Source organism: Triticum aestivum, chromosome 4A, assembly GCF_018294505.1.
Source record: "Triticum aestivum cultivar Chinese Spring chromosome 4A, IWGSC CS RefSeq v2.1, whole genome shotgun sequence".
NCBI lineage: Eukaryota > Viridiplantae > Streptophyta > Magnoliopsida > Poales > Poaceae > Triticum > Triticum aestivum.
In genome coordinates, this window is record NC_057803.1 from 609,019,025 (window position 1) to 609,091,113 (window position 72,089).

A 72,089-nucleotide genomic window follows, 5' to 3' on the forward strand; every position below is an offset into this window, starting at 1 on the left:
TTATTATAGTAAGAATATTATAATGTCTTTACAAGTATCCAATAAAAGGAAAATTGCAAGGAAATAAAAGAAAATCCTAAAACTAATCTTCTAGTAATCTTTTCTTCTTTTTCTTCACTTTATCCCTGCCAAATGAAACAGAAATACAAACAAACTATTTATAACATGTCAATACTGTCATTTTTTATGCAGAACTAGATATGAGCATATATTTCCAGAATTACATGGTGTGAATATTGTATGAGTAAGATTATAATGGAAATGAATTGCAGAGGACATATGAGGTTCAACACTAATCATCGACAACAAAATCGTGCAAGAAATGATTGATCAGTAAATGGACAACCTTCTTAGAGATTGTCATGCGATGTCCAATGAATCAACAGAAAATAAGTAACATGCCTTCCAAGACATAATTCACTATTACACATAAATGTGTATCCCAAACTGAAGAACGCGCTAATATGTAATCATCATTTAGAGATACCAAACTGGAAGACCATTCATTTGGTCGCAAAATGACCTACTTAACTAGTCCTTGACCATCCATCATGCACAAGAGCAAAGACAAAGATGGGCCTTGCAGCAGCGCCCAGCCCTTGGAACAGTCCATTGCATTACGTGGAACATGCTCAAATTAAGCACTATATCATCACAACTTAACAAAAGTAAATCCGAGACCCATCAAAACTAAAGATTCATCCTACTTGAGGATCGTCACTAATCATGGACACCAAAATCTTCCATTTGCAAGAAATGCTTCATGAGTAAATGCATAACCTTTTGGCATATAAAGCTTACACATTTTTCTGCATCCAGTAGCAATTAGGTAACGAAAACAGTGAACGGCTTAGATGGGGTACAAATTGAAATAACACTGTCCAGTAGCAAAAGAACCATAGCTAGTAAGTGACCAACACTGTCCACACACGCATCATAAAAGACCAAGACCTCATCAGGCCACACCCTAGCGTATGAATAGACCAACACTGTCCACACACGCATCATACAAGACCAAGGCCTCATCGCCGATGTCGTCCATGGATGACTCCTACTCCATCCAAATCAAACAAACAAATGAGATGGGGCTGAGATACAGAGCTAGCAACCAATTTTTACAGAGAAGTTCTAAAATTTTCTGGGTTCATATATTCAGCATGTTGACAAACAGAGGAAGTGTAGCGCACTAGGCTAGAGCTTAGAGCTATGCATGTACATTGATTGTTATAGCAATGCAGCGACAACTACTTGTTTAGATGCATATAAATCATCTCCTTGCTTGAAGTAGAAAGAAAGCAGAGTAAAGGGCCCTGAAGATGTTGAATGCTCACTTAATTAGAAGGTAGTGAGAGAATCCCTTGCCCAGTTGGGACGAGTTTCAGACCAGCGGTGGAACTTTTTCTTGCCTGTTGAGGATCCGCAATGGACAAGAGAATGAAGGCATCATCAGCTGACACACAAAAAAGGGCTCTCTAAAAGCTAAAACAACCATGGGGGTGCTGCTGGTTACCCGAGCTAGGAGCCATCTTGTCGGAGGGGAGTTTGCCCTCGTACACGGCATGGTCGTTGGCCCAGCTCGGCTGCACCACACTGGAGCAAGTGACCGAGGCACTGGTCTTGCGTCGAGTTGCGTTGACAACGGAATAAAGTCCGGTCTTACACACAAGTAAAGACTGAATGTTCAGTGGCATGTACGTACATTATAATGGCAGTCCATACAGAATAAAAATGACGCCACTTGTGGCATCAGATAAATTGAATCAAGCGGACCAATGGATCAATTTGACGGACAAATTAACCCAAAAGCATGGCATGTACGACATCCATCCATCCAACCAGCAAGCATCAATTAAAGAGCTCATTCATTCATTCATTTATTCATTCAGGAGACATGATGAGATGGATAAAGTGAGCAATCTAACCTAACAATCCGTCCATAAACAGCAGGCAATGGAATTAATTAAGCCTGAATCTGGGCATGGAGATGCCAAAGCACAAGAGAGGAGGAAGAGACCGAGAGGGGCATTTAGATTGAAACTGAACTGAACTGCACAATGGCAATCAACACCACCAGAAAGAAGAATTGCAATCAATCAAATTGGCAAGCTAGATAAGATGTGCTCACCATGTCCACCTGCAGTAGGCAGAGGAGGAGGGAGCAGCCATGCGTCGTGCACCTGCAGCAGTAGCAGCAGCACGTCCAGAGCAGCCTGCCCTGCACATAAAACGAACCAATGAGGGGAGGGGTGGGGAGATGAAGAAGATGGCCTGCAGCCGCATGCACCATGGTCGGGGTCGAAGATTCGTCGCCGGAGATGGCCTGCAGCCGTCGTCCGTCGCCGGAGGTTAAGGCGTCGTACCTCCGTGGCTAGGCTAGGCTAGGGTTTCTGGCATCTCTGTCCTGGCTTCTGCCGGCCCTGCATGGATGGTCGCGGCTCAGGTCGACGACGGGACGATGCGCCGTGGATCTGGATCTGGGCCCTCCTCACCTACCTGGAAGCTCGCCGGAGAAGGCCTTCCCTTCCCTCCCCTCCTCTCCTCTACTGGGAGAGAAGAGGAGAGAAGAGAAGAGAAGGTGAGGTGCGGCGGCACTGCAGGGAGAGGAGGCCGCCATGACCGGGCTCCTCCTGCTGCCATGGTCGCCATGGCATCGGGCTAGGTTCTCGGCCCGACCGGGCGGACAGAGGAGAGGATAGGGAGGTCGCCGGCGCGGCATGCATGGGGAGAGGAGGCCGCCGGAGAGGTGATGCGGAAGAGGAGATCGGCGGCGGCATTGGGTGAGAGCCGGAGGAGAGGCGGGTGGCTGTGTCAGGAGGAAGGGGAGGGGAGAGAACGTGACTAGAAGGAGGGGATAAGGGGTGATAGCAATGGAGCACTGGTAGGGGGTGTGCCATACGTATAGATAGCAATGGCGCATCTCTTACTGGTGCGCCATTACTAGTTAAAACTAGTAATGGCGCACTTTCCCCTGGTGCGCCACTACTAAGTCTAGGGAGGGGTGTGGGGCCAGGACAAAACTAGTAATGGCGCACCACACACCAGTGCGCCATTAGTAATATGGCCATTAATGGCGCACCCATATCTGGTGCGCCATTGCTATATAGCAGTGGCGCACCACATACATGGTGCGCCATTAATGTCCATATTAGCTATAGCTTTTTTTGTAGTAGTACAAGCACACACGAGAATATTAACCACACGCTTTAACTCCCCGGCAACGGCACCAGAAAAATGTCTTGACAACCCACAAGTATAGGGGGTCAATTGTAGCCTCTTTCGATAAGTAAGAGTGTCAAACCCAACGAGGAGCTAAAGTTAGAACAAATATTCCCTCAATTTCTATCGATCACCGATACAACTCTACGCACGCTTAAAGTTTGCTTTACCTAGAACAAGTATGAAACTAGAAGTACTTTGTAGGTGTAACGGGATAGGTTTACAAGAATATAAAGAGCACGTAAATAAAAACTAGGGGATGTTTTAGGTAAAGAAGCAATAAAGTTAGTATAGAGAGTGTGGAAAAGTGGTGGTAGGAGTTGCGAAATTGTCCCTAAGCAATTGACTACTTTACTAGACCGATAGCAAGTTTTATGTGGGAGAGGCCACTGCTAGCATGTCATCCCTGACTTGGAATTCTATGCACTTATGATTGGAACTATTAGCAAGCATCCGCAACTACTAACGTTCATTAAGATAAAACCCAACCATGGCATTAAGATATATTGGTCCTCCTTCAATCCCGTATGCATCAATTTCTATGCTAGGTTGAAGTTTCTATCACTCTTGCCTCCAATACATAGTCCTATCAACATACAACTAACCCTATGGTGTGATCCATGCGCGTGCTCATATGATGGGCACCAAAGGACAGCAACATAACCACAAGCAAATTAAACCAATCATAGAAATTCACCAATTATCGATAGGACAACAAAAATCTACTCAGACGTCATAGGATGGCAACACATCATTGGATAATAATATGAAGCATAAAGCACCATGTTCAAGTAGAGGGTACAGCGGGTTGCGGGAGAGTGCACCGCTGTAGATAGATGGGGGAAGGTGATGAAGATGTCGGTGAAGATGACGGAGGTGTTGGTGTAGATTGCGGTGGCGATGATGGCCCCGGCGGCGTTTCGGTGCCACCGGAAGAGAGGGGGAGAGGGACCCCCTTATTCTTCTTATTCCTTGACCTTCTCCCTGGATGGGAGAAGGGTTTTCCCTCTGGTCCTTGGCTTCCATGGCATGGGAGAGACGAGAGCCTCTCCGAGATTGGATCTGTCTTTCTATCTCTCTCTGTTTCTGCGTTTCAGATTCTGGCCTTTCACCATTTCTTATATTCCCGGAGATTCATAACTCCGATTGGGCTGAAATTTTAACATGATTTCTATCCGGATATTGGCTTTCTTGCGGCATAAGAAGGGAACCAACCGCCTTACGGGGTGGCCACGAGGGCCTAGGGAACACCTGACCCCGTGGGGCACGCCCCCTGCCTTGGGGCCCCCTCGAACATCGTCTCGCGTTGATTCTTCTTCCCAAAAATCACATATATTCCAAAAAAATCTCTGTCAGTTTTTATCCCGTTTGGACTCCGTTTGATATGGATTTTCTACGAAACAAAAAACATGCAACAAACAGGAACTGGCACTGGGCACTAGATCAATATGTTAGTCCCAAAATAGTATAAAAAGTTGCCAAAAGTATATGAAAGTTGTAGAATATTGGCATGGAACAATAAAAATTATAGATAAGATGGAGACGTATCATCTCATCACTGGCACGTGATTGTGACACAATTACTTTCGTTTGCATTGAGGGGGCTTCTATCGAAAAATGTTCGATTAGCCATTGTGAAGCTATGTGCATTCCTCAATGCAATTTCTCATAAGGTAATCAATCCAGAAATCCTACCAATGTTACAGAATGATTTGGTTCAATGTCTTGTCAGTTTTGAGTTGGTGTACCCACCATACTTCTTCAATATAATGATGCACGTCCTAGTTCACCTAGTCGAAAAGATTACCATTCCGGTCATGTTCTATACAATATGTTCCCCTTTGAGAGGTTCATGAGAGTCTTAAATAAATATGTTCATAATCGTGCTAGGACAGAAGGAGTCATTTCCAAGGGCATGAAGCAGAAGAGGTTATTGAGTTTTGTGTTGACTTTATTCCTAACCTTAAGTCGTTTGGTGTTCCTGAATCACGGCATGAGGGGAGACTGAGTGGAAAAGGCATGCTAGGAAAGGTTTCAGCAATATGTATGGATGGACATTCTTTCACTCAAGCACACTACATAGTTATAAAATATTCCACCTTGATGGCTCAGTATACCGAGTAACACATGGATATTGTACGCTCCAAGAACCCGGAGCAGTTTGACGCCTAGATTAAACGTTCACACATGGAGACTTTCGGTGGTTGGTTGCAAACACATCTCGTGAATGACAACACTATTGGAGATGAGTTATACTTGTTTGCCGAGTCACCATCTTCGACTATATTAACTTTCAAAGGGTACGAAATGAGAATACATTTTACACGATTGCCCAAGATAAAAAGAGACCAACCAAAACAGTGGTGTCCTCTTTGATGCAACAAATAACAATAGGAAAAATGACACATATTATGGTTACATGGAGAATATATGTGAACTTGACTATGGACCTTCTTTTAAGGTCCCTTTGTTTCGGTGCAAATGGGTCAATCTGACAGGAGGCGGGGTAAAGGTAGACCTGCTTTATGGAATGACAACAGTGGATCTCAACAATCTTGGGTACACAAATGGACCATTCGTCCTAGCCAATGATGTGACGCAGGTTTTCTATGTGAAGGACATGTCTAGCAAACCGAGAAAAAGAAAAGATAAGGAAGCGAATGCATCATACGATGAGTCAAAGCGTCACATAGTTCTTTCAGGAAAAAGAAACATCATGGGAGTGGAGGACAAGACGGACATGTCAGAAGATTATGAAAAGTTCGATGAAATTCCTTCGTTCACAGTGAAGACTGACCCAAGCATCATGTTAAATGATAAAGATTCTCCATGGTTATGGCGCAAAGGGACATACGCAAAGAAAGAAATTATAACCTAAGATCCCACTCTGGGATGTGACCGGCTTCACCGTCATCACTTTCTTCTCTATTGAGTTTCCGAACTTATAGCTGGAAAGTCCCACTGCGGACAAACCGGAGGGAATCTTTGTAAGAGTTAGGGTATATATGTGTTTTGGCATTTTGGCATTTGAAATATGATTTTAGAATAATTATTTATTAAGTTATGAATTTTCAATTATTCTTGTCCTTTTAGTATTTTAATTATACAAAGGAGTTAATCAATGCAATTATGTCCAAATAAAATATTTCACTACGTATTTTGCAAGGTTGATCATACGCGGTTAGTCCCAGTTGGTGGGGCTCTATATAAAATAACAAGGTTAATATAGACATGGCTTAAACCGTCATAATGTGTTTTTATATATGTTTATGTCTTTTTAATAATGTAATATATGGATATAATGAATATACTCATAAATATTTAAATAACACAAATGTATACCTTGGTAATAACTAATAGAAAACTCTAGAGCGTGAGAGAAGAAAAGCGGCAAGCCGCCTACGAATATATTTCTCTCACTAGTTGATATTCATTATTTTTCGTTCTTTTTTTGTCAAATCTTCAATTTATGTCCTTCACATTTTATTATTGGTTAGCGAGAATGCATGGTCCACCCATTTTATATCAACGTTCGGGCGTTTTACTTGTTTATAATAAGGATGCGACATTTTAGCATTGCATGGGGTCGAAAATGGTTATTGCAAGCCAAGCCGATGGCTAGCTTTGGCCCCTTTGCCCGGGTTTTCGTGGTCAACGCTTCGGCACGTTGATTACATGCACCCATCAAATGGGCCGGCCGTAAGAAGTTGATGAGAGTGAGGCCGTGTGTTAAATGATTCTAGGCAAGTCCTGAGTTGAATAAAAAAAGAAGAGCCCTGAAAATCCTCAATCCCCAGCCGTCCTCTAATGGGAAGATCTCCTTCTTTCTTTTCTTGCAAAGAAAGGAAGTAGTAATATAATATGAAAACCCCTTCCCTCTTATATATACTGTATATATTAAAATAAACGACTGTGCTAAAAATCAATCGACTGATTTTTTTACAAAGTCTCAGTCGCCCCCTCCCCTATTGTTAGATCACCAGGTGCTTCAAGACGTTGTATGATGTTTGTTTCTTGTCAAATAGGCCCTGTAGGGATACAGCCGGCCTGTTTAGTGTTTCTTCTTTCTTTTCTTCTTGTAGAGGGTGCAGGTATGCGTGGTGGGTTTGGCATCTGGCCACATCCCCAATCCAGTGTGTCTCCTTCACATGGCTACATCTCCATATGTTTCGAAACCAAGCAATCCAATTTATTTATTTTATTATTTGTACTTCTCTCCATTTTTTGGCCTAGTTATTTGGCATTTTTGTGTTGCATTTTCTCCAATTCATATGTTTGTCCCTTTTTCAATTATTTTTTCTTCATCTTTTCTCGTAATATTTTTCCTTGTTTATTTCTTTTATTTTTTACCTTTTCTGTTGCATACTATTCTAGTTTTTCTGAAAATAATTATGTCCCATTCATATCCTTCATCATCTGACAAAAACACGATGTGATTCATGGATTTGTTCACGTGACACTTAGTTGCATCACGCGAGCGGTGAACATCACAAGTTGTCTTCTCTTCTTTTTAACACGGGTGGGATAGGGTTGTAGGCTTCTTTTGTTGCATCCCGGTTATTTTTGCAGTGCAATCTTTTTGTCCCCTCTATCCTGTTTTTTATGGGGGAATTCGAGTCATCAAGTGTTTGTTTTCCCTTATTTTTACTCCATTTTCTTTCTTTATTATTTTCATTTTGTTTATTGTTTTTCTTTTTTATTTTATTCAAATTTCATTTTTGTTTTCTTCTTTCCTATAGTTTTTTTTCCTTGGGCTATTTTTTTGTTTGTCATTTTCTCGATCAGTAGAGAATTAGTTAGATCTCATTCATTTTGATAGCTATGGATTTTGGACATCAAGTTTTGTGTGTGGTTCACATATGTGTTCTGTTGATGGCCTAGTACGTTGTTGCCTTTTTTTTCAACTGGATGGTCCCTAATGCGATTGCAACCGGGCTTCTGGGGGGTTGTCGGCGAGTTTGATGTCCACCACTAGACATGTAACTGCAAGTGTTACAACCCGACTGCAGCTGCATGGCCCCCAACGCAAATGCAACTGGGCTTGTAGGGGGTTGTCGGCTAGTTCGATGTCTACCACTAGATATACAACTACAAGTGGTACAACCCAGCTGCAACTGCATGGCCCCCAATGCAGCCGTAATTTGGCTTGTAGGGGGTTGTCGGCTAGTTGCATGTCCACTAGTAGACATGAAACTGCAAGTGTTGCAACCCGGCTGCAACTGCACGGCCCCCAACGCGGATGCAACCGTGCTTTTATGGGGTTGTCGGCTAGTTGCATTTCCTTCGCTAAGCACGCACTGCAAGTGTTGCAACCTAACTGTAATTGCATAGCCCCAACGTGGCTGCAACGGTGCTGGTATGGGGCTTCGTCAGTTAGTTGCACGTCTACTAGTTGCATGCAAGTGATGCAACGCGACTTCAAGTGGGTTGATAGGGGTTGTCGGTCAGTTGCATGTCCATCAATAAAGTTGCAATTGCAAGTGTTGAAAGTCAACTGCAACTACATTATATGCGGTTAATTATGGTGCAAATGGATATCAATATTATTTTGGAAGGGAAAAGATAAGTTGCCCACTTGTTGTTGCATTAGGAGTCATGCAGTCAGATTGCAACAGTTGTAGTTGCATGTCTACTGGTGGGCATGCAACTGGCTGACAACCCCCCTACCAACCCAGTTGCAGTCGCGTTGTACATCGTTGTATATCCTTTGGTTGCACCCAACTAAATTAATTGTTCTCTTCTTTATTTCTTTGTTACATTAAAAAAATCTTTCCTTTTCTAAATATAAAATGATTTTTTAAATAATAAAAGAAAAAGTGTAGCAAGATGACACAAAGGCAAGGAACGGAACATGAGCGAAAAGCTAGCCACAAAATCGGAGCTCCGTTAGACTTTGTAGCAATGCATGTATTAGGTGGCTAAATAAAAAAGAAAAGAAAAACAACAACACAACGATGGACGAGGACAACACAACCGAATTAAAGCCTATGTGGTCTCCATCAAAACAAAAGCCCATGTCGTGCATAACGAACAACGAACAACGGAGTCAGATTTTTATACGATGACGACGTGCGACTTAAGACAGACCCTAGATAGTGTTTCAAAGTCCTCAAACTACTAATACTTTCATTGCCAGGTTCATTCTTGAGCTTCAGATGGTACAGGAGGGTGAACCAAACCAAGCCAGGGGCGCATCTCTTGCTGCTCCTGCCCGACGACCCAAAGCGCCACCACCTGGACATGCAAAGATACACGTCGATGCGGGCATCAGAACAGGGTGCGGAGGAGCTGCAGCAGCAGTATGCAAAGACACTGATGACACTTGCTTGGGTAGTTCTGCCCTTGTTATCGGCGGGGTAGATGATCCAGCCACAATGGAGGCAATTGCGTGTCGGGAGGCGCTGGCACTAGCGGAGGACTTGCATATACAGTACTTCGTCGTCTCATCGGACTCAAGACAAGTTGTTGCTGATATCCAAAACAAAACTAGAGGGAACTACGGAGCTATTATTAGTGAAGTCAACACTAGAGCTAGCTTTTTTCATTGTAATTTCCAGTTTGAAGGTCGTGCTTCCAATCTTGAAGCACATAGGTTAGCCAAGTTCGCACTTTCATTGGGTTCGGGACGCCATGTCTGGTTTGGCCGATCCCACAATCTGAACTGTATCCCACACCATGTGGCTTTTGTGGAATAAAACTTGGTTTTACCCCTCAAAAAAAAGATAAAAGTCCTAGCCGTTGTCCGTCTAATCCAATCAATCGAACAAGAAATCTTCTTCGCCGGAGAGAAACAAAGAAAAAAATTCATGGCAATGTCGACGGCGACCCGGATGCTGGCGCGTTGCGCCGCCCCCGGCCTCCTACGCTATGCCGCCGCCGCTGCCACAGGCCCCAGCCCCGCTCTCGCGCTGCCGCCGCTGCTGCAGGCACAAGGAAGAGGACGTATGTTGGAGACGTATCAGCAACGCACGTACATTCTACTAGTTTATAATAAGGATGCAGACGTTTTAGCGTTGCATGGGTCAAAAACAGTTCTTGCACCCCAAGCCGATGGCTAGGTCCGGCCCGTGTGCCCGGGTTTTGTGGATAATGGTTTGACATGTTGATTACATGCACGCGTCTAATGGGTCGGCCGTAAGACGTTAATGGGAGTGAGGTCGTGTGTCAAATAATTTGTTAGTTAAAAAAAAGGAAGTGAAAATCCTCAATCCTAGCCGTCATCTAATAGAAAGATTTTTTTTCTTTATTTTCTTTAAAGGAAGTAGTAATATAATAGGAAAATCCATTCCCTTATATATATAATGTATAATAAGATAAAAGCCAAGGCCCAGTTGTGGTCCCTCTAATCCAATCGATCGAAAAAGAATTATTCTTCTCGAGAGATAAAAAGAAAAAAAAAGTGATAACGATGTTGACAGTGAACCGGATGCTGGTGCGCCACGACGTACCCGGCCTTCTCCGCCCCCGACACAGGCCCCAGCCCCACCCTCGCGCCGCCGGCATTGCTGCAGGTACAAGGAGGACGCTGCTGGTACGCTTTTGTTACATGCTTCGAGATATAAAATTTATACTAAACATTTTTAGTTATTCATAACTCTAAAGAAAAACCATGAAATTGTTTCATTTATACAACTTATATCAAATAGGTTTATATCTTATTTGTTATTTTATTCAATAACACAAACTATATATTAGTGCTAAAGTATTTTTTTTAATTTCACAATGACTAAATCTTGTACTAAAATAGTTTACTAAACTAAAAATCTTATAAACATAGGCAGGCATCAAGATATTAATTTCACATTCATTTAGGGATATTTTGTACCAGTTAAGTGTTTCATAAATGTGTTTTTATATATGTTATTTATGTCTTTTTAATAAATATGTATAATAATATGGTTCTATATATTTAAATAATAAATGTAACTAATAGGAAACTCTAGAGCGTGAGAGAAGAAAAGCGGATTGTTTATTTTTCTTTTCTTGGAAGGAAAGAAATTAGTCCGTCAATCTTCTTTCTCATAAATCCCACAATCCAATCGAATAATAGTCTCCGCCCGTCTTCTCGAGACCCAGCGATGGCAACGGCGACCCGGATGCTGGCTCGCCGCGCCGCCCCCGGCCTCCTCCGCTCCGCCACCACCCCCGGCCTCCTACGCTCCGCCGCCGCCGCCACAGGCCCCAACCCCGCCCTCGCGCTGCCGGCGCTGCTGCAGACGCAAGGAGGAGGACGGCGCTGGTACCGCGCAGCAAGAGGGGACCCGTCGCCCTCGTTCTACGAGCCGCCGCCGACCCCGGCCAACCTCGGCCTCAGCATCGTCCCGGAGAAGAAGGCGTTTGTGGTGGAGCGCTTCGGCAAGTACCTCAAGACCCTGTCGTCGGGGATCCACCTCCTCATGCCGGGCGTCGACCAAATCGCCTACGTCCACTCGCTCAAGGAGGAGGCCATCCCCATCCCGGACAACTCGGCAATCACCAAGGACAACGTCTCGATACAGATCGGAGGAGTGCTATACGTCAAGGTTCTTCTCTTTTCGATTCTTCTCTTCTCTAATTCGAATTTAGCTTACAATCTAGTAGTATCTGTTTCTCGAATTGAACTGAATCTCTAATCCATCTATGATGCAGATTGTCGACCCCTACATGGCCTCGTACGGCGTGGAGAACCCCATCTATGCTGTCATCCAACTTGCGCAGACGACCATGAGGAGTGAACTTGGCAAGATTACCCTCGACAAGACCTTCGAGGAGAGGGACACGCTCAACACCAACATTGTGGTATGTACTAGTATAACTTCATCTTCATCTTCCATCTATCTTATCAAAGAATCTTGGGTCAGTTAGTGCATACTCTTGGGATGATGGCAATATTATTCTCTTCACACTTATATCTTACATGCTTCACGTTTTCTTTTGTTTCCCCAACTACAGAAGTCAATCAATGAGGCAGCCGAAACTTGGGGTTTGAAGTGTCTTCGTTACGAAATCAGTATGTTTCTTTCATTCTTTCTTCAACTGGCTGGCTGACTAGCTGAGTGTTCATGGAGAGAATCATATCACTAATAATGTTCACTTTCACAATCTGTGTATCTATCTAGGGGACATCACTCCTCCAGATGGAGTCAAGAAGGCCATGGAGATGCAGGCCGCAGCAGAGCGCAAGAAACGTGCTCAGATCCTCGAGTCTGAAGGTAGCTTTTACTATGCTCTTCTTTAGTTTAACAACCTTCAGTTTTTATACGATGATAAAGTTGCACAATGAATCCTGCTTGCTACCTAACTAATGTTAGATCAGCAGCCCATATACTAGTGCTAGATGCAAGTTGCAAATTAAATCCTGCTTCCTGACTGATGCTGCCAACTATATAGTTTTAGATTTCATCGTATGGCAAACTGCTCTTCAGTTTAACAACATAGTGTGAGATAAGTTGCACACTGAATCCTGCTTGCTACCATACTGATGTTGCCAAGTAGACAGTGTTCGATTTCATCAGACCAAACTTGTATGGCAAACTGCTCTTCAGTTTAACAACATTCTATTTTTATGCGATGATAAGTTGCACAGAATCCTGCTTGCTACCTTATGTTGACAAGTGCTCTTGTTCAGCCCATGTGCTAGATATAAGTTGTAAATTAAATCCTGCTACCTGACTGATGATGTTGCCCATATAGCGTTAGATTTCATCAGACCAAACTCGTATGGCAAACTCCGTTCGAGCTATTACACCATGTTTGGTACAACAGACTACAGATTTAACTCCAGGTTTTGTTTTGTTCTCTTCTGCCAGGTGCTATGATGGAAAACGCAAACAAAGCAAAGGGTATGTGACATATGTTTTGCTCGGTATTATCATCCTGCTCTGCACTGCAGAGTACTACACTTCTTGTATGCTGCTACATGCATGATTTGAGGAAAACCTGTTCCCTCTTAGTTTCCAGAAGCATACGCATAGCATTATACTTTTCTTATCCATGTGAACATACTACATTTGCTGTATGCTGCTACGTGTATGATTTGAGGAAATCCTGTTCCTCTGCCTTCTGCTATCTAACCTTAGTTTCTGAAAGCATGTCAAATATTTGGGAGTTTTTTTTATTCCTATGTCATTGCAAGTCCTGCTAAACCTCGGAACTGTTCTCCCCTCTACGATATCTATACAAATAAAATAGTCCATTTATACAGAATGGTAATGATAATGCCGCCTCATGGACTTGTTCTTAATTTCGTTCTGCTTGCATGTATTTTTCCTCATTACTTGAAGAAATGAAGAGTCATTCTCGTTTCTACTGTTATTACTTGCTTGAAAATACTCAGCTTATGCTTGTTGTTTTTCGATGCGCACATCAGGTGAAGCTGAAGCAATTCTTGCCCGGTCACAGGCCACTGCTGAAGGGATCAGGATGGTCTCAGAGTCGTTTAAAACTGAAGGCAGCACAGAGGTATCACATATTCTTTTTTCTTGATCCTTCAGTTAGGTTTTTTCTTTTGCCTAACAAAACATACATGGCTGCTTGTAATTTGTACTTTAGGCTGCCAGCTTGAGGATTGCTGAACAGTACTCCCTCTGTAAACTAATATAAGAGCATTTAGAACACTAAAATAGTGATCTAAACGCTCTTATATTAATTTACGGAGGGAGTACATCAGAGCATTCAGTGAACTGGCTAGAACTGTGAGTGGTTGAATCTTAATAATTATATACACGACTCTTGGCGTTTGCTAGCTGATATGAATTTTCATTGTACTGATTGCATGTGTGTTTTGCCAAACTGCAGACAAACACAATGCTTCTTCCCAGCGACGCAGGCAATCCGGGAACAATGATTGCTCAGGCTCTCCAGATATACAACCACACGTACAAGCAGAAACTGACTCTGGGAAGCCCCAGCCCCAGCCCCAGCCCCAGCAGGCGGGCAGAAGAGGCTGATTTGTCCCTTGGGATGCCATCCGTGAGCGACCTCGGCACCTTTCAGCACCAGAAGTAAAGTATTGAGTGGGGAATCTTTTTTTTTCTATTCTGTTAGGGAGGGATGAATAGCTAGACTGGATAGATAGATTGCTAGGAAGGATCGCGAGTGAAGTTTTTCTGATTCGGTCAGATAGAACACAATACATGGTCGGTTAGGAGCAGCTTGAGAGCAAGCTTTTTGTCTGTCTATATGAACGGGTGATGTTATTACATGAGATTTTTTAGGTTTATATCAACCGGTTTTGGTGCAACAATATTTTCAGCTTTTCTTTTCAAGTTTTTGTTGCGTAAACTGTACAGTTTTTTTGGCATGAAATCTGACAGATTTTACAAAAGAAGGTGAAATCTGCTGCCTAAGTTGTGCAAGCTCTTTTGTTTGTTGAGCCCATGGTGTTCCAGGCAAGTAAGAAACTTGTAGATTTGATTATCCTATACTGCACTCGGCATGCTGGGAGAAGACGCAGCGTGCCCATTTGGGCCGGCCCATGTCCTTTTTTTCCGTTACAACGCATGAGCCCTTTTACTAGTATATACCTACTCGTATACGATCCCAGTGTATAAAATCGACACTTCTGTGTAACCGGACTAGTACGTACTCCTTCTGTAAACTAATATAAGAGCGTTTAGATCACTATTTTAGTATTCTAAATGCTCTTATATTAGTTTACGGAGGGAGTACTAGTTAACCCGTAGTCACGCTAATGGCCAATTAAGTGTCCTGGCCGGACTCAGCATGCAACCTAACCATTGGATACCTAGGGCTAATGGCGCGACACCACGTAGAGCTAGTTTAAACTAATTTGGTTAAATTTTCCGGAGAATTCCCCGGGAAGCTTTGATGTCCTGTTGGTTCTTCCCAGTGTTAGGTCGTGAAGTATGGATGGCTTTGCTAAAGTAGTCTATGGAGTAAATGACACTGGCGGTCTTAGAATTTGCGCTGCGGGTGCACTTTAGTCACACTACTTGCAAAACGAAAAAACCCGTCACAGAACTTGCGTTGCGGGTGCATTTAAGTCACAGAGGCGAGTTGAACCGGTCGGACGCCCGGTTCTCTGTTTTGCGGTCACGCGCAGCGCACGTGACGCCTCTGGGCTGCATCGTTTTCTTGCACAAAGACCTCTGGATCCTCAGCTAATGTTGCATAGCCCCCTCTCCTCTGTTCTCTGTCTGTTCGTGTTCTTTGCCGATGGGAGAAGAGACAGGCGGCGCTGCTGGCGCGTCGAGCTCGTCGACGGCAAGTCAGCCATCGCCGACGATGGTGAATCCGACGATGGAGTCCCTAGAGCAGAGAGGCAGATGCAGTGCGGTGCGGGCAGCCGACCTCGTCTTTGTAGAGCCGCATGCAGTCCTGCCCAGGGTGATGGGTTGTTGTGGTGGTGGTCGAGGAGGACGCGTGTAGTGGTTGGGTCAGTGTCGGCGGCTTGGAGGAGGAGGCATGCGGCGGCAGGTGCGGATGGGATGCGGCCGACTTACGTGCGTGAAGGTGTAGGCGGCCTCGTAGGGGACGATGGAGAGGACATGCGTGCTGCCATAGAGCGTGGCGACCACTGGCGGGCAGGCGCAGGTGGGGCACCAAGGCTCTGGTGTACTGGGGGAGATGGCGACGAGCGAGAGGTGCTCGATAAAAAGCTGAAGCCTCTGACCTGAGTTCTATATGGAATATGTAAGTTGCAAACTTGCAATGGTACACCATCGATGTCAGTAGTGGCTGGCAGCTAATACAAATTGAATATGCTTGCTCGAGTTCATGATCTTCTTGGAAGGACGTGCTATTGTGCCGTGCTGCTGTGCCGTGCTACTGTGTACCACCGCTGGCGCCATCCGTGCACGCGAAGGAGAAGAAGGTGCCAGGAATCGAAGAGGCTCAAGTCGGACGCTGCCACCCCCACCTTGCCATGGCGTGAGGGTGCGTTCGAGACACCCGGTGAGGCATGCTGTCGTCTGCAGCAGCGCCTAGTCCTCGCGTACCTGGTTCTCGATGTGAGCTGCATGTGAGGCAGCCTTTTCTCGGCACGCCATACGCGAGCCGGCAGGTAGGACGATGGTTGCTGCCGCTGCTGGTTATGGCGGCACGCAGCACCGACCGGCAGCGACTAGGTGCACAAGCCACTGCAGCGGGGATGGGATGGCTCACAGCACCGTGAAAGGGAACCGAGGCGTGGAGCTGGGCGGCTGGCTTGGCTCAGGGCGGTGCGGGAGATCGCGGTGGCCGAGCTCGTGTGCGTCATGGCAGCGGTGCCCAGAGCTCGGTTGCTGGAGGCTGGAGCAGCATGGCAGAGCAACAACGCATAGCTGCAGGGCAGCGGCAACTGTTCGTAGCTGCAGGAGAGCTGGACGCGCGGCTGTGTTCAAGGCGACTGACGGTGGGCGCAGTGACATGTGGTGCGCCCTTCGGTTACTCGGTGGACGCGTGGGAAAATAGGAAGAGGTGCTCCTGCTAGCCACGGCGGCGCTGCCACCCTCCGTCATCTCCTCGGTGATCATCATCATCTAGCGGTTTTGCAATATGGCCCTCCAACTAAATTAGTACGGACTTTTCAGTAAAAATACCATTCCTCGGAGGTGTCACGTGCCCTGCGCATGACCGCAAAACAGAGAAAACTGGGAGTCCGACCGGTTCAGCTCACCTCTGTGACTTAAATGCAGCCGCAACACAAGTTCTGTGACGGGTTTTTCCGGTTTGAAAGTAGTGTGACTTAAGTGCACCCGCAGCGCAAGTTCTAAGACCGTCAGTGCCATTTACTCTAGTCTATGCTATGCTAGGCTATTCTTCTAGGTTGCTTCACCGCTGACTATCGTTCATTCTACCTGCGCTCCCAATTTTAAAGTACTAATTAAGGGAGGGAGGGTCACTGGTGAAACAAAACTGCGTGTAAGAGCTCTATTTCGCAGTTTTCAAACTAAAAACAGACAAATGTTCACATGTGCATACAAGCTCTTTTAAGGCGGTCCCAAATTGATCATAGGAGTCACTAGTCATTGGTGATTCGGTGGCCAATATTACTGTTTTCTCCTAAGATCTGAGATGCTACCACGAAAATTGTGTAGCCCTAGTATGGACTTTTCACTTTTGCAAACTAAGGAAGGAAACTATAATGGTATAGAAGCACATGAATTAATAAGGAACGTAAAAACAATGCTAATTATTCAATTTATCTCAATTCCAATATATTTGTGGTTTCCTTAGATGAAGTCATGAACAATGATGGACTTATTTGATTTGTAAACAATCTCTTAAGTCCTATGAAAGGGAGGGTGATACGAAAATCCAGATTTTGATAAATTTAAAGAAAAATTCTTGACAAATTGTGGGTCAACTTTTGGATATCACTTTTTTTTTCTTGGCTAGTAAGAAGAACAACCATGTAGTACCCCCCCCCCCCTCTAAACCAATAGCTAAAACCTTGGCGTGATCCAAACTGGAGCCGGTAAATGTAGCCAAGGATACATGTTTGGCCACACATCTCTAAGTTTCTGCATACTCCTATTCTTGATGTTCCAGACACCAAGATCTTTCCGTAACATTGGGCCATACTCAAAACAGTCGTCCGTTAGGTAGATGCGGTTTGGCTCGAAAGCCGGAAAGTCCTTTGTCAGAAGGCACACAACGGAGTTAAGCCCAACGAACATCGCATGGTCTCCAATGTCCCTTAGCTCCACCAGCTTTTGTCTGTCGATGTCAACCTTAAAGACTAGGATTTCATCCGTGGTGACCTCGTGAACAAGCCGATGTGGTAAGCCAATGCCTTCGCGAAGCAGTTGCGACGCATCAATCTCTTGGTCATTGGCATCAACTTCACATAGTCTGCCTTCTTCGTCGCCATCTTCTGTCTCTAGCTCAGCTTGTAGCTTATTGTCGTTGTCATCTTTGTGGGCGAGATCCACACAATCTTTGAGCATTTTGTTCACGATGTCTTGGTAATTGTTGCGATACATGAGTTTTCTTTTCTTTTTAAAGGAGGAGGACCCCCGGCCTCTGCATCTGGGCGATGCATACGGCCACTTTATTAATTATTCTCACAAGACTTTACAAATATAACGTCCAATATGATTGGTATGAAATGATGAGTGAGAAAAAAAGATGAAAGACGAAGCTTCGGAGGCTCGCTACTCTAAACTTGTAAGGATGATGCTAACAAAATGATACAATAAAATGACACTAAACTTTTCCTTTCAAATGTTATTCTGATGACCTCATCAAGGGTGATGTCAGAGTTGGCAACATCTAGTTCACATCCACATATGGCACAGATCTTGATGTATGGCCAACGAAACAATCAGATGAAGGATAATGTCTAGATTGTTGACGGTATCTAGATTAGTATATTGGTGTGAGTTATTGAAAAATTTCTCACCGAGTGCAATATGCATATCAATTCGATGTCAAGAGAAAATACGTGAAAAGGCACTACGCATTAACCTTACACAGGATTGATCGAGAAACAAATTAACCCAGGTTATTCGACTGCTCCAATTAGCAGTTTGTAAAGAAAAATCAATCAGGAATTTAGGGCCCACAAGTGGGTAAGGAAAAAAATCCCCTTTGATCTTGGCCATCACACAACAAACTTATCATTGAACTGCGCCAAAGCAAAGGGGTATTTATAATTTTTATAAAACTAATCTAGTCGAGCTGGACCTAAGGGCCGCCCTACACGAGCTACACTCTGCACCTACTTCATACATCGTTCCTCATAATCCAACTTGCTTTTAATTGTAATTTTTTTCTAGAATGCATTAACATTTTCTTTTTAAAACACACGGACACTTTCTTAAATCACATAACCTTTCTAAAACTACAAAACTATTTAACATGCAAACACTTCTAGAATTACATGAACATTTTTAAAAAGGGTGATTTTTTAAGAAAATGTGAACAATATTTCAATACATAAACTCTTTTTTAAAAACTAATACAAACAATTTAAAACGCAAAGGCACTTTTTGAAAAATCTTGTATTTTTTTCAAAAAGCACAAACACATTTTAAATTACAGAACCATTTTTTAAAGTATGCAGACACTTTGTAAAATTATATAAGCAGATTTCACGAAAAAAATACAAACCACTAATTCTGTAGTTCACATATGAATCACATCAAAAGTCCAAAAATACAAATGAACAGAGTTCACATATAGAAAAATAGTGTAAACTAAAATAGTGAAACAATGTAGTGAACAAAAAATAAAGTTCATATTTAAAAAGCAGAGAAGTTCAAAGTTGATAAAAAACTGAGATTTTTCTCGTTATTAAAGAATAAAACGGAGAAGTTCAAATTGAAATAATGGAGAAGTTCGACGCCTGTAAAAAAAAGATGTTTTCCGTTTCTTGAATAATAAATATATGAAGTTGAACCTTAAAAAAAGCATCTCGTTATCCATTAAAAATATAATTTTCTGTTTCTTCAAGTTGAAATTAAAATAACACATGGGTTCAAATGTTTAGTAAAAAGAGTTTTGAGGAGTGAAGGACAAGTTCACATAAAGTAAAAATTAATGCAATTAAAAAACTTAAAAATATGGTCAGCCATATAATCTTTATTTTTTTGTAAACGCCAAATTTTCCATGTATCTAAAAAACCTAGAATTCCAAAGTTAAATAAGGAGTGGTTCAAATATTACAAAACTCGGAATTCTCTATCAATAAATAATAAACCAAGAAGTTCAAATTAACATAACAGAGCAGTGCCTTTTTATATACCAAGAAAAAACAAACCGACACCTAGAAAAAAATGTTAATTCTCGAAGTTCAAATTTAATAAAATTGGAGTTCAAAGAAAAAGTAATGGGGGTACAAAAACACTCACAAGGATTTTCTTGTAATAGTAAAAAGATAACTGAAATGATCAAACAAAAATAGCAGAGCTGTTAAAAAATATATTTTGTTTCTCATTTATTTTTCGTATTGCTATTTGTGTTTGCTATTTTCTGTTTTTGTGCTTCGTAGTACAAAAACAATGAAGTTCAAATTAAATTAGCATTCAAAGTTTATAACAAAAAATAGAATTATCATACGCCTAAAAAGTGAAGGCCAAGAAGTTCAATTTTTTAAATGATATTTATTCGAACATTTGAATAAAAACTGGATTTATCAGGTTTCTTACAAAAAACAAGAAGTTCAAATTTAAAAAACGGAGCAATTCGATTTAAAAATAATCAAGAAGTTCAAATTAAAATAAATTTTGAAGTAGTTCGATGTATACAAAAAAAACTCAAATTCTTCTTGTTTCTAAGAATAAAGCCAAGAAGTTCAATTTAAAAACGGGGAAAAGTTTGATGTTTAATTAAGAAATGAAAAAGATGTAGAAAATAAAATCAGGAAGTCCATATTAAAAAGATGAAGAAGTTCAATGATTATAGAAAACTCAGATTTTCCACATCATTAAAAGAATGGAAACAAGAAGTTCAAAAATAAAAAAACAAGAAGTTCAACTTTTAAAAAATATAACGCTTCAAAATTTCATAAAAAAGATTAAGAAATAAAACCAAGAAGGCCATATTAAAAAGATGGAGAAGTTCGATTATTATAGAAAACTCAGATTTTCCTTATTATTAAATAATGGAAACAAGAAGTTCAAAAATAAAATAACAAGAAGTTCAACTATTAAAAATAGAGCGCTTCAAAATTCATAAAAAGATTAAGAAAAATCGGATGAAAAATTCATTAAAAACTCAAATATTTTCACGTAACCGAGAGAGGTTCACGTTGATAACTGCCAGAAGTTCATGTACCACACGGTGTGCATTTTGTATTAAAAAGGAATAAAAAAGCAAATGCTAAAAGTTTTGTTGTTACAAGTTCAAGTACTTCGTCGGAGAAAGTAAAAAAAATTATTGTAAGAGAAATTTGTACAAAAGAAAAATCATTTGTGTAACACTGACGATGGATGGGAAAATGACAAACGAAAATACGTCACAGAAGTTCAACTGAAAACAGCAGGAAGTTCAACTACTACAGTGGATGAATTTTAGATGAAAAACTTTTGAAATCGTCGCGAGTATGAAAAAACGATCAACACGGGAAAGTTGCATGTTTACAGCAGCTTTCGAACGATATGTCATTTGCTCAATTCCGGTGAGTGGATGGAGAACTACGAGCAGTGAATGGAGAGCTACGAGCAAAAAAATCATGTGAAAAATAGAGTGAAGTTCAGGTACATTCACCGAAAAGTTCAGATTCTCCACACGGTGCATTTTCGAAGAATCTGTTTCGCGATAAAGGCAGAACGAATGATCTCGCCATTTTCGAAATTACTTGAAAACGGCTAGGAATCAGAGAAAACCATCAACATGAAAAAGTTTCGCATTTTCCTTAGCTTTTCAGCGGTATATTATTTGCCCCATTCCGATAAAGTTTGTAAAAATTATGATGAAAATATGTTTATAGCCATTTTCAAAACTGACATTAAACCGTAATGAATTAGGAGAAACAATATATATAGAAAAGTTTCGCATTTGTTCAAGCTTTCCAATTCCATATCATTTTCTGCGTTCGGACGCACTAAAAAATTAGCTCAAAAATACGAACTCGGTAGGACTTTGACCATTTTCTAAATTACTCTTAAACAATTCAAAATTAGAAAAAAAACTTTCAAGATGAAAAAGTAGCGCATTTTCATAAGCTTTTTAACGCCATATCATATGCCTCCATTGGATTAGCCATTTAGAAATGACATCGAAAAAACGAACTCAGCTGTTCGGTTTACGAAATTTTACGTTTTTTTCAGAAAACTCTTTAACCATAGGGAATTAGAGAAAACTTTCAACATGTGGAAGGAGCGGGTTTGCAGCAGCTTTCCAACGCCATATTATATGCCTTATTCCGACAAACGGTTTAGAAATGCGATCAAAAATACGATTCACGTTTTTTGTGCGAAGAAAAAACGGTTTTCAAAACTGCTCTTAAACCGCTTATATTTTGCCAAAAATTTGAGTTGGGTCATGATATTGGGGTCCATAGCTTTCCAACGGTATATCGCAAGTCCCATTTGGGCAATGTTGGCGGAAGTTCAACCTAGTTCACAGAGAAGTTCAACGTACTACTAGCGGGGCAGGTCAAGTTGTGATCAGAATATTCTGATCTCGTGATCAGAATAGTGTTTATATATATATATATTAGACGTATTTTAGATTGTAGATTCGCTCGTTTTTCTCTGTATGTAGTTCATAGTGAAATCTATAGAAAGATTTATATTTAGAAATGGAGGGAGTGAATGCTAGCTCAACAAAATAGAATAATTGCTAATTAATTACTGTATCTAAGTTAATGCAAATTTTGTTCTAAATATCTTGGCCTAGCAAGGTTACATTAATGACTGTAGGTAGGTGGACCGTGGTGTGGAATATGCATGCATATAATTCTGTCAATACGCATGCATATACAGCTGCGAGTCCGAATCTAAGAATAAGGGGCGACGGGGATAAGGAGGACATATGGAGCTCGTTATCTCTGTCTTTTATTTATACCTTTATAAAACCAACGGCTTATTAACCGGAAACACAAGATTGGCGACCAGGAGACAGGAGTGCGAAGAAACAGACAGGGCCTATCAAAACATGATGGGGTTTGCACAGCAACCAGAAGAGATGTCCATGAGCCCGTCCACGGCAGCCTGCCCCGGTGTCATGTCGTCGAGCAACCAGTTCTCGAGCACCGAGAAGGTCATGGCCGTGGCAGCCTCGCCACGGCTGGCCAATATCTCTGAGGACGAGAACCTGTCGCCACTGGTCATGGAAACTGCGGCACCGGCCTCTCCATCGGTCCGGAACTCCTGCATGGCCACCATACCCTTGTAGTCCGCCATCTCCGGCGATGGGACCTTCGGCATCCAAGACTGGAAGAGCTTCGAGACGGCCATGGTGGCAGGTGCAACGTTGCCCGTGGCGGTCTCGGGGTAACCCATGGCGGCTTGCATGGCGGAGTCGAGGTTACTGCTGCTAGGGTTGTAGTAATTCATGCTGGTGGTTTGCTCAGCTGCATTGGTGGCAGTGGATGTGTGCTGGAAGAAGTGATCTGCAGGATGTGTTTGTTGTTGCAGCCTCTTCACTTTCTTCTTGAGGTGTGTGTTCCAGTAGTTCTTGATGTCGTTATCTGTTCTTTGGGGGAGGTAGGAGGCTATTGCTGCCCACCTGAATTTGCATAGGAAGAATATAGTCAGCACCAAGTTCACACACATGCATACAGAATTGGAAAACACGGAATAGTTTTTTGACAGTTGAAGGTTCATATGTGTCTGTTACAAAGTTATGGTTTTGCTTAATGGAGTTGACACTAAACAAGCAAGACCAATTTTTGGAGATTGAAATAGTAAAAGTGGTAGCACATATGGAAGATGGAAGTAATTAGAACAAAACTGTCTTTCAACCCAAAGGATTTTAGTTGGAACAGGGTGAACATTCATTTTGTTGAATATGAGAGCCCTAAGAAAGATATGAAATGAGCATCGCTTTTGTTAAATATTATCTTTCAGCAACACACCGGTCAAGATGGACATATGATTACTTACTTGTTGCCAAGCAATGCCTGCAGGTGTATGATTATCCCTTCCTCATGCTGGGTGAAGTTCCCTCTCTTGATCCCGGGTCTGAGGTAGTTGGTCCACCGCAGCCTGCAGCTCTTGCTGCACCTCATCAACCCTACAATTAACCAATCCATCACCAAAGCAAACAAGCAACAACATATTGTATTAATTACTACTCTCCTAGATTGGTCGATCAAAAGACAAGAATCATCTACCACGTGGATATATATACTGAAAGCGCATGTGGGATGCATAAAACCAACCGGTGTTCTCGGGCACGGAGCGCCAGTTCCCGGGCCCGTGCTGCTGGATGTAGGAGACAAGGATGATATCCTCCTCCGGCGTCCATGGCCCCTTCTTCACGCTGGCGCCACCATTGTCACAGCATGGCGGCCTCCCCATGTCGTTGGTGCCGCCAGATAATATAGCTAGGCAACTATATATAGCTAGTTGAAGAGTACCTAGGTACGTTGTGATAAATAGAGATATAGCCTAGCCTAATATGCCTCAACGGCCATGGCCGGCACTCCTCCACACTAGACTGACCTCTGAAACGAAGCTTCTCCTCTCCCCATGGTCTCCTTTTATTGGAAGACACCAAGCCCTGCAGTGCTGGCAGCCTGCTGCTTTCCTCAGCTGCATGTGACCACATATCATATGGAGCCTTCCTCCTCCCTGTGCTGGTGTGATTTCCATGCATGCAAAAGTCAGCCAGGGTGCATCCAGCAGCCTCTTTCCTCGGGTCCATCTCTTTGGTGAAAGGGATCACATGTATAGTGAACTTTGCTTTGCTTTTCCCACATGAAAGGTTGACGTATTGCTTGGGGACTTCTGATCAACCAATAGTCCATCTGTCTCTTTCTCTGGGGTTTCTTTTGTGCCGGCGCTCATGAAGGGAGTAATTGCGTTGCGTGTTCCCTCCTGATTTCTTGGGCATTGATGGGGACAGCGAGTGTGCTCGTGCACATCCATCAGCTGGCACGCGCAGGTTGGCTGCGCGCCAAAAATGCTACGTACACTTACGATTAATCTACAGAATAATTACAGAACCTTCCTCACTAGTCTTTCTCCCCTGATTTTCATCAAAAATGCTAGACGTACAGGCTATTGCAGGGATTCTACAGCCTCCTTTCAAACTTCCTAAACATCCCCCACCTGAATTCAATGGGGGTGAGCCTGCGCCTCTACCAATGACCAATTAAAAACTGTCGTAACACCCTGTAATCCCCCGTACGTGTAGCAAAGCTTGATTTTCATCGAACCAGAAATCCCACGTAAGCCCATCCATTAATCCCGTACAACGTCGCCCGTACGTGTAGCATTTTTGGCATCTTTTCTTCTTTCTAGACCACTCTCTCATCCGTGAAGCTTTCAAGTGGTACGTACGATCAAGCATGTACGGCCCGATATGGACGAGTGGCACCACGTACGTATGGTAATTTCAACAACCAACTTGTGACACCAAAATAAGTCAAAAAAGCGGGCATGCGTGAAATGCAGCGTGATTGTAATTTTTTTTACTTTCGAAACTTCCTTCCATTAAACCAAGCAGCTGGCCAAACCGTTGGCCACCAGATCAACCATACAGGCATAGTGCGTGCACAGATGCTGGGATTAGTCACCAAGGTTCACCCCACACGCCGCTAATGCGTCTGTGAGCATATTAAGCCTTTGGGCGATAGAAAAATATATGTTGATAAGCTGAAAATATGATGAGCCTGAGCAAACCTGCCCTAGTTGGTCGCCATGGCACGGCACGGCCCAACCCACACTTAAACGTGCCAGGCATGGCACGGCCCACCGAGGCACATTTATAAGTGGGTCATGCTTTGCGGGCCGATAGATGCGAAGACAATACTTTAAATCATGGAACATTATACGTCTAGTATATGGAAGATGAAAACAATAATATTAGCTACAAAACTCACAAATCAAAAGGCAACATTCAAAAGATGAAAAGAACAAAATTGACGAAACTCACGGTCAAAGCCTCATAGGGCCTGTCGATCCGTGGCCGATGTAAATGAGTTCTGAACTGCTCGTGCCTTCTTCGTGGTCAGGTGTTGCCGTCTGGAGCGAGGCATCAATCGGCAGCGACAGACAGAGAAAGAAATGAAGAGATGCATGCGTCGAGTCGTCGCTGGAGCCTGGACCTTTTTTTTTTTTGAGAGCAGCAAACTAAAATTAACTAAGGATATGTTCGGGGATACAAATGATGTCCGGTAAGATTTGAAGCCATACATGACGACCGAAAGGTAAAGTAATTGCTGCCTTTGAGAGCTTATGAGCCTCAAGATTAAACTCCCTCTTCTCATGGATAAATTCCACGGAAACAAAATCAAGCGTCCTTCTCTTCAGGTCTTGAATAACAGCTGCAGACGTGCCATTGTAGTTGCCTTTGAGGTGTGTGATCGTTGCGGCACAGTCAGTTGAAACTTGTATCTTCTGGTAGCCCAGATCCGCCGCTAAAGACAGAGCCTCGCCACTCGCCATAGCTTCTAAAATTCCTGGATCAACCATATCAGAAACAGAGATGGCTGAGGCTCCCCGATATGCACCCGTTTCATCTCGGCAAATAACAGCCACCGCACCACGATCGCCATTCCTACCAATAGCTGCATCAACATTTATTTTAACAAAACCCTCCGGAGGTACAGTCCATCTAGGCATATGGCGAATAACAGATGATTTTTGAACTGGTTTTTCCGCTTTCAGATTCTCCAAATCAGCGAGGTATCTCAGAATGAAGGAGTAGGTAGTTAGTGGTGACTGAAATTGTTCTTCATGAACAGCCTTCCTCCTGACCCACCATATGGACCAGAGAGAAACTAGCAGCTTCACAAACGTGTCTTGTCCCATGGAGTCCTGAAGTTCAATTAACCAAAGCTTAGCATCTCTGTGGTTGCATGCAATCATGTATTCCACAAGCTCTTCATCCACCAAGGACCATACACACTTTGCCATAGAGCATTGAACCAAAGCATGTTTCCAGGTGTCCTCTGCTGAGTTACATATTGGGCATACACTCGACTCAGTCATATTCCGATGAGCTCTAACCTCTTCCGTTGGCACCGAGTTTCTCGCAAGGCGCCAGGCAAAATTTCTCAACTTAGCTGGAACTTTCATACTCCAGAGATTCTTCCAGTGCTTCTTGTCACCCTCGGTATTAGAGTTTCCAGGAGCCTCATAGAGCCAAGCTTCTCTGTTCCTCTTAGTCTCCATTAGCAATCTATACGCTGAACGTACAGAAAAATTTCCAGACCGCTCATAGTGCCATGCCCATGTGTCAGGTCTGTTATAGGAACTCAAAGGGATTTGCAAAATTTTCTGCACATCAATTTCCTGCAGATGTTCCCTCAAAGCAATTCTGTCCCAGCTTCTAATAGAAATATCCATCAAATCGGATACCAACTCTGGCGGGTTTTGAGACCGCGGGTGCAGCGCTCGAAGCATATGATCCCTCGGGATCCAGTTCTGATTCCAAATGTGTGTGCTATGTCCGTTTCCAATTCTCCGGATTAAGCCCTGCTTCAGGACATTTGTGCCTTCAAAAATTGCTCTCCATACCTGAGAAGGATGGCTTCCAAGCTCCGCCTCAAGCAGATCTGATTGAGGGTAGTACACTGCCTTTAAAATTCTAGCACTAAGCGATTCTGAGTCTTGCAACAATCTCCATGACTGTTTTGCCAACATTGCCAAATTAAAGACCTGTGTATCCCGAAAACCCAAACCACCCAAGTACTTGGGCATTGTTAAAGTCTCCCAGGATACCCAAGCAACCTTTCTTTCTCCATTCCTACTGCCCCAAAAAAACTTCCTCAACATTGTATCTATATGTTTGCATAAACCACGAGGTAGCAGAAAACAAGACATTGAGAAAGTAGGTATAGCTTGAGCCACTGATTTTATCAAAACTTCTCTCCCTGCGGACGCCATGCACTTCTCAATCCACCCTTGCACCTTGGCCCAAACTCTGTCTTTTAAATATTTGAAAACACCTTTTTTTGACTTCCCAACATCAGACGGCAGCCCCAGGTACCGTTCAGCCAGCGATTCATTTGGGACATCCAGAAGATTTTTTATCACAGTTCTCATACTATTAGGGCAACCCTTCCCAAAAAAGATACTTGATTTTGCAAGGTTAACCCTCTGACCAGAAGCACCACAATAAGTGCGGACAACATTTCTGATAATTGTGGCCCCCTCCTCGTTTGCCTTGAACATTAATAAGCAATCATCAGCAAATAAAAGATGATTAACGGGAGGAGCAGTAGGGGCTACCACGACACCCCGAACATTCATATTCTGACTGCTAGCTTTCAGTAAACATGAAAGACCTTCCGCGGCTAACAAAAACAGGTATGGAGATATAGGGTCTCCCTGTCTAAAGCCCCTCGATGGTTTGAACTCGTCAATCTTCACACCGTTAACCAAAACAGAGAAAGATACCGTTGACACACAAGCCATAATTTTATTCACCCATTGTGAGTTAAATCCGAGCTTGATCATAACAGCCTCTAAATAGTTCCATTCAACGCGATCATAGGCCTTCATCATATCCAACTTCAATGCACAGTGAGAATTATTTTTGCTTCTCGACCGTTTCATAAAGTGGAGGCACTCATAAGCAGCAATGATGTTATCCGTAATCAGTCTACCAGGTACAAATGCGGATTGCTCATGAGAAATAATCTCCGGCAAAACTCGTTTCAACCGGTTAGCATGCACTTTAGAAATAATCTTAAAGATTACGTTGCACAAATTTATTCGTCGAAACTGTGAAAGAGAGGTCGGATTCTGGACCTGAGCCCTACATTTGCCCAGACGAACGGTTGGACATGGGCATAGGGCAGCCTGCTGCTTCATCGCACGTGCGAGGTCCAGAGGCCCATATCTTGAGGAGACAGCCGTGCCGATGACTGGAACAGTCAACGCGCGGCGACGATATCTAGCGAGATATATGGTACCCTCATCTGAAGGGTTTCCTTCACCTGTAGCAACTAGGACAGCCCATTTACGTCTCTCTTTTTTCACTGTTTTCGATCGATTCACCAGTACTTGCTAGCTCGCTTGTCCTAATTTTCTTCTTCTTCATTTTCCTTTATTTTTATTTTACTTTTTTCTATTTCTTCATCGTTTTTCTTCATATTCTCACTGGCTTTCTTAGTTTCTTTCATGATTTTCACTGATTTTTTCTTTTCTTTCTTTCTTTGTTTTTTTTTGGTTTTCACTGGTTTGTTTTGCTATTTGTTCTTTTTTTATTTGTCTTTGTTTCTTTCTCTGTTTTCTCTGTTTTCATTCTCTTGCATTGATTTTCTTCTTTTTTTATTTTCTAATTTTTTTCTTTGTTTTTATTTTTTATTGGGTTTCTTAATTTTACTTTGATTCTTTTTTTCATCTGTTTCTTTTTTGTTCAACAAATGTCAACTTTTTCAGTACACATTCAACATTTTTCATATACATCAGGGACATTTTATACACATGATTAACATTTTGAAATACATCATTAAGATTTTGTTTTAAAAACACATTTTCTATGTGTACTTTTTTCATACACGTTCCATATTTTTTATATATATCTAATACATTTTTAATACAGATTTAATATTTTCAAATACAAGGTTAGCATTTTTTTAATACATCGTCAACATTTTGCAATACCGATGAACATTTATGTGCAGGCAATAAAATTTACACACGATGTACAGTTTTCGTATACATCAGGGTCATTTTTATATACATGCATGACATTTTTGAAATGAAGAGTAAAGTATTGAAATAATTTTTATGTCTACTTTTATTTAATGTATGTTGTACATTTTACGTGTACACCAGGAACATTTTCTATTAATGTTTAACATTTTTACATATTTTATTGTTTTGTATATATTTTCTGTATACATAAGAAATATTTTTATACACATTTATATTTTTTAAATGCTTTATAATTTTTGAAATATTTTCTCAAGTTTTTTCATATACATTACATTGTTGTTTGCATACATTAGAAAATTTTCTCTAATACACATTTAACATTTTTCAAATGCTTGGTTATAATTTTTCCATATGTTATATGCAATGTATTTTTTGTAATACGTGCTTAGAATATTTTGAAGTATAGATGAAACTAAAAAAGGAAAGCAAAAATGAAGACAATAAAATAAAAAAATTGCAGAATTGGCCTGTGGCCTTCCTCGCGCGGCCCCTTTAGGCAGGCGCATGACGCGAGTCCATCCTACGTCTTGCTATAAGCGAGGCATAGGCGCGGCCTAGCCGACGGAGCCAACTGAGTTGCATGCTTGGGCCTGCTCATGCACAATGTGTTGTACCACTGTATGGAAAATTAGGAGGCCCTGAAAACTAGGCAACATGTACATGACTGAACTAAGCATCAGGTCATTTGCCAAAGCCAGACCCTCTCTAGAAGCCATAGCTTCTAGGGTGTATGGATTACTTCTTCCCTGGAACACAGCCGATGACGAGCCCAAGTAACTTCCATTGGCATTCAGGTCATTCTTGCCAACGGCTGCATCGGTGCTCACCTTTGACATCACTTAGGCCTTATTAGGGGATTGAAGAGGATTGGAGGGGATTTTGGCTTGTAGAGGATCTAATCCTCCTCAATCCCTGCCAATCCCCTTCAAAATCCACCTCAACCGAACAAGGCCTTAGGGGCGGTTGGCAACCCCTAGTGTTGGTTGTCTCACCAAGGAGTAGCTCAACACTTCCGCTTGTCTTCGTCTGTGGAGACAAACGGTCACCCCCGGCCTACAAATTTGTTGGAATAGATGCGGTGCGGGGCAGCCGACCGGGGGCACCAAGAACCAGCAGGGTGATGTGGTGGCGACGGCGGCGGGGAGTGAAGCGGGAACGGAAGCGGGCGAAAATAGCCTTCACGCCAAGGAAAGGGGATCCGGCAAAGTCAATGGTGAATCGACCCGGAGTATGCAGGATCCCGCAAAAGAAATCCGGAATCATCGATTTTGAGGGATCTACTCGGACTGGAAAAACCGCCCACGTCCCGTAAACCAGCGGTTATTATTCCGGATGACCGGTTTATAAGATCTGTTAGAGATGCTCTTAACCAGATTGCAAGGGTGCCTTTGCCAAAAAAAATTCAGGTCACATACGGTTTGTAGGTCGAGTGTCCTCGATGGTTTCTTGTCAAAGTTGTTTAAGATTCTGAGTTTATTCCACGCAAAAAAAAAGATTCTGTGTTTAAGAAAGTTGGTCATGTACGCAAGAGAAAACCTGAAAAGCTACAAGTTGCATGCAACGCAAAAGGGAAAGTAGTGGCTGCACCCACCTTTGGTGCACCCACGAAATGAACAGTAAATTCGAAAGAAATAGTAAAAAAAAATCTGAAACTTGGTGGATGTGATTATGAGCTAATGTTTTAGGTGCTTGCAAAGTTTGGTGACCAAAAAACATCAAATGATTTCCATACAAAACGAAATACAAATGATGTTGTGCACCCACGTTACTGTTCACATGTTTTCAGCACAAACTTTGTTTTTTGTACAGATTTCCTCGGATGTTATTTCGCCACCAAATTTTGCAAGCGCCTAAAACATTTGCACATAATCACATCCACCAAGTTTCAGAATTTTTTGAAATGTTTTGCTAAGTTTTTTATCGTGGGTGCACCGGGGATGCAATGTGCCTGGGTGTAGAACAACCACACTCAACGCAAAATAGATGACCCAACATTATACTAACTTTGTACTAAAGTTAATATAAAGTTGAGTCATCTATTTTAAAACGGAGGGAGTATGACACAGTGCCGCGTGAATTCCACCAGAAAATAGAGCCATAAGGAATTTCACTGGAACAAGCTCGCTTTTTCTTCTACATGATTGTAGCCATGTCATGCGACCCGTTCAGTAAAAATTGTGTCGTGGTACGTGTACACATGCCTAATCAAATGCTCTCCTATGCTAGGGTTGGGGACACCAAGTGGACTTGGATTGATACACACAGAGAATGCAAGCACTATGTTGATGTCTGTTACGATAGCCGCGATGGGTTGTTCTATGCTCTTCAAGGTTGTGGTGATGTGCATACCATTGATCTCCATGGACCATCGGCACTAGTGAATATTGTCTACAAGAACAAGGGGGATTACAGTACCGACAGTAAGTATTGAAAGAAAGAGAATTGTGGAAGCGTATGCTGTTCGGCAGGGACGCGTTCGTGTTATATAGAGATGTCAAGATACAAGATAAGTTGCGCAGGTTGTTACTAGGCTTGGCCTCTACTCCAAGCTATACAAAGATAAACCTATCCTAGCTAACAACCTGCCGCAAGCCCAAGATTACATGTATGCGTACATAATACGTGACAACATGTCACAAAATACTAGCCTATACATTCTCTACAAGCCTATCATTTAACATCCTCCCTCAATCTTAACTTATCAAGGTTTAGATTGTTCTTGAAGGCTTGAAACTGTCGAATTTGTAAAGGCTTGGTGAAACCATCGGCAACTTGATCTCCTGTTGGAATAAACTGTATCTCTAATAGCTTTTGTGCTACTCTTTCACGAACAAAGTGATAGTCAATTTCTATATGCTTTGTTCTGGCATGAAATACAGGATTTGCAGAGAGATATGTTGCACCCAAGTTGTCACACCGTGATCTTCCAATTCCTAGTTCATTAAGTAAAGTTTCAATCCACATTACCTCAGCAGTTGCATTTGCCAGAGACTTATATTCTGCTTCAGTACTGGAACGTGATACTGTTGCTTGTTTCTTAGCAGTCCAAGATATAAGATTAGACCCAAGAAAGATAGCAAAACCTCCAGTAGACCTTCTATCATCTGGACACCCAGCCCAATCCGCAACAGAGAATGCACTTATTCCAGTTGATGAAGATCTACATAACTTGAGCCCTATCCCAGTACTTCCTTGAATATACCTTAGTATTCTTTTGACAGCTGTCCAATGTAAGGAGGTAGGAGCATGCAAAAATTGACAGACCTTATTTACTGCAAATGATATATCAGGTCTAGTCAAAGTTAAATATTGCAGTGCATCAACTATGCTTCTGTACTTAGTTCCCTCTTCGGTGCTCAATACCTTCCCTTCATGCAATGACAACTTATCAGTGGTAGACATGGGTGTATTGGAAGGCTTACAATCCTTCATGCCTACCCGTTTAATTATATCTCTGGCATACTTATCCTGAGTTAACATAATACCATCACGCATTTTTTAACTTCAATGCCTAGGAAGTAATGTAACTCTCCCAAGTCTTTAAGTGCAAACTCACTTCTCAAATTCTTTAGCAGAGCTGAGGTAGCATCTTGTGATGAACTAGCAATGATTATATCATCAACATAAATTAACATAAAGATGATCACCTTCCCTTTCTTGAAGAAGAATAAAGAAGTATCTCCTTTTGAGGCCCGAAAACCTAGTTGCTATAGTTTCATACTCAATCTTGAATACCAGGCTCTGGGGGCCTGCTTTAGGCCATACAAGGCCTTGTCCAACCTACACACATGATGTGGTTTCAAGCCATCCTCAAAACCAGGTGGCTGCCTCATATAGACCTCTTCCTCGAGAACGCCATGTAGAAACGCATTCTGCACATCCAATTGATGAAGACTCCATCCCCTGGAAACAGCAATAGACAGAACAAGTCTAATAGTAGCAGCTTTAACAACTGGACTAAATATGTCCTCATAGTCAATACCATAACATTGCTTAAAACCTTTAGCTACTAGCCTAGCCTTGTATCTGTCTATTGTGCCATCAGGCTTTCTTTTAATCTTGTATACCCACTTACAATCTATCACATTTCTCCCTTTCTTAGGAGAAACCAAGTGCCAAGTCTGATTTTTCATGAGAGCTTCATACTCTATATTCATAGCCTTTTTCCAATTATCATTGCTTAGTGCCTCTAACAGATTTTGAGGTTCACCAGTAGATGCAAAGTTTACAAACTTGAAGTTTTTCTCATACCTGACTGTTCCATCTTTAAATTTTGACGGTTTCAAAATACTTTTTTGTGCACGTGTAGTCATCCGTAACTGTGCATGGTCATGTACTGAACCACCAGCCACAGAAGATCCGAGCCCATCACCTCGTACTCGATCCGACCGAGGAGAGGCGGGCGAATCTGCCTCGACTGTCGCGCTCCTAACTGGACTTGGATCCCGTGCAGGTGCGCTACCTGGGCTCAGGTTCTGTGCGCGTGGCCCAGGCGACGCACCACCCGCCCCATGTGACGACGAAGGCGTACCAAGCATGCCAGGTCTGCCCGTGCAAGGACTTGACGCGTGGCGTGCGCCAGACGGGGGCGAGGGCGGGTCGAGTCCGCCCGACCAATCACCACCAGCCCCGCCCGACCGGGGACCAGGAGGCATCAGGAGATCTTCCTGGGGATCATCAGGCGCGTCAGTTGGCCTCCTGCCACCAAATCTCGCGGGATCCGCGCCCGCAGGTGCAGGCGAATCTGCTTCATGTTCCGCACCAGGCGTTTCCTGTTGCTCCTGCTGCGGCATAAAATCATGACAATTTGGAGTGCTGTTTTTTTCACTGCTGTCTTCGTTAGGGTTAGGATTATTAAACAAATGATCATTAGCAATATGTTCACCCCCTTGATCAGTAGGATTTAATAAATCTGGTGAAAGCAAGAGGATCTCAGCACGAAGACGAGCACCGGCATTAGGATGGAGTGTAGAGAAAGGAAATATGTTTTCATCAAACACAACATCCCTTGAAATATAAACACGTCCGGTGGAAATGTCAAGACATTTGAAGCCTTTGTGAAGGTTGCTATACCCAAGGAAAGCGCACTGCTTGGAGCGAAATTGAAGCTTGTGATTGTTGTAAGGTCGGAGGTTGGGCCAGCAGGCACACCCGAAAATTCTCAGGATAGAATAGTTGGGTTTTTCATGAAAAAGTCGTTCAAGAGGTGTTTCAAAGTTGATCACTTTGCTAGGCATCCGATTTATCAAGTAGGTTGCAGCAATGAAAGCTTCATCCCAAAACTTCAGGGGCATGGAAGCTTGAGCAAGAAGAGACAAACCTACTTCAACGATATGGCGGTGCTTCCTCTCAGCTGAACCATTCTGTTGGTGCGCATGAGGGTAGGAGACATGATGAGATATACCTATTTTGGTAAAGAAGGAGTTGAGTTTAACATACTCCCCTCCCCAGTCTGTTTGGAGAGCAAGAATTTTGCGATCAAATTGTCGCTCTACAAGTTTCTGAAAGTCATGAAACTTTTGAAACACCTCGGACTTGTGTTTGATAAGGTAGATCCATGTAAATTTACTGAAATCATCTATGAAACTCACATAATATTGCTTTCTTCCTACTGTTTCCACAGCAGGACCCCAAACATCAGAGAACACAAGCTCTAAAGGAAATTTTGACTCACTTATTGATTTTGGATAAGGAAGTTGGTGACTTTTGCCTTTTTGGCATGCGTCACATACATACTCTTTATTGAAAGAACTGGCACACGGCAGATTATTTTGACTAATGACTTTGCTAACAATGACAGAAGAGGGATGCCCTAGACGTCGGTGCCACCTATCCGGAGATAACTTGGTAGCACTTAGCACTTGCTTCTTGACGTCGGTGCTCGTGTGCCTAATCGGGTAGAGACCTCTCCTACCCTTGCCTTGAAGTAGTACCTTCCTCGTTCCCCGATCCTTAACACAAAAAGAATAAGGGTGAATTTCAACAAAGGAGTTGTTGTCAATGGCAAGACGACTAGCAGAGATGAGACTTTTATTGGCTTCAGGTACATGAAGAATATTGTTCAAGTAGAGATCACGATCTAGGGTATGAATTGCTGAACGACCAATATGTTTAATATCCATACCTGATCCACTTGCAGTATGTATTCTGTTCATTGCCGTTGTAGCGATCGCGCACGTTCAGCTTCTCCAGGTCACCCGTGATATGATCAGTAGCACCACTGTCAAGGTACCAGTTGGTGTCTACGCCATACCGTGGAGCTGCAAGATTGGCCGATTTCTCCTCCATACCTTGGTAGGACTCGTCATACCTCTTCGAGCACTTCCATGCCGGATGGCCCATCTTCCCGCAGATCTGACATTGCACCCGAGAAGCGGAGGCATGGTTTTTGTAGTTGCCTTCGCTACCGCCTCCATTGTTGTTGCCGTGGCCACCACCGCCACGACCTCCTGGCTTGGAATAGCCACGGCCGCCGCGGTCACCACCATTGCCAGCTTGCCTGCGACCGCGATCACCACCTCCGCCGCCTTGCTTGCGGCCTCGGGTGGCACTGTTGGCGGAGGACTGCGACCCGCCGCCACGAAGATTCAGCCTCGTCTCGAAGTTGAGCAGCTGCGAGAAAAGCTCAGCTGCAGTGACCGGCTCCACCCTGGAGCACATAGCAGAAACCACCGGATCGAAATCTTCATCGTGTCCGGCGAGGATGTGGGAGACAATGTCTTCCTCGTCCACCCTCTTCCCCGCGGCGATCAACTCGTCGGTGAGGGTTCTGACCTTCCCGACGTAGTCGGTGATGGAAAGGTTGCCCTTCTGCAAGTTAGCGAGGGCGATGCGGACGTTGGTGGTCTGCGATCGAGTGCGAGATGCAAGCATCCCCTCGACCGTGTTCCAGAGCTCCGCCGAGGTGTGACATGACGCAACCTGGATGGCTATCTCATGAGGAAGAGTCATCAGGAGATAGGAGAAGACTTGTTGGTCTTGCGCATACCAGGTTTGGAAGTCAGGGTTCGCCGCTTTCGTCGTGGTTTTGCCGTCGGCGGAGGCCACATCGATCTGCGTGGGTGGCGGCGGCTGCTCAACATCGTGGTACTTCGCCATCTGAGCTCCCCGGATGGCGGAGAGCACGGTCGCTCGCCACAGGGCTTGGTTGCCCTTGGTAAGCTTCTCTATGGCAGCGTGAGCGAATGGCGAGGAGAGGAAGGAACTTGAAGACGTCGCCATGGATGATCTCGAGGATTGCTCTGATTACCATGAAAGAAAGAGAATTGTGGAAGCGTATGCTGTTCGGCAGGGACGCGTTCGTGTTATATAGAGATGTCAAGATACAAGATAAGTTGCGCAGGTTGTTACTAGGCTTGGCCTCTACTCCAAGCTATACAAAGATAAACCTATCCTAGCTAACAACCTGCCGCAAGCCCAAGATTACATGTATGCGTACATAATACGTGACAGCATGTCACAAAATACTAGCCTATACATTCTCTACAAGCCTATCATTTAACAAGTATATTGTACAGGCACCATGGGGAGATATTTTTCAGATATGGAGGTGGGATCGATATCTTGAGGATGACGAGGAAGTGGTGGAGGACGACGACAATAATGATGTCGATGCGGGCATAGAACAGTTAGAGATGGTGGAGGCAGAGATAGAGATGGAGGAGGACAAGGAGAAAATGCAATCGGATGGAGAGGAGCATGAAGAGATAGAAGTGGTAAGCGAGGATTTGAAGACGGAGACTGAAACAGAAGAGGAGGAGGAAGAAATAGAATCTGATGTGGAGGAGCGTGAAGAGGTAGAAGTGGTGAGCGAGGATTTGCAGACGGAGACTGAAACAGAAGAGGACAAGGAGGAGTTGGAGTTGGAGAATGCACATGTGTCGGTGGATGTGGAGGAGGATGAGAATCAGGAGGAGGAGGTGGCAGAGAACGCAGCCGTGTTAGTGGAGGAGGAGGTGGACATTCCAGATGTGTCGGTGGAAGAGGAGGTGGATGATGAGCAGACCATGGAGGAGGAGGAGGAAGAAGAAGAGAAAGAGCGTGTGACAGCTTTCTTTGCTGTCTACAAAATTGATTTTGTTAAACAAAAGCTCACCAAAGTACACAATCTCAAAGATCCCACGTTGTTCACGGGTTTCAACACTTCATTTTTAGTTCCGGCGAAGGACTTCCCCACATTAATACCCAATAGCATCTACCATACAGATTTTTTTTCTTTCGAAAAGGGGGAAATCCCCGACCTCTGCATCAGAAAGATGCATACAGCCATCTTATTAAACAAATAAAGCAGTGCAAACATGGTTCCAAGGTCTCCAAAAAGTAATAAAAAGCAAAAGAAAGCTCACACAGAGCCAAAAAGGGCTAGAAACACCCACTAGCCATGAAAAGACGCCACAACCGGCTGGCTAAAACTAGATAGGTAAACTACATGCCTATCCTATTACATGACCGCCATCCAAACCGGTTAAAGATATCCCGAGCTACCATCTCCCATCGAAAAGACCCAGTAACCAAGTGCTCCCTGGCCTCCGTCTGGGTGAGTAGCGACCAGGAACGGATTAGAGCCATAGTTCGGAATAAAACCTGCAAAAAATGAATACATGATATTCTGTTAAAAACCAAATCATTTCTACAGGTCCAAATAGTCCACAGCAAAGCACAAACTCCAACCCGAATGTGTCTCGCTAAGTCAGGCTCAATCCCATTAAGCCATGTCCCAAATAACTTGTTAACAGAATTCAGTGGATTGGTATTAAAAGCAATGTGGACCGTCTGCCAAAGTACTTTGGCCAACGGGCAATCAAAAAAGAGATGTTTGATTGTCTCATCCCGATCATAGAAACTACACCTAGTAGGTCCTGTCCAATTACGCTTTATCAAGTTGTCCTTGGTTAAAATAACTTGTTTATGGACAAACCACATAAACACTTTTATTTTCAAAGGAACTTTGACAGCCCAAACATGCTTAGAGGTAGGAATGGAGTTCGAATTAATAACATCAATATACATTGATTTAACAGTGAATACTCCAGACCAAGTCAATTTCCAGCGTAATTCATCGGGTTGTTGAGATAGTTGGACCTCCATTAGTCTCCTAACTAAACGGAGCCATTCTTCCCAACGATTGCCCGCTAGCGTCCGTCGGAACTGAATATTAAGGGGGATAGATTGAAATACCGAGACGACGAACACTTCACGTCGTTGAACAATACGGTACAAAGACGGATATTGGATGGCCAAAGGTGTCTCGCCGAGCCAAGTATCCTCCCAGAAACGTGTACTAGAGCCGTTTCCAATAACAAACTTCATCCTATTAAAGAAAGATTGTTTGACTTTCATCAGACCTTTCGAAAAAGGTGAATCAGTCGTCCTGACTGTAACCTGGGACAAAGTTTTTGTCTGGAGGTACTTGGTACGAAGAATTTGAGCCCGCATGGCATCATTCTCCGTTGAGAGCTTCCACAGCCACTTGCTAAGAAGGCATCTATTCTTAACTTCTAGATTCTCAATACCGAGACCCCCTTGGTCTTTCGGTCTACAAATGATATCCCATTTAGCAAGCCGATATTTTCGTTTAAGCTCATCACCCTGCCAAAAGAAACACGGTCGATAGAAGTCCAGTCTCTTCCTAACACCAACTGGGACCTCAAAGAACGATAGGAGAAACATAAGCATACTCGTGAGCACCAAATTAATCAGGATTAATCAGCCTCCGTATGACATGAGCTTACCCTTCCGACAACTCAGTTTCTTCTCAAATCGGTCCTCGATGCACTTCCACTCTTTGTTTGTCAACCTACGATGGTGGATTGGAATACCCAGGTAAGAGAAGGGTAACTCTCCTAACTCGCACCCAAACAATTGCCTATAAGCCTCATGTTCGTCTTTGGCTCTACCAAAACAGAACAGCTCGCTCTTATGAAAGTTAATCTTTAACCCGGTCAATTGTTCAAATAGGCATAACACAAGCTTCATATTTCTCGCCTTGGCCAAGTCATGCTCCATAAAGATAATTGTATCATCAGTGTACTGAAGGATGGATACACCTCCATCAACGAGATGAGGTACCAATCCACCTACGTGACCATTTTCCTTAGCCCTTCCTATCAAAATTGCTAACATATCCACCACAATGTTAAACAGGATAGGGGACATCGGATCTCCTTGTCTTAGGCCTTTATGTGTCTGGAAGTAATGACCTATGTCATCATTAACTTTAATTCCCACACAACCTTTTTGCGTAAATGATTCAACCTGTCGGCGCCAGGCTTCATCAAAACCTTTCATACGCAATGACTGTTGGAGAAATGGCCATTTGATCTTATCGTACGCTTTTTCGAAATCCATCTTAAAAATTACTCCATCTAATTTTTGGACTGGATTTCATGGAGCGTTTCATGCAGGATGACCACCCCTTCAAGGATATTTCTGTCCGGCATGAAAGCAGTTTGGGACTATTGCACCACAGAATGCGCAATCTATGTGAGCCTATTAGTCCCTACCTTGGTGAAAATTTTGAAACTAACATTGAGGAGGCATATCGGCCTGAATTGCTCAATTCTCACAGCATCCGTCTTCTTAGGAAGCAGTGTGATAGTTCCAAAATTCAAGTGAAATAACTGAAGCTGTCTAGAGAACAGATCATGGAACATAGGTATCAAATCCCCCTTAATAATGTGCCAACACTTTTTATAGAACTCAGTCGGGAATCCATCCGGTCCGGGAGCCTTATTGTTTTTCATCTGTGCAATAGCATCAAACACCTCCTTCTCTGAGAACGGGGCAACCAGAATATCATTTTCGGCAGCCGATAGCTGAGGCACATCCTCAGTCCTGGACTCATCAAGGGACACACAATTATCCTCCGGAGGTCCAAATAACTGCTTGTAATACTCGGTAATATATGTTTTTGGGTTATCCTGTCCTAAAATAGTGCCCTCGTCTTGTTCAAGCTGAAAGATACGATTCGTTCTGTGCTTGCCATTAGCTATCAAATGGAAGAATTGAGTATTCGCGTCCCCTTGGACCACTTTGCGTACTTTAGCATGCAAAGCCCACTTCAATTCTTCTTCGTGGAGCAGTTCTTTCAACCTCTTCTCCGCCTCATTTTTAACCTGAAGCTCATTAGGCAGTAAAATAGTGGATTCGGCCTTTATGCCCAGGGCCTGTATAAGAGAAAGGAGTCTATCCTTTTCAATCTTATACACACCACTGAGGTGCTTAGCCCAACCCCGTAAGAAACTTCTCAAATGCCTAACCTTATTCTGCCAATGCTCGATTGCAGTCGTGCCTCCTGCACCTCTAGCCCATTCCCTGGCAATCAAGTCCAAGAACCCCTCGCGTTTGAACCATGACATCTCGAAAGAAAAGGTGTTCTTGTTACCCATGTGGTTCGGCTCCCCTGAGTCCACGAACAAGGGTGTGTGATCGAATATTCCCCTCGAGAGAGCTTGCACCGTAACCAGAGGGAACTTTTGTTCCCACTCCACGCTCGCAAGAACTCGATCAAGTTTTTCATAAGTCGGGTTTGGCAGAGCATTAGCCCAGGTAAACTTTCTACCAGAAAGCTCTATCTCCCTCAGATCCAAGATTTCAATAATGGTATTGAACATAAACGACCATCTACCGTCAAAGTTATCATTCTTCTTCTCCTCTCTCCTTCTGATGATATTGAAATCACCTCCAACTAAAATTGGGAGCTGTTCTGACCCACAGATTCGAACAAGGTCCACCAGAAACTCCGGTTTAAGCTCGGGCTATGCGGCACCATAAACCGCCACCAAAGCCCAGTTAAAACCATCTATCTTAGACCTGACTCGAAACTTCACCGTGAAGTCACCCATCACTACACTTCGAACTTCAAGCGAGTCGCATCTCACACCGAGTAAGATACCACCCGATCTTCCTCGCGGAGGGAGGCAATGCCAATCGAAATCAATACCACCCACAAGAGAAGAAAGAAACTGGGGCGCAAAGTTTTCTCTACCAGTCTTCGATAGAGCAACAAAATCTAACTTCTGCTCTAAAGCTGCCTCAGCAAGGAACCTTCTTTTAGCCAAGTCCTTGAGACCTCTGCTATTCCAAAAGATTCCTCTCATAATTCATCATGGAATTTTTTAGTGATTCGAATCCTAGCACTCCTATGAACTGCAGAATCAGGATAGATTTTCTGTTTCCACTTACATTTTGGTTTACTAGGCTCTGCCGCTCGGTCCTCATAACCGGGTTCACTTAAATTATCAGCATCATTTTCGATGGGTACATCATCATCCTCAGACACATGATTTGGAGGTGCTAGATCCGCACACAGATTATCTAGCACTCTAACCCCTAACGCATCAATCTCATCATCATTCATCGGTTTAACTGCTGCAAGATTACGAATAGTCTCTAAGACACGTTCCGCCTCCAAATCTAACAAATCATTGACCGAATTAGTGATCTCACTATCCGTGGCACCTAGTGAAACTCCTAACTGGTTTGCATTGTTTATAATCTCCTCATTCGAAAAATGCAATAAAGAGTTAGATATGTTGACGGACATACCAGAGGATGATGCAGCCTCCTGAAGCTTGGCCGCCCTCATAGCGCACCGCTGCTGCATATCATCCACCTCCGGGAGCTCGTGGATGTGAGCACTCATCCGTCTTCCTGTCGAGACGGGGTCCAGGATCCCGCCAAAAGCAACAACCTCCTCCCTCGTAAAGCCTGGCGCTGAGTCCCTCAAAGGGTCAACTAAGGTTACCAGAAGAGGCGGCTCCAGGCTCCCAAGCCCCACAGACAGGTGGCCCACGCCGGGGTCTGCTGCCACCGGTGCGAACGGAGAGGGGATGACGGGGGCCGCCTTCCCGCGCCCTCCCCCCGCCCCATCCGCCGGTGCAGACAGTGTCGGCGAAGAAGAGGCGGTCTTCCAGATCGCCAGGGAAGAAGGATGAGCCAGGGCCTCCTGCCCCACCCGCCCCCCAACGCAGCAGATGGCGCAGGTGTCGCCGCCTCCACCGGAGTAGCAGGAGCCGAGGCCACCTGCCTCGGGCTCCCTCCCCCGGTGTTGGCCGACCCCGACGTGGCCGACGTCACTGGCGTCCAGATATGGAGGGGAGACATCAAGGCCTCCTGCCCCGACCCCCCTCCCCCCAACAGCAGCCCACAGGTAGCAATCCGCACCGGAGCCTCGACCACAAGCGGAGGAGGGAAAGGAGAAGCGACCTCCGGCTCCCCCACCCCGACTCCATCCAGAATCCTCGCTGATGAGTCCCTCACCAAGCGTCTAGAACCGCCAACCCCCTCAAACTCCAACAGAGGAAGCATGCACTCGAACAAATCCTCAGAATCCACCCGGTCACTAAAAAGTCTAGGTGGCGCTGATGCTGGCTCAAAGGACCCGAACCGCAACGAGGTCATAGGCACCGATGGCGATACTGCCGGCTCAACCCTGGTCCCCTCCCCGGGCAGCTGAGCATCTGGGCGAGAACCGTTAGACCCCTCTAGTGTGGGCTCATCAGTCTGTGGCCCATTAGTGCCCTCATCGCCATCACCCTCATGCATATCAACATCATTCCCATTAACCGCATCTGCAAACAGATCTGTGTCCTCAAACTCAATATCGAGCGGAAACACCTCGCCCCTATAAGTCCAGTTGACCACATCAGGCACGAATTCAATATCAAGAACACTGACTAAAAGCCGGGCCACCCCATGAGCCCGAGTAAAAGCCATATCAACTCTCTCCGTTTTCCCAACCAACATACCCAGACTGGCCACAACTCGAACATCCTGCAAAGGCTTAGACGGGGCCCCTACAAACCGCAACCAGACCTGTGTAAGCGGCTTTCCCTTAGGCTCCACCTTCTTCCAGTCATGGAACTCCAGAATGCATGAAGTGCCAGGAACTCTACACAAACCAAAGCTCAACAACCGCTGCAAGTCATCCACTGTGGGAAAATCGACCTTATAGACCTAATCCTCGAGAACCACCAGCTCCCACCGAAAGTCCCCCAGAGCCAGCTCCTGAAGCCTCTGCACGATCTGAGCCTCAGTCACCTCTCCCTGGGTAGCTTTCACAACCCCGGTGGTCAAACTCGGGGTTTCATCCGGAATCTCTCGCGTGGCTGGTGATTCAAAGAACATATGCTCAGCACAGTAGACTCCATACACAGTCAGTGAGGGAGCCTGGTCACGCAAGAACGAGCACTCACTGGAGGGATGAGCCGGCTTGCCGCATGTCTCACACAGCTCAGCCATGCACTCAGCAATGAAATGGCCCTTCTCCCCACAATGATATCACATCATCTTTTCTTTTTTGCGCGCATATTTGGACAGCCTGTCAGCATCGGACTTGCCGGAATCCTCGGCCATAGTCCCATTCTCAGGAACCTCCACACTGGCCAAAGTAGTCACCACCTCCAGCGCCTGGGGAGGAAGTTCAGTGGGCGCGTGGTGGGGCTCCGGTACTGACGCCGCGTGCTCAACAACTGCCTTAGGCGAGGGCGATCGATGAAACCTCCCACGGCCTCCTCCCCGACCTCCACGATGACCCCGAAAGCCACCTCTCTAACGGTGATCCGGGTCTAAGGCTCCCTCAACAAAACCGCCTGTAGGGCCGAGAAACGGTCTCTCCGTCGACCCATCACTCTGCCAGGCATAGCCACGACCTCCTCCCGTGGACGAGGAGCCACGGTGTCGTCCCTCACCATACGCATCAAACCCATCACCCCCCCACTGACCTTGGGGCGGATCATTGGGCTCTCTGTTGTTAGAATGCTGATTAGTCTTTATCGTACCGGACGGGTATAGCGTCGGCCTTGCAACATAATGGGGCGGAGGTGGAGCCCGTGGTTGATTGCCTGCGGTCGCCGGCAAACCCCCAATAGGCCGAGGTCCTCCACCGCGGCCAGCCGTAGTCTCACCATACGCGCCCGGCGCTGGAGGTCTAGGGCCTCCACGACCCGCAGCCGACGAAGCAATGGGCGCCGCGCCTGGCGCCGGTGGTCTTAGACCACCCCGTCCAACAGCAGGGACAATGGGCACCGCGCCTGGTGCCGGCGGCCTCAGGCTACCCCTCCCAGAGGCCGACAGCAGGTGACCTTGCCCCAGAGGCCGCGCACCCAAGGGGCCAGCGCCTCTGCCTGGGTGAATATGCACGACGGCCCCGCCCACCGGCTGCCTTTGGCCAGGCTGTGCCAGGACGCCACGTCCGGCACCCGCGGCCGCCAGCGGAACTGCCCCACCCCGTCCCGCTGGACCGGAGGAGGGCTTCTTGGCTGGCGGCGGTGCATCCCCACGGCTGGCCATGCCTAGCAACGGCCGGATTCTCCGAGCCCGGCGAACCCCACAGGGAGGGTAACCCCTCGTCCCAGCCTTGCGAACCCTAGGACACGGCGGCGCACGAGCGAGAGAGAGACGGGGCTGCGGGTCTACCATACAGATGACTTGAATCATAATAAATTCTTCAAAAGAATTAAATATGGACGAGCTTCGATTGACCAGGGCCTTCGGCAGGTTTTTATCTTCAATATGGAAGATAGTAGTATTGTGAATATACTGGCTCCTAATTCTTCAAGATTGAATTGGCCCCCACCTATTTGGATCCAGCCATAACTTTCTTGAGTTTGGAGAAATTTATGTACCTAAGACAAGGAAGTTGTAAAGTTTGGTGTTTCATCAATTAGGAATATTCTAAAGTTATTTAATCTGACCTTGTTGAAATGAAGATTTCCCCTTCCTGTTCATACTTACCTGCACTTCTTATTACATCCAATATTTGATTCTATGCAGTGTGCAGAATCCCGGGTCCCGGATCTGTTAGGTTGGTGTGCAGAATCTATGCAGTGGTGTTGGTGTGCATCAAGCAATGATTTGGTTCTCTGGACTTTCCTTCTGTTTCGAGACTCGTGACAAATTGCTCTACTGATTTAGAACTTTTGTAGTTGTACTGGTGTGCCCTATATTTGGTGAGTGTGTTCTCTCCCTGTCTCATATGCAGGGTTAGTTTGGTGCCAACTAATCTGAGAAGAAGAGCAGCTAAAACGTTATAGGTGTACTGATCTTGCTTTTGTCTGGAATGCAGAATTGCAGACATTGTGCAGCTTCGTATCACAGAATTGCATCTATCAAAAGGCTCCTCCCTCTCCTCGGATTTGACCTTTTTCTTTTCTTTTCTTCTTTTTTTCCAAGTGCGGGGAGTTGATGTGGGTGGTGTGTTTTCGTAGCACGATTGATTGTTTTCTGCTGTGCTGGATGTGGGTGAGGAAAGCGGACATGCTCGATGACGGTGAAGTATGAGCTTGTTCACAGTGTGTGGTGCATATACATATGCTTGCATGCTGTCAATGCTTACTGAGCTCTATTTCATCGCTTAGCCGGCAGTGTCATGTTTCCCTCTACTGTCTTTCAGTGTTAATGTGTTACACACTGAATTTTCTGAGGCTGAATTTGGTACCTGCTGAAACTGAATCACTTTGTCTGTACTCTCTCTCGTGTCTCTGAACTGAAGTACAAGTCGCAATATCGGTATAGCACATTGTCCGTCAGCTATGGCCACACACATGTCGGGGTGGCTGCCCCCCCCCACTACCAGAAAAACTTGTTTTGCCGACGGCCATATCTATGCCGACGGCCCCCGTCGGCATATATGGGCATACCCCGACGGCCCAATAAAAGCCGTCGGCGTAGAAAGGCCGTCGGCGTATAACCATCTATGTCGACGGGGGCCGTCGGCATAGATAAGCCGTCGGCGTTTCTCCAAATATACCGACGGGGGTCATCGGCATAGAGCAGGCCGTCGGCATATCGCGTGGGCCCGTCTACCCGGGCGGCGACGACAGTTTGACGGCATCAGGCTACGCCGATGGGCTAATGGTGGCCGTCGGCATAGCTACGCCGACGGCCTAGCCGTCGGCATAGCTACGCCGACGTCATCGACCCGTCGTGCTACCACGTCATCGATCCGCGTCGTTCGCCGGTCCCGTGGGGTGGCATTTCTGTGCCGACGGCTAGGCCGTCGGCATAGGCCTGGCCCATGGTTTTTGCCGTAGGCGTTTAGATTTCTAATAATATTTTTATATTTTTTGTATTTTCTCTTATTTTTTTTAATTTTTTTCAATACTAATTTCATTAACTTAAATGTACAGAAAACATATATCGATTGCCCCCCACACGGGCCTTCTTCCGTCGTGTCACGGAGAGGTTAGACGGGACTGGCCGGGTACCTGTGGAGGGTAGCAATGCCGCCAGGTGTTGCGGTGGGCCCTCCTACGGTTGTGGAAACATGGTGGCAGGCGCAGGCACGCGGCTCCGGGGTGTGCCCCCTCCCCCCTCATGGGCGTCGATGCCGCCGTGCACCGGAGGGGGGAAACGGCCACGTCGGGCCGACGCAGAGGGAATCTTGGGGTGGGTTGTGCCGGGACTGTGTTGGGGGTGTAGCTATGGCTGGGCTATGACAACAAGGTGAAAAGGTCCACCGGTCAAACTACGTCCAGCGAAAGTCAAAGGGATAGACCCGGCGGTCGTCTGTGTCAGGGTTAGACGGGATGGGGTACCTGGGGGGTAGCAATGCCGCCAGGTGTTGCGGTGGCCCTCCTACGGTTATATAAGCATGGTGGCAGGCGTAGGCACCCGGCACGCGGCTTGTATGAGGTCCCGGTGCGACGCTCCGGTGGCATTGCTACCCCCTAGGGCCCCCGTCCCGCCTAACCCTGTAGCATTTGACCACGGGATCTACCCCTTTGACTTTGCACGGGCGGGCTTTGAGCAGTAGACGTATCAACCCGGTTGTGTAAGGTCAGCCCATAGGCCCACGGCAACATCTGGCCCGGATGTTGCTCCAAAGTGTTCCTATGGGCTGACCTAACACAACCGGGTGGGGAGGTCCACTGGTCAAAGCCCGTCCGTGTTGGGTTTCGTAGTAATTTCAAACAATTTCCTATGCTCACGCAAGATCATGTGATGCATAGCAACGAGATGGGAGAGTGTTGTCTACGTACCCACGCAGACCGACTGCGGAAGCGTTAACACAACGTAGAGGAAGTAGTCGTACGTCTTCACGATCCAACCGATCAAGCACCAAAACTACGGCACCTCCGAGTTCGAGCACACGTTCAGCTCGATGATGATCCCCGGACTCCGATCCAGCAAAGTGTCGGGGAAGAGTTCCGTCAGCACGACGGCGTGGTGACAATCTTGATGTACTACAGCAGCAGGGCTTCGCCTAAACTCCGCTACAGTATTATCGAGGACTATGGTGGCTGGGGGCACCGCACACGGCTAAGGAATAGATCAGGTGGATCAACTTGTGTGTTCTAGGGTGCCTCTACCTCAGTATATAAAGGACCAAAGGGGGGAGGCTGGCCGGCCACAAGGGGTGCGCCAGGAGAGTCCTACTCCCTCTGGGAGTAGGATCCCCCCCCCCAATCCTAGTTGGAATAGGATTCGCGGAGGGGGAAAAGAGAGAGAGGGGGCCGGCCACCTCTCCTAGTCCTAATAGGACTAGGGGAAGGGGGAGGCGCGCAGCCCATGTAGGGCTGCCTCTTCTCTTTTCCACTAAGGCCTATCATGGCCCATTTAGCTCCCGGGGGGTTCCGGTAACCTTCCCGGTACTCCGGTAAAATCCCGATTTCACCCGGAACACTTCCGATATCCAAACATAGGCTTCCAATATATCAACCTTTACGTCTCGACCATTTCGAGACTCCTCGTCATGTCCGTGATCACATCTGGGACTCCGAACAACCTTCGGTACATCAAAATGCATAAACTCATAATATAACTGTCATCGTAACCTTAAGCGTGCGGACCCTACGGGTTCGAGAACAATGTGACATGACTGAGCATGTCTCCGGTCAATAACCAATAGCGGGACCTGGATGCCCATATTGGCTCCTACATATTCTATGAAGATCTTTATCGGTCAGACCGCATAACAACATACGTTGTTCCCTTTGTCATCGGTATGTTACTTGCCCGAGATTCGATCGTCGGTATCCAATACCTAGTTCAATCTCGTTACTGGCAAGTCTCTTTACTCGTTCTGTAATACATCATCCCGCAACTAACTCATTAGTTGCAATGCTTGCAAGGCTTATGTGATGTGCATTACCGAGAGGGCCCAGAGATACCTCTCCGACAATCGGAGTGACAAAACCTAATCTCGAAATATGACAACCCAACATCTACCTTTGGAGACACCTGTAATGCTCCTTTATAATCACCCAGTTACGTTGTGACGTTTGGTAGCACCCAAAGTGTTCCTCCGGCAAACGGGAGTTGCATAATCTCATAGTTATAGGAACATGTATAAGTTATGAAGAAAGCAATAGCAACATACTAAACGATCGGGTGCTAAGCTAATGGAATGGGTCATGTCAATCAGATCATTCAACTAATGATGTGACCTCGTTAATCAAATAACAACTCTTTGTCCATGGTTAGGAAACATAACCATCTTTGATTAACGAGCTAGTCAAGTAGAGGCATACTAGTGACACTCTGTTTGTCTATGTATTCACACATGTATTATGTTTCCGGTTAATACAATTCTAGCATGAATAATAAACATTTATCATGAAATAAGGAAATAAATAATAACTTTATTATTGCCTCTAGGGCATATTTCCTTCAGTCTCCCACTTGCACTAGAGTCAATAATCTAGATCACATCACCATGTGATTAACATCGATAGTTCACATCATCATGTGATTAACACCCATAGTTCTCATCGCCATGTGACCAACACCCAAAGGGTTTACTAGATTCAGTAGTCTAGTTCACATCGCTATGTAATTAACACCCAAAGAGTACTAAGGTGTGATCATGTTTTGCCGCGCATGTATGAGGGCCCGGTGCGACGCTCCGGTGGCATTGCTACCCCAAGTGCCCCCGTCCCGCCTAACCCTGTAGCGTTTGACCACGGGATCTAGCCCTTTGACTTTGCACGGACGGGCTTTGACTAGTGGACCTCCCCACCCGGTTGTGTTAGGTCAGCCCATAGGAACACTTTGGAGCAACATCCGGGCTAGACCCACAGCAAGATCCCCTCCGCGTAGACCCCACGCGTCCGTTTCCCCCCTCAAGGTGCCGGCGGCGGCGCCGTCCGTGAAGGGGGCACACCCCGGAGACGCGTGCCGCCTCTTCGGACATGCCACCACACCACCCCACATGTATGAGGGCCCGGTGCGACGCTCCGGTGGCATTGCTACCCGCAGTGCCCCCGTCCTGCCGTGTAGACCTCACGGGCGTGGCTGCCGCCGTGTCCCTGAGGGGGGAAACGGCCACGTCGGGCCGACACGGAGGGTATCTTTGGGTGGTTGCCGGAATGGTGTTGGAGGGTGCAGCACATGCCGTAACAAAAAAATAAAAAATAAAAAAATGCCATAAGAAAAAAAATAAAAAAAATGCAAAGTATCTATGCCGACGGCTTAGCCGTCGGCATAGCAGCGCACATGTCCACGGATCGATGACGTGGCAAAGGGGCAGGCCTATGCCGACGGCCAGGCCGTCGGCATAGGGCCGACCTTATCCCCTTGGCGGTTCGCCCCCACCACCCATTCGCCATCCATCTCCCCCTTCCTCCCCGACCCACACCCGTGCCGCGCCGCCCACCACCTCCGCCGCCCGCCCTGAGCACGCCACCGCCGGCCCCGAGCCCACCGCCGCCCGCGCCTCCCCACCCAGACCCCGCGCGGCCCCACCCCGACCCCATCGCCGCCCGCGCCGCCCCGCCCCGACTCCGCGCCGCCCCTCCCCGACCCCGCGCCGGTCGCCCGCACCGACCCCGCGCCGCCCCGCACCGACTCCGGCCGCCCCGACCCCGCGCCTCCCCGCCCCAACTCCGACCGCCCCGCCCCGACCCCGCGCCTCCCCGCCCCCACTCCGGCCGCCCTGCCCCGACCCCGCGGCTCCCCGCCCTGACCTCGTGCTGGCCGCCCCGCCCTGACCCAGCGCCGGCCGCCCCGCCCCTGCCCTACGCCTCCCCACCCCAACTCCGGCCGGCCCTCTCGAAGGTGATTTTTTTGAAGTTTTTAGTGTTTTTTTTAGTAATTTTGTAGCTTGTTAGATATATATAGTTAGATAGGTATTTAGGTAGCTATTTAGATAGGTATTTAGATAGTTAGATACATAGTTAGATAGATAGTTAGATAGGTAGATAATTAGATAGATAGATATATGTTGGTTAGATGAGATGCTATATAGATAGATAGTTAGATAGGTAGATAGTTAGTAAAAAATTGGTTAGATGAGATGCTATATGTTGCATACCTTGAAAAAGAAAATTGGTGACGATGATGAATATGTGATGGCGATGATGAATATGTGATGGCGATGATGAATATGTGATGACGATGATGAATATAGGTAGTAAAAAAATTTGGTTAGACGAATAGGTGATAATGATGATGATGAATATGTCATGACGATGATGAATATATTGTTAATGTTGTTAGTTTTTTTGCCTACATGATGCAAAAATAAATGAATGCATGTTTAAATGTTTTAAATATGCTCTATGAGTTGTGATGTTCTAATTTTTTGTCGCGATGGAATTTGCAGGCTTTGTGGTTTCGCATTTCATTGGAGTGACCGTTGTCCGACGTGTTGGTCCCCCTGAGCATCCCTCTGCTGTTCGACTACTTCCTCTACAGCCGAGGGTGAGCTACAAGTCCATCTCCTCCAATTTTGCATATCACTAGATTTCATTCTAAAGTCAACTGACGTAACCTAGGCGTCTCCCGTCCGAAAGGGTTGCATCGATAAATATGCATTCAATTGCATATTTATCATCGCAGCTCTTTTGGATTGTCCAGCGTTTTCCATGGACAGCCCGAGGATGTGTAGATTGGGTATGTTCTTCATGTTCTACCCCGTTTCGAGACAGGATTTCGGCGGCGCCTCCCCATTGTTCTCCGGAGCACATTCTCTCGGCTATTTGCCGAGACATGTATCTGGAGAACAGCGGGGAGGTGCTGCCGAAATTTTGTCTCGGAACGGGGTAGAATGGAGAACGTACTCAATCTACACATCCTCGGGTGGGATTAGGACCCATCTTTACCTATTAGAGATGTAGGTGGATTAAACGCGGTAGAAACTGAAAATTTGATGTGATTAATTTAAGTGAATCCTTAGTTATGTTGTGTGGGTTGCAAAAAAGCAGAGGATGACAGATAATCAGTGGATGTACAGTGGTTTTATCCGTCGAAATCGAGTAACATCAGAGTGGATCGCGAAAACCGATGTGTATTTGAAGGAGATATTCCGTCGTCCAATGAGAATTATCCCACCATGCCCCTGTGCGAGATGTGCCAGACGTCACCGTAGAAATCAGACGGACATGAGTGAGAACCTTCGCACGCACGGATATATGCCAAACTTTGACATGCCGCCGATAAACATAGCCGAGCAGGACCGTGGTAGAGAGGAGGTGATGCGACAACGCATCAATGGATATGAGGACGACGGGGTTAGGGACATGCTAGATGATGTCATTGTTGCAGAAACGGCAAATGCGACACCTTTAGAGAATGAACCGGAGGAGCCAGAGGCAACCGCAAAGGCCTTCTTGGAGGTCTTGGCCTCGTCGAAGAAACCTCTTTATGCGGGTGCGAAAATATCTCAGCTGGATGCCATCTCGCAACTGATTGCAGTCAAGGCTGAGTACGGCTGTAGCCAGAAATGCTTTGAAGCATTCCTGGGAGTATGGGCTAATAGCCTCCCTGAGGGTCATGAACTGCCGAAAAGCATGTACGATACAAAGAAAATCATGAAGGCACTCTCTATGGATTATGAGAAAATAGATGTTTGCCCAAAGAATTGCCTTTTGTTTATGCACGAGTATGCGGATGACAAGTACTGTAAGAAGTGCGGTTCGTCTCGGTACATTGAGGTGGTCAGTGAGGATGGTGAGAAAAAGCAGCTAACCATCCCCGTTAAGGTTCTTCGGTATCTTGATTTTATAAAAAGACTGCAGCGCCTTTTCATCACGAAGGAGTCTGCCAAAATGATGAAGTGGCACAAGGAAGGTATAAGGTACAATCCAAAAAAATGGTACATCCATCGGGAGGGGAAGAATGGAAGTCATTCGATGAAGAATACCCCGAGGAAGCAGCCGAGGCTGGGAATGTCAGAATAGCCATATCAGGTGATGGGTTGAATCCATATGGTATGTCGTCCAATACATAAAGTTGCTGGCCTGTGTTTGTAATTCCGCTCAATCTTCCTCCCGGTGCCCTAATGCAACGGAAGACCATGTTCTTGTCGCTCATCATTCCGGGGCCTGACTACCCGGGGAAGCAATTGGGTGTGTTTATGCAGCCGCTTGTGGATGCTTTGCACCATTCTTGGTACTTTCCGAGGTTGACATACGACCGGGATCTGCAGAGAAATTTCTTGATGAAAGTTTGGTTACACTATTGCATGCATGACTTTCCCGGCTATGCTCTATTCTGCGGATGGTGTACAAGTGGTAAGATGCCATGCCCAGTGTGCATGCAGGCTCTGCGAATGATTTGGCTGAGTAAGGGTGGCAAGTATGTAGCCTTTGACCTGCATCGATAGTTCCTCCCTCCAGACCATCCAGACAGGGAAGACAAGAAGAACTTCACGAAAGGCCGGGTTGTTCATGAAGTAACCGAGATTCCAACATTTTCGAGGGCAGATGTTCTTGCTCAGCTAAAAGCTCTCAAGCCTAAAGTCAAAGGCAAAGGCAAAGCCAAAGCCAAAGGCTTCGAGGGATATGGTGAGACGCACAACCGGACGCACATTACCCCCTTCTCGCAGCTTCCCTATTTCAAGGACCTCAAACTTCCTTACAATATTGATGTGATGCACACTGAAAAGAATGTGGCAGAGTCCCTTTTCCACATGATCCTCGACATTCCTGATAAGACGAAGGATAACGTAAAAGCTAGAGCCGATCAACAGAGAATTTGTGATAGACCACGCCTGAACATGAAGCCTCCCATAGGCTGTCGAAAAAACTGGTTCAAGCCAGATGCTGACTTTGTCCTTAAACCGCCAAAAAAAAAAGAAGTACTTATGTGGCTGAAACAAATTTTGAAGTTCACCGATGGTTATGCATCGAATATAAGTAAGGGAGTCAATATTTCAATGGGCAAAGTGACTGGCCTGAAGAGTCATGACTACCATGTATGGATTGAGCGGATAATGCCGGTGATGGTTCAAGGCTATGTCCCCGAGCATGTCTGGCGAGTGCTTGCCGAGCTTAGCCATTTCTTCCGCACGCTCTGTGCTAAATAAGTAAGTAAAGAGGTGATTGAAAAATTGCATAAGAAGGCACCGGAGTTGATAGTCAAGCTAGAGAAGATCTTTCCGCCAGGATTCTTTACTCCGATGACACATCTCATTCTGCACCTCGCGAACGAGGTATTGTTGGGGGGCCCTGTGCAAAATCGCTGGCAGTACGGCCCTGAGAGGCAGAACAAGCATCTCCGACGGAAATGTGGAAACAAAGCTAAGATTGAAGCTTCCATAGCTGAGGCAGTTATCCTAGAGGAGGTGTCAGACCTCAGGACATCATACTATCCAGACCACGTTTCCCATCTGCATAACAAGGTGCCTCGATACAATATAGAAGAGCCCAAGTATCAACCCAAGCTCGATCTATTCAACGCGCAAGGTGGGAGGGCTGGGGCCTCGAAATCTTATAACATGCCACGACAAGAGTGGGAGGACCTCATGTTCTATATCTTGCACAACATCAAGGAAGTTGAGGAAGTGTGGATGAGGTAATACCACTACACCATTCCTTTATGTCTTCCACATCATCATGTTTCATGTTCACTTAGTCCCGGACTAACACCGCTTATCTTTTTTTAGTGATTTCGTTCAAGAGGAATGGACGGGAGTGAATCCTCCTACTGAGGCGGAGGCACTTACTCTTCTCCGTCATGGAAACCCTAGACGTAAAAATTTTGTTGCTTGGTTCATGGAGAAAGTAATTTTCCACACTCCCCTATTAAATACCTACTTCAACATTTATTAGTTAACCGAACTAATGCACGCAACAATTTCCATTATACTTGTAGGGAAAAGATCCGGACATATCTATGGATGATGAATTGAGATGGGTTTCCATGGGTTTTGACCCTGCCGTCATGACATGTAAAAAGTATGATGTGAATGGGTATCGCTTCCATACAGAGGAGCACCAAAAAAGCCGCCCCGATCCCAAAAATATAAATACTGGAGTGTACACCCCCAGTCAAAATTCAGTAGACTACTACGGAAGGGTACAAAATATATACGAGGTTAAATTCCGCCAGGGGCGTGAGACCCTAAGTCTGCCCGTGTTCAAATGCCGATGGTTCGATCCGCGGGAGGGGGTAAAACATACGCCTTCCATTGGTTTGGTCGAAGTTAAACCATCAACCGTCTATGCCGGAGCCGATCTCTTCATTGCGGCTACCCAAGCTACACAAGTATATTATCTGCCTTACCCATGCCAGAAAGTGTATCTAAAGGGTTGGGAAGTTGTGTTCAAGGTGTCGCCACATGGTAAGCTACCAGACCCGAATGAAGACGATTACTACAACATTAACCCCATGACATACGAGGGAGTGTTCTATCAAGAGCAACCTGATGATGATGATGATGATGTGGTTAGAAACGATGACGCTGGACCATTGGGTGATGATGATGTGGACCCAAACGTCGACGATGCACGGAATGATGGTGAGACCATTGTCAATGAAAATGACATACTTATGCTAGAAAAGTTAAACGAAGACGCTGACGACGAGGAAGATCCTCCACCTCCATCGGACAACGAAGATGATATGATTGATAGTGATGATGAGACGGACCGAGAAAGAGGTTACAACAGTGATGATTCATATGGGTTCTAGCAGATGTAGGTTTCAAGTATTTTTTCTATAGTTTAGGAATATGCCTTTTTATGCATTTTTATTAATGTGTTTATTATCATGCCTTTTCCTTCATTTCATTAATTTACTAATTGCTTTTTCTCTTTTCAATGCAGGTTCGTGGAACATGGGCAAGGGGAAGGCCGACGGCGTGGGTTTCCTACGCAAGGTCGTCGGCCTGCCTAGTCGGAGTGGTCGAGCACATAATCCTCCCCCTCGGCTACTTGACGATGACTCCTCACAGGGAGGTCGAGGGAGAGGTGCCCCTAGAGGAGGAGGGGCGGGGGGAGAGCCTCTAGAGGACGAGGTGCTGGGGGGAGAGCCAGTACAGGGGGTCGCGGCCAGAAAGAGCGCACCCTCACCGACTTAGGGGTGTTGTCTTCGAGGCCCTCCTCTAGTGAGGTACCCTCTTCTAGCGAGGTACACTCTAGGGAGGAGGAGGAGGTGGTGGTGGAGGAGGAGGAGGAGGTGGAGGAGGAGGCAGGCGAGGAGGAGGAGGAGGAGAAGGAGGAGGTTGGGGAGGGGGAGGTAGGCGAGGAGGAGGATGGTGGCGGGGATGATGGTGGTGACGGGAAGGGGGTTGACAAGAAGGGGTGGCTGTGTGGCAACGCAAAGCTACCAAAGCAGGTTCCTGCTACTGAGGAGCAGAAGTGTCTCATTGAGCCCACGGGAAAAGAGTAAGTGGTTCATTATTTTGCTTGTCACATGCTTATTCCGGTTGTTATTTATTTTGCTTGTCACATGCTAATAGTTCATTCTTTTGCAGCAACTGGATATATTCTAAAGGGGTCCATATTCCCAACGGCCTCATCACCGTCTTGCTGAAGTTATATTGGCCGGGGTTGTACTGTCCTGATCCAGTCGGACCGTCGGGTTTTGGCCACGAGCTGGGACCACTGGGAAGCGGCCCGCCACGCGGACCATGAGACCCATGCCAAGGCCGTGATCACTACTTTCTGGGTGAGTTCTCTTCAGAAGCACAAGTCCATTCTAGTTTCATGAATGATTTAACTCATGGCTTCTTCCATTCTTGTTTCATGCATGATTGTAGAAATTCTATCGAGTTCTTTCGGAGCACAGGGCTAGAGCGGACCAGATCGTGCTGCACCAATGCAAGAAGAAGGCCCGCCAGATGCAGTACGAGGTGCGCTATGTGTCCATCTCCACATACTACCACGACGTTCTTGGTGTGAAGATGACCAAGGAAGAAGCGCGGAGGATGGGCATTACCTTGGAGAGGCCCGAGTTCTTGGCGGTAAGTATAAAAGATTTTTCATTATGCTTTCATTACCTTGTGGTACATTATGCTTTATGCTTTATGCTTCCATAACACCAATTTGGACACACCTACATGCCATTATGCTTTTATTATGTAGGTGTGTCCAAATTGGTGTTATGGAAAAGACGAGTCCTGGGCGGCATTAGTGGATCTTTGGTGTGATGACGCTGGAGCCTGGGCGGCTACAAGAACCAAAAATAAGGCTAACCGAGGGACGGAGGGAGTACATGCTCAGGGAAACCGAAACCACTATCTACACAAGGCAGTTAATGTATGACTAACCCCCATTAAACATTCTTATTCTTCTATTTACCATCACTTTCTTATGTATGACTAACCTCTGTTTGGTGGTGCAGGAGGAGAAACTGAAGCGGCTGCTCTCACACATGCAGGCATGGGAGATCGCCCATACGAGGAAGGACCCCAAGCCTGGCGAGGCCAAGTACTACGGCAAGAAGACCGCAGGGAGGAAGAAGGCCTACTCCGAAGCGTATCTGAAGTTATATCCTGACACACCTGACCCCATTGCGGCGCCTCTGGACGACATGGCGGTGGTGAGGATGGGGCCCAAGGAGCACGGTCGGGAGGCGGTTCTCGATGCTGTGATCACTCCTAGTATCTCCTATACACAGCTTCGTCGGATCGACCCGAGCCTGAGCCAGCGCACGAGCCAGCCAGTGACTAGTACATAGTCCCTCTTTCAGGAGCAACAATCTGTAAGTATTTTCCCTCTTATCTTCATTGCTCACTTCATTTTCCGCATTTAGTAGTTTTATGAGTTCCATCATGTCATACCGTAGGCCTACATGGAGTACACACGCCAGGAGACCATGGCGTGGCATCAGAGGCTTTATGAACACCAAGTGCAGAGGGATAGCCAGATGCTGCAGGCTTTTCAGGATATGGCGGCCGGCAGGTGTCCTCAGTTCCCTCCAGCACAATGCCCTCCAGCACAACCAGTGCTGATGAGCTTTGAGGAGTTTGTGGCACAGAATGCTGGCCCCTCGCCAGTTAGTTCATCCCCAATCTATTCACCCAAAGCATGTCATGCCTTTCAACACAGTCATATATCCTGTGCATATGTCTTTTCAACATCCAGGGAACAGGTGGATCTACCGTTGGCGGTGGTCTTCGCAGCACTCTGGAGACACGGAGCCCGACCACTCCGATCCACGGAGGCGGAGGCGGAGGTGGAGGCGGAGGCGGTCTTGGCGGTAGCGCTGCCGCTAGCAGTGACGACCTGGGCTTTGGCCGTCTTGGCGGTGACGACCTCCGCGGTGCTCGATGATCCTTGTGTGGTGATGATGCTTGAGATGACTTGTGTGTGGTGATGGTCATTTAGATGACTTGTGTGCTTCTCTATATGCTTATGCTTATGTTGGTTGTGATGATGTTCATTTAGAGACTTGTGTGTGATGATGCTTATGCATATATTGTTGTCATGGTGCCGGATGATATCCCGTTGTGTTTTATATGTCTATCCCATCATATATATCTGCTGATATGTGCTGCTATTTGAATTGAATTGATCTGAAAACAAACAGAAAAAAGAAAAAAAGCCGTCGGCATAGGGCTAGCGTGAGCTCCCAGTAGCTGACACGTGGCACCTATGCCGACGGCCTAGCCGTCGGCTTAGTTTAAAAACTGTGCCGATGGCTAGGCCGTCGGCATAGGCGCCCACGTGTCAGCTACTGGGAGCTCTGTTTGAAGGACTATGCCGACGGCCTGGCCGTCGGCTTAGTTTCAAACTATGCCGACGGCCCAGCCGTCGGCATAGCCCTGGTCCACGAGCAGCGGCTGGTCGCCACGTGGCACACCTATGCCGACGGTCTAGCCGTCGGCATAGTGTTTAAACTAAGCCGACGGCTAGGCCGTCGGCATAGGGGTGCCACGTGGCGACCAGTCGTTGGGTAGACTTGACGGCGGCCGCCGTTAGGCGTGATCGTTGCCGACGGCCGAGGCCGTCGGCATAGATGTACGGCCCCCGTCGGCGTATCAGATATGCCGACGGCTTTTCTATGTCGACGGCCTCCGTGGTTGTGCTGACGCATATGTTGCCGACGGTCCTATGCCGACGGGGGCCGTCGGCATAGGTCTATCCCGACGGGACTCAGGCCTATGCCGACGGCCCTGGCCGTCGGCATAGGGGGCGATTCCGGTAGTGCCCCACCCACCCACCCCCCCCCCCCCCGGTGATTTTCCGACCGCGCGCCCATCCAGTGGCCTTGGCGCTCTACGGTGTTGAACGATGAATAACTCCTTCTCTTTATTAAGGTATGGGTCCTTGTTTTCATTTTTTTTTACTTTATAGTGCTTAGAAGTTGAGATTTAAAAAAATCTAACCCAAAACAAAAGTCATAAAAAGTCATGGCATTTTGAAATATTAGTCATAAAAAAATATGAAATATCATACACAGAAGGAGAGGGCCAAAGAAACACACAAAAACAAGAAACTAAGATGTGACACATTCTTTTCTGAGCCCCGATAAGAAGCTCTAGGAAATACTTAACCTTTTTCGAGAGGCCCGCTCGATACAGGTCCTAACCCTAGATCTAGGCACTTCTCCGAAATTAGCCATGCTCGGTAATATGTGTTTCTATTTTTTTTCATCTCCTTTGTTTTCTTACATGCTTGTCAAACCATCTTACTTTCTTTTCTCTTTTTCAGATGGCCAAGGAGGTTTTCCGACCGTTTACCCATCCGGCAGCCCAGGCGGTCTACGACGTTGATCGACACCAAGACAGGGTAGGCCACGATGAATACCTGCTTCTTCGTGTTACATAGGTGGTTGTGAGATGCCAGACTAAATTTGAGTCCATTCTCTCACAGGATCGCCCACTTCGACTCGATCTCTGGGGACTAACACAACAAGTCCTGCACGTTCCTGTCTGTGTGTCCGGTTTGTAAGGCATCTCCCATGTGAAGGATATGCATTGGGTATTTAAACACCACACCATTTTTTCATACATATGTTTGGGCCACACGCATGTCGGGATGGTTGCCCCACTAGTAGAGACCTTTAGTACCAGTTCGTAAGGACCTTTAGTCCCGGTTCAACACGAACCGGGGCCAAAGGACCACCACGTGGCACGAGCTCACACCGTCGTCTGTGGGACCTTTATTCTCGGTTGGTAACTAAAGGAATTTTTTATTTTTTGGAAACAAATTGAATTTTTTTCCAATTTTTAATTTTCTGAATTATTTAATGATTTAGTCTCTAATCACCCCTCATGACTGCTCAAGTGTACATCACTTATTCCAAATCATCTAACTTCCCGGCCAGTCACCCATCCTCTCACTACTCCAGCTTGACCACGCTTAACTTCCGAGTTCTATTCCACTAGTTTCCAAGTCTGCACTTGTTGTTTTCCTAACAATACTAAGCTGTCAATCATATTAACCTCATGAGTTTAGCTTGAGCATTAAGTGACATGTTCCACTGTTTGAGTTTGAAACTATTGATTCTAAAGCACAATAATTATTTAGTAACACTAATATTTTTTGAATAAGTAGTTTGACCACAGTTTGACCAGATTTGACCAAAATTCAAAAAAAACTGAAATAATTATTTAGTAACACTAATATTCTTAAATAATTATTTAGTAACACTAATATTTCTTGAATAAGTAGTTTGACCACAGTTTGACCAGATTTAACCAAAATTCAAAAAAATGAAATTTGAGCACATCTTTTTTTCAAAATTTGAGGATTCTAAAATTTTGCAAAACGGCCTACGGCAGTCAAAATCGAATGCGGATTTTTGTGCTGAACATTTTGATATATTATACATTTTTTTCGACATTGTATGCAAAAGATATAGTCGTTTTACTTTTTCATCAAACTTTTTTACAAAACATGTCGAAACTTATGTTTTTAAATTTACCTAACTACTAGATGTAGTAACATAACTACATCTCGAATGATTTTAATTTTTGAAGTTTTTATCATTTTCTTTTGTTTTTTTAACTGAAAAGGCGATAGGGGAGTGGTAGAGTTTGAAAATTTTCCTTTAGTCTCGGTTTGTGTCTCCAACCGGGACTAAAGGTTAGACATCTTTAGTCCCAGTTTGTGACACAAACCGGGACTAAAGGGGCTCGTGGGGCCCTGGCCTGACGCCAGCCTGCCACCAACCTTTTAGTATCGGTTCGTGGCACGAACCAGTACTAAAGGTTCAACACGAACCGGGACTAATGCATAGTTGTTCGAACCGGGACTAATGGTACCATTAGTATCGGGCCAAAATCGAACCAGGACTAATGTGTCTCACGTAAGGTCGTTTTTCTACTAGTGCCCCCCCCCCCCCCCCCCCCGGGGCGGTTTTCCAACTGCGCGGTCATCTATGGCCCCGGCGATGTTCGGCGTTGGCCGACACCAAGAGGTGGTATGCCACGGTGAATACCTGTTTCTCCGTTTTACGGCGGGTCATTGTGAGATGCCAGACCAAGTTTGAGCCAATTATCTCACATGATCGCCCACAGTCGGCTGGATCTTGGGGACGAACACAACCAGTCATGGACCATCCCGCCTGTCTGTCCAGTTTGTGAGGCATCTGCCATGATAAGGATGTGCATTGGATATTTAAACCCCACGATAAGGATTGTGTGAAATATTGATTTAATCCTTCTGTAGTTGTATTGGTGTAGTGTATCTCTGGATGGTCTCGCGTCACGTTGGCAGTGTGTTCTCTCTTTCTCTTAGACTCTTACATGTAGGGTCAGTTTAGAATTGCAGATGTCTAGTTGCCCAGAGAGAAACTGCATAAAAAGGGCTGCTCCCTCCCCTCAGATTTGCTTCTTTTTTTGTCATTTTTCCTTCTCCAAGTGCAAAGAGTTGATAAAACACGGCATTCATTTCTCCTTAAAAGCAGTGCTTCCCTGAGCGAAAGATAAATACCTTGCTAGACATTTTCGTTTTCTATCTCAAAATTATTCAACTACATTTCACACATCATTTGTTGTGTCTGGATGGATACTAGGGATTTGAATTTGATAAGCATAGGCATAGAAGACACCAGGACTAGCCATCGGATATTCGGAATCACAGCATACACTCCTCGACTTAAAGGCATCCATTTCTCTCTATATATTTATTGTTTGTCTCTACAACGAAGGAGCAGGTACGGTGCAGATGTTCGACTAATTAATGGAATGACCATCTGATGCCCACTCCTTGAAAGCGTCACGATACAACGCACCAAGGGCAACCAGGGGACCGACGAGCTGGTGAGCGTTTTGATGGCGAACAGGGACACCGTTACTGTGAGTATATGGAGAAGAGGGCCCTAGACCTAGAGGATAAGGCATCCGGCACTAAGGAGCCTGCGAAGAAGGCGAGACGCTGCTGAGCATCCTCCAGGAGATGTAAAAGTCCAGAGACTGCTTTTAAGGAGGATGGGCATGAACTGTGATGATTTTGACAGCGCTTCACTGAATTATTCTCATTCCTTTTGTTCTGGCGCCAAACTTGCTTTGTTCCGAGACTCCTTTGACAGACTGTCTATGTATATGCTCTACTGATTTAGAACTTCTGTAGTTGTGCTGGTGTAGCATATCTTTGGATTGTTCTACATCATGTGGACAGTGTGTTCTCTCTCTGTCTCTCATATGCAGGGTTAGTTTAGGGCCAACTAATCTGCGAAGAATGGTAATTAAACTTGATAATCCTGATCGACCGGTATAGAAGTACTGCTGTCATCTAGAATGCAGAATTTCAGATGTTGTGCAGTGTCGTATCGCAGAATTGCATATATCATGTTGCCCAGAAAGAAATTGAATTGAAAGGGCTCCTCCCTCCCCTCAGATATATGTTCACCTTGTAAGGTTTTCAGTATGATACTTTCGCGAAAACTGAAAACCTTGTTCATGCATTATATTTCGCGAAAGTATCGCCTGGTTGTGGAACCAAGTTCAGTCTTTGGCTCCTACCACCCCTGTCTATTTTTGCGTCATTGACTTCAATTATTTTCTTGCTTAATTTTATATTACTATATGTTTATTGTCTGTTTGTCTTCTCATCTATGTTTTCTGTCTCTGACACCCTGTCAAAATACATGCCAATTGTGCTACACGAGGATTGCCAAAATGGCATGAACACACCCGCACAGCCAACTAGCGCCACCATTGGTCCAATATCATGTGTTTTAGTTTTGGGGTAAGTCCAATATCATCCACCCACACAGCCAACTAGCGCCACCATTGGTCACCATTTATAGTTTTTTACTCTACAGATGATCCTTCAAAAGGAAGGTAAAAAGTGGACAGCCGAGGAATTAGAATATTAATAGAAACCACACAACATTGGGCTTTATTTTCCATGAACATCGTACTAATACATTAAATCTAAGATTTGGCTAGGTGCATTGTCTTGATGATACACAGGTCGGAAGACCAAGAATCTTCTGCCTTTTATAAAAGAAAAGTTTAAGTAATTACATCGCTTGTCCAAAGCTTACAGCCTCCTATATATCGAAGGACAAAACTCGTAATGAAGGAATCATGAACTATTGATCTATCAGGGGACCAGTGAATTGATACCATAGAATTCTCTTATAAGAAGGAAGGCTTGCCTGGGCAAAAGATGAATAACCATTTTATTTATTTCTTAGAATTGTTCAATCCCACTTCATGCACTATTAGTTGTACTCTGGATATTAGCGTTTTGAAATTAATAGTTATAGGCATAGAAGACACCAGGAATTACCAATCGACGGCTGAAATTACAACATGTGCTCTCGGGCTAACGCGGCCATGTGCAACGTGCTGTAGTAGGAGCTGATAGCAGCGCAGTACGCGGTGAAGATGGTGCAACAGTTGATGATAATTCAGAAATTGCATCGTACAGAGATGATGCAGAATGTATGCTAGAAGGTGCAGCAGCCTTACCAAGGTCATTTGCTCCATGTGTCCCTGCGCGACGTAGCTCCTGCGCTGTTAAGTCCGTGCTGCAGAGCGAATGAGCGTGGTTGGTACAATCAATCCTCTCATCTCTAATAATCATTGATCTTTCAATCGGGCGAACCACCGATGGCCATGCTATTTTCCAGTTGGTTACCTAATGCAGAACAGAAAAATGATACCACCACACTGCTGACAATATAAGTCAGGCTCGGGTTCTTAGGTATTTGATTTGATTAGCGAAAAATGTGTTGTTGTTTTTTAAAAACAAAGATTCGTCGTGAATGGATTTTTAAAACATTTATTTTTTGTGGCATATTATATATTTTTTGCTAGTTAAATTGACGATCTAAGTTTCTGTGCCAGACTTATATTCTCATCTGGAGGGAGTACTAGCAATTGGAATTGTGATGATTATGATGATAGCAATAAGTTGCTCGAGCTGTTTGTTTTTGTTGCTAAACTAGCTAACGAATAAAGGTGGCACTACTTCACTATCATGACTATTATCCTCTATTATGTATTAACACCACTAATTAGGTTATGACGATGATAACATAGATAGCTTATTCTTTGGACTGACTGGATTATGTGCGGTTTTACAACTTACCTCTATAAGGACAATACTTATGCAAAACATAACTTACAAATGCTATTGTTTAAAAAATTCAGTTAATTGGATTACAAAAGTATTGCAAGAAATACTAGGGCATGTGTAGAGTTATTTAATGTCTTGCACTTGTACAATAAGCACTCGGCAAATTATCCTTGACCTTGGTAATTACATAAAAGGTATATACTCAGTGAAGTTGGCTTTACTTAGCTTGCTCCTCATGTTTTTTTATAAACCCCATACTAATAAATTAAAGATCAATAAGGATCTACCATTTCAAAAACGAAAAAATATATAAATGCATTGCTTGTTTCAAACTCTCACAATCTCCTATCTATACAAGGACAAGGCTCGTAACCAAGGATTCTAAGCTATTGATGCATTGTAGAACCAGTGAGTCGACACCCTGACCTGTCATCGAAGTTTCTTGTATAGATCAAAGCTTTCCTAAGAAAATGATGAATAGCTTAGTTCACATTTTATTTCTATCTCAACACCTTACCCCGACCCCATGTTGTGCATTATTTGTTGCGTCCCTTGATACTGGGGAATTGAATTTGATAGGTACAAGCATTCGGGGCACGAATTTCTCAATGGATAACCCGGATTACATTTGCACTCCTGGACTAACACGGTCATCTATGAGGTGGCGGAGTAGGTGGTGATGATTGAAAGGAAGCACATGATGATATGGTGGGTCTAGCGGAGGCAAATATTCTACAAGGTCACGAGCAGATTCAATAGGGTGCAGAGTGGGGAGGGTCACACGCTAAAACATTATCCCAATGCCCTCAGAAGTAGAAAAAAGACCTTTGGGTCGCCACCCAGCCCAGTAATTGTCACATGGTTGCAGGCTTGCAATTATACGCCCAATCAATAGCTAATTCGCTGGCCTGACAGAATACCGGTCAATTGCGTTATGATGACCACCACTTGATACCAGGACTTGAGCGCATAAATACATCAACTGAGTTTCCTCTCCCGTGAAGAAACCCTAATGAAGTTTCTTATTGGGAGGTGATTCTCATAGCCCTGAACTACCAAAGGACGAAGCTCATAACCAAGGGACACTGAGCTATTGATGTATGGGAGGACCAGTGAGTTAATATCACTACCTACAATGGAAGTCTCTTATAATGAGCAAGGCTTCTTAAGCAAAGTTTGAATAGCTTACTCATCACTATATTTCTATCTCGGATTATCAATCGAAGTATCTTATAAGTAGCAAGGTTTGCCCAAGCAAAACATGACTATCGTGCTAGATATTTTATTTCTATCTCAGAATTATCCAATACAATTTCGTGCATTATTTCTATGATCTTGAATACCAAGCATTTGAATTTGATAGATATAGGCATGGAAGGCACAACGAGTCACCAAAGGATAGTCAGAATTTCAACTTGCACCCCTCGACTTACACGACAACCATGAATCTCACCCATACTCAGTTGTGTTTTTTACTTTGGTAGGGCAATGCAAGCTGCTTTGAGGGTCACACGAAAGTAAGGAATTTGCATTGGATCTGCTATGCCTGGGTCATCTGCTTGCTCAGCTCATGACTGGGTTCACCGTACTAATGGAAATGTGATGAAGAATATATTCGATTAGCTTATCATCATATTACTAATGTTCAAAAACTGGGTATACTTTCCAGTTAGTTAGGGATACAAAGAACACATGCACACGGTTTAGGGAGAACTATCTTTGTTCCAAGAAAAATATGAAAGGCTAAAAAGAGCCCAATAGAGAATATAGGGAAAATATTTAATGGCCCAACAGAGCCCGTTGGCATGTGTGGGAGCGGGAAGAGAAAGCGTGCCAAAGGGCCGCACATACATACTTGCCCACTCCACCCCCCCCCCCCCCCCCCCCGAGTCGATACTCGCCATAGCCAACCTCTCTCCTCACCTCAACCCTAATACCCAAACGGAATCCACAACCGCCTTATTCTAATTTAGGTTATTGTTAACCCATGCTTGGGATAACTTACAAATGCTATTGTTCAACTCATTCAGGTTAATTGGGTTATAAGATTATTGCTAGAAATAGTTGGGCACGTATAGAGTTGTTTGTGTCTTGCACTTGTACAATAAGCACTCGGCAAATTACCCTTGACCCTTGAAAGTCCATAAAAAGTACATACTAGGTGACGTTGGCTTTACTTAGCTTGCTTTTCTTTTTTTCATGAACTTCGTACTAATAAATTAAAGATAAATCAAATTATACCTTTAAAAATGCATTGCTTGTTTCAAGCTCCCACAAATTGTTTTCTACCCAAGGACAAGGCTCATAACTAAGGGACTCTGAGCTATTGATGTATCGGAGGACCCGTGAGTCGATACCCTGGCCTATCACCAAAGTTTCTTATATAGATCAATGATTTCCTAACAAAATGATGAATAGGTTACCTCACATTTTATTTTTGTCTCAACATTATCTGAGCCATTTTGTGCATTATTTGTACTAGGGATTTGAATTTACTAAGTATAGTCATTGGAGGCACAAAATTACCAACCAAAAATTGAAATTATAATTGCACTCTCGAACTAACACGGCCATTACGAGGTGGTGGATTAGGTCATGATGTAGGGTGGGGCGTGTCACACCCTAATAGATTGGTCAATTGCTAATTTGTTGGGCACATCAGAAAATCAGTCAATTGCATTGTCGCAACCACCACTCGGTGTCAGGACATGAGCACAAGAATACATCAATTGAGTTTCCTCCCTCGTGAAGAAACCCTAGCTTCCCAAAAAAATCAATCTCCTCTACGTCCACCTCAGTCCGTCGCTCGGCGCCGTGAGGCGAAGGGGAGGGGATTCTCTTGTCTCACCCTTTTGTGTATTTTGGTCACGGCGACACCGCTTTGACGATGATGGTGACAAATATTTATTGCACATGAACTTTGCAAAAATAAGTTAAATGCATGTGCTTGTTGGGTGCATCGTGTGGAAGATGCAGGGTTGAAAGATCAATAAAACTAGATAACGCCCCACGTGTTGCCACGTAAATTTTAGCAATGAAGTTATCAAAAATAGAATTGGTGGAGGGCTTTCATGTGCTTGATGATGTGAAGGGCTTGCATGTAGCGAAAAGTGAAGAGTTGGATGGTTGCACGACACTTAATGATGTGGAGGGTGTGCATATGGTGGAAAGTGAAATGTTGATTAGTTGCATGCACTTGATGATGTGGATGACTTGCATGTGTAGTTAAATGGAAGATGGCATGTATGGGGTATATGTAATGAGATAGATAGGCTGCATACTAAGATAAATAAGATAATGGAGATAACCTTCTTAGGTATATACACGATTCCACCCTTTCTAATAGAAAAGATAAGTAAATGCATCGCTTGTTTAAAGTTCTCACAACCTCCGACCCACCTAAAACGACGAAACTCATAATCAACGGGTTTTGAGCTATTGATGTATCATAGGACTCATGAGTTGATACCACTACCTACAATGTAAGCCTCCTATAAGGAGCAATGCTTTCCTAAGTAAAAGTTGAATAGATTACTCGGCACTATATTTCTATCTCAGTATTATCCATCGAAGTCTCTTATAAGTAGCAAGGTTTGCCAAAGCAAGCATCAATATAGTGCTAGATATTTTATTTTTATCTCGGAATTATCCAATTCCTTTATGCGCGTTATTTGTTGTGATCCCGAATACTAGGCATTTGAATTTGATAGGTATAGGCTTTGGTAGGAATATCAACTTGCACTTCTCAACTCACATACCAGCCATGCATCTCACCCCTACTCAGTTTGTGTTGTATCCTTTGGTAGAAACAACGCACGCTGCTTTGAGAGTGACATTGGAGTGGCGAATATGCGATGGATCTGGTATACCAAAGTCATCTGGTTGCTCAGATCATGACTGGTGTGGACCGCATGATGGCAACATGATGAAGAATATATTCAATTAGCGCGTTATCATACTACTGATGTTCATAAACAAGGCATACTTGCCAGTTAGTTTTTCCTTTTTTATGGAACACTTGTCATTTAGTTATTTTAGGGATACAAAGAAGGCAATTCCTAACGGCTCCTTATGCGCCCGTTACATGTCTTTGGGCAATCAGGCGCACACCTCCCGGCCGGCCCATGTACCTTTTTTCTGTTTAAGCTCCCAAAAACATGCTTTTGAAGGCCACAACAGTAACCAACCACTAGACTAGCTTACCGCTTGTGTACACTTTTTCTTTTGGGTTTCCTTTTATTACTTTCTTCGGTTTTCCAAGTTCGCTGGTCACTATCGGGACATTTTTATTTTTTTATTTTTTCTTGTAGTTGTTTCTCTTTTCTTTTCTTTTCTTGTTCTTTTTGCTTTTTTAGTTTTCTTAAATGCGCAGATTTTTCAAAATCGATGAACTTCCTTCAAATTCACTATTTTTTTCAAAATCGATTAACTTTTCTCCAAAATCCACTAACTTTTTTCAAATTCAGGAACATTTAAAAAACAATGAATTTTTTTAAATGCATGAACTTAATCGAAGAACTTTTTGTCTAAGATCGATTAACTTTTTAAAAAAAATTGAGTGAAAGCCCAACAGAGCCCGCTGGCACGCACGTGAGCGGGGCGAGAAAGCACGCCAAATATTGTGCCCACATGCGCCAAAGGGCCACACATATAGACCCGCTCGCCCTCTCCACTCCCCCCCTTCCCTGAACAGCTGAACCGTGTCGCCAGTCGCGATAGCCAAACTCTCTCCTCCCCTGAACCCTAGAAGAAACTTGAACGGAATCCACAGCCGCCTTCTCCTCCTTGCCCTCTCCCGACAGCAGCATGTAAAGATCAATCTCCTGCACTTTGTTCTACACATAGCTCTCTCACGCATTCCTGTATTCTGCTATAGCCGCGAGGTCCAGCATTGGGCTTAATCAACCACTGACTAATCCATTCCACAAAGTCGTCATAATGCAGACTCATATATGTTTTCATCTATCTACTCTGCTACTCTAGCTTAGATCAAACAATTCAACAATTCAATGAATATTGTAACAAACCATTAATCCGAATACAAAAAACAATCTAAATTAATAAATTATCTGAATGCGACAATAATACAATGAAACAATTTGTTGAAGTAAAAATAAATAAGAATTAAAGAAATATAAACACACTATCTCACAACTAGATGTCAATGATGCTCAATGAGATCCGCACGCAGCTGATCATGGCAGGTTTGATCTTCAATCTTCTAGTACATCTCAAGAAATGCTTGGATGTGATTTGTGCCTGCGAGGCCTGACGGTTGTGGCAACAATTTCATAGTCCATGGGGCTTGGCATATCCCTCTCATCCTCGAAGATCATGTTGTGCAGGATCACACAACATTTCCAGTCTCTTTGAGAAGACATCCATGTTCTATAAACGAGCAGGACTAGACCCCAGACAATTGCAAACCTAGCTTGCAACTTCCAAATGCTCTATCAATGTCCTTCCTCACTAATTCTTGTGCCTATGCTAAATACTTAAGTTTCCTTGTCTCGGGATTAGAAATTGTCTTCACAATTCACTAGTGCAGAACCGGGCTATAGCGCCAGTTCGTAAGGGGCTTTAGTGCCGGTTCCACAACCGGCACTAAAGAGTGGGGACTAAAGGTCCCCCCTTTAGTACCAGTTCATCACGAACCGGCGCTAAAGTGCCACCACGTGGCACGAGCCAGGCCCGGGTGCGCGTAGGACATTAGTACCGGTTGGTAACACCAACCGGTACTAAATGTTTGGGGGTATTTTGGTTTTATTTTTTATTTCTACTTTAATTTTGTGTTTTCAATTTAATTTAGTGATTGTTTTACATTATAATGATTTGTTAAATCATTAGGTGGAAGTACCGCAGATTAGTTTGACTCGATGCATGGATCCTAGCTAAGTGATCAAGTATATGCCATATCCATATTATACTTGATCACCTAATTAAGTGATCGAGGTAATATGGATATGGCATATACTTGATCACTTAGCTAGGATACATCCAGTTGAAACTAATCTGCGGTTTCTTTGATAAATGATATAATAACTCATCATCATCATCATCATCATCATCATATTAATATAAAAACTCTTGCATCATATATATCATCACCAACAATAGTATATATACTAGCTAGCTAAAAATCATCAGTCATCTCATTACCACTATTTAATCATCATATAGTCATTACCGCTATCTAAAGAAGAACACGGACATGAGAGGACAAGTACTAAGAGCATGAACTAGCTAATCACTCCTGCTGATATCTTTCTCAGGTAAAATAGCATAGAACATGTATAGCTTTCCTGATTCATCATAATGGAGCATGCAGATGAACCTGTCTCCTAATCGTGGGTTGCGCTTCTGATTGCTGCCCCTAGTACTTCTCTGCGATCGTTCACAATTTTGCTCTAGTCTTTTACTATTAAGCATTCCTCGCTATTAGAAATCCTGAATGCACTAAAGTGCATTGTAGGATATCTTGGCCGTAAGCTAACAATATTCATGGTACCTTTAGTCTCGATCCAATCAGGCACAACATTCATCAGGAGTCCCCGTTGAAAAACATCGTATGCAAACTTAGCATACTTAGCAATGAAGTTTAGTTTAAAAAAATAATGTATGCAAAAGATGCACTGAGGAGAAAATAGTAGAAATCTTACCATCTTTCCTAAATATATGTGACCGTAGTTCAGTACGAACACTATTGGTCGCACGTTTTGAGTACTAACTTTCTAAGTGCAGGAAAAAAATTTGTCTTGACAGCATCAAGATCCTCAAGCCATGAAACATAATGACTTGTCTCCTCGCAGTTTAGTTCAACCCCGGGACAGTGGACGGTCCTGTCTACCAAGCGCCGGACATGTTTGCTTGATTGGAAATAAGTTGTCAATAAAAATTACTTATCAACTATTTTTGAATAAACAATATCAAAGACATAAATATGGTTGAGAAACCCACATAATGATAGAATTGGAGGCGTCTGCACATCAACCCATATATCTCTATTACCTTCAATATCATCTTCCGGACGAATATCAAAGGTGATAACCATATTAGGCTCAAATTCATAAGCCTTACATAGTGCTTGCCAAGTTTTGCATTCAAAATAGGTGTATGTGTCTGCATTGTATAATTTGACGTTGAAGGTATAACCATGCTCGATCTTCAAGTAAACTTTTTTTACCTCCATAGTTTTGTTAGGACTGAAACCTATCTTATTCAAGACAAAAATTCTTGCATGACAGGGGATACGCTAGTAGAATAGTGAAAAATTAAAATTAAAAGTTGAAGCAAATGAAGCATAAGTCATGTTTAATTACGAAAAAAGACTTGTCGTTGTGACTTACTGTATCCACTTCGAAGTTCTCATCTAGCTTGATGCTGAAGCGCCTATCATCAACTAGAAAAATTTCTGCCGCATAAGCCGCGCTGATCTTCGCAGTATTCGCACATAATGAAATCGTGTTCGTCGTCAGACGGCATTCCTATGTTCATAAGCGAAACATTAAACACTTATTAGTTCTATTGATTCAACTATTTCAATTAAGCACTTACAAAAAAAATACCTAAATAAAGTAGCTCAACTAATTCAACTAACTAGTTCAACTAATTAATTTAACTAATTCAACTAAACTAGTTCTATTAATTTTCTTACTAAAATATAGAGTATAAAGTAGATATATATAGTAATATTTTAATTAGACCATCAAATCTCATATACCTAAATTTTCTTACTAAAAATAAACCATTTCTATTAATTGAACTAGTTAAACTAAGCATTTACTAAAAATAAACTAGTTATATTAATTCAACTAGTTCAAATAATCTCATATACCTAATTTTTCTTACTAAAAATAAACTAGTTCTATTAATTTTCTTACTAAAAATAAACTAGTTATATTAATTCAACTAGTTCTAATCTCATATATATACCTAATTAATTTTAGCTAATTCATCTAACAATTGACATTAATATTTAACAACTTTTCTATCTAATTCATCTAACATTAATTAACATTCTAACATT

General features: G+C 44.6%; 2 protein-coding genes and 1 pseudogene across 3 annotated transcripts; 1 reads left to right on the forward strand and 2 right to left on the reverse strand.

Annotated features, from left to right (window-relative positions):
• The first annotated feature begins 11,233 nt into the window (after positions 1-11,233).
• On the forward strand, positions 11,234-14,442 carry LOC123082578 (stomatin-like protein 2, mitochondrial). 2 transcript variants are annotated; one of them, XR_006439071.1, is made up of 8 exons: positions 11,235-11,738; positions 11,845-11,994; positions 12,148-12,205; positions 12,315-12,407; positions 13,005-13,037; positions 13,565-13,656; positions 13,747-13,889; positions 13,993-14,442. XR_006439071.1 is itself a non-coding variant. In XM_044504881.1 (7 exons), exons 1-7 carry the CDS (start codon positions 11,295-11,297, stop codon positions 14,200-14,202), a joined length of 1,080 nt encoding a protein of 359 aa, XP_044360816.1. In that variant the 5' UTR covers positions 11,234-11,294; the 3' UTR covers positions 14,203-14,442. The 2 variants fall into 2 exon arrangements, 1 of the variants encoding a protein (XP_044360816.1); XM_044504881.1 differs by lacking the exon at positions 13,747-13,889 and having other exon boundaries at positions 11,234-11,738.
• Positions 14,443-22,607: 8,165 nt separating this feature from the next.
• Positions 22,608-24,277, reverse strand: LOC123082579 (transcription factor MYB60). The gene is made up of 3 exons (XM_044504882.1): positions 23,969-24,277; positions 23,691-23,820; positions 22,608-23,313 (listed from the first exon to the last, which is right to left on the reverse strand). The coding sequence occupies exons 1-3, from the start codon at positions 24,105-24,107 to the stop codon at positions 22,734-22,736; spliced, it is 849 nt and encodes a 282-aa protein (XP_044360817.1). The 5' UTR covers positions 24,108-24,277; the 3' UTR covers positions 22,608-22,733.
• Positions 24,278-36,016: 11,739 nt separating this feature from the next.
• On the reverse strand, positions 36,017-36,155 carry LOC123088955 (uncharacterized; annotated as a pseudogene).
• Between the last annotated feature and the right edge of the window lie 35,934 nt (positions 36,156-72,089).

What these genes read in the sequence shown, in the direction of transcription:
- LOC123082579 (XM_044504882.1), bottom strand. Translation starts at nt 24,107, where the DNA reads ATGGGGAGGCCGCCATGCTGTGACAATGGTGGCGCCAGCGTGAAGAAG. An exon ending in CTCCGTGCCCGAGAACACCG is followed by an intron (nt 23,821 to 23,968) that starts GTTGGTTTTATG and finishes GGTTAATTGTAG; the next exon opens with GGTTGATGAGGTGCAGCAAG. An exon ending in CAGGCATTGCTTGGCAACAA is followed by an intron (nt 23,314 to 23,690) that starts GTAAGTAATCAT and finishes ATGCAAATTCAG; the next exon opens with GTGGGCAGCAATAGCCTCCT.
- LOC123082578 (XM_044504881.1), top strand. Translation starts at nt 11,295, where the DNA reads ATGGCAACGGCGACCCGGATGCTGGCTCGCCGCGCCGCCCCCGGCCTC. An exon ending in GTGTCTTCGTTACGAAATCA is followed by an intron (nt 12,206 to 12,314) that starts GTATGTTTCTTT and finishes GTATCTATCTAG; the next exon opens with GGGACATCACTCCTCCAGAT. An exon ending in AAACGCAAACAAAGCAAAGG is followed by an intron (nt 13,038 to 13,564) that starts GTATGTGACATA and finishes TGCGCACATCAG; the next exon opens with GTGAAGCTGAAGCAATTCTT.